The following is a 72,089-nucleotide window of genomic DNA, read 5'->3' on the forward strand; positions in this document are numbered from 1 at the left end:
TACATGGAAACAGCCAGCAACAATAAAAGCACTTCTAGCTGGCTCAGGGAGATTTAAAACATTGGTTGGGTGTTCATTGCTGTCTTTGCCCCTGCTAGTTTCTCAGTTCTTCTACTCATCTTTCTCCATTTTCATGATTCTTCAGCCAAACCATAGGAAAGCCTTAAAATACCCTATATATATATATATACTGAACAAAATTATAAATGCAACACTTGTTTTTACCCCCATTTTTCATGAGCTGAACTCAAAGATCTAAGAAAACCGGGATTTATCCGTGAAGAGAACATTTCTCTAAAGTGCCAGACACCATCGAATGTGAGCATTTGCCCACTCAAGTCGGTTACAGTGACGCACTGCAGTCAGGTCGAGACCCTCATGAGGATGATGACCATGCAGATGAGCTTCCCTGAGACGGTTTCTGACAGTTTGCGCAGAAATTCTTTGGTTATGCAAACCGATTGTTGTCCAGGCGGCTGATCTCAGATGATCTTGGAGGTGAAGATGCTGGATGTGGAGGTCCTGGGCTGGTGTGGTTACACGTGGTCTGCGGTTGTGAGGCCGGTGGATATACTACCAAAATCTCTGAAACGCCTTTGGAGATGGCTTATGGTAGAGAAATGAACATTCAAGTCACGGGCAACAGCTCTGGTGGACATTCCTGCAGTCAGCATGCCAATTACACACTTCCTCAAAACTTGCGACATCTGTGGCATTGTGCTGTGTGATTAAACTGTACATTTTAGAGTGGCCTTTATTGTGGCCAGCCTAAGGCACACCTGTGCAATAATCATGCTGTCTAATCAGTGTCTTGATATGCCACACCTGTGAGGTGGATGGATTATCTCGGCAAAGGAGAAGTGCTCACTAACACAGATTTAGACAGCTTTGTGAACAATATATGCGAGAAATAGGCCTTTTGTTTTGTGTACATAGAAAAAGTTTTAGATCTTTGAGTTCAGCTCATAAAAAATGGGGGCAAAAACAAAGGTGTGTGTGTGTGTGTGTGTATCTTAAGAAATAATTGAAGCGTATTTATAAAGTATTGAATCTGACATTCACCAAACATTTACTACAAGTGAATCTTCCAAGTTTATGTTTTTTACATGACAGTGATTAGTTCACCACTGTTTTTTTTTTTTTTTTTCTTTTTTTTCTTTTTTTACATCACTTTAGTCACAATTCAACATTTCATTCATTCTGTTTATAAAACACATAGGGTTTTTTTTTATTATTCTAAAATATAATTTTGGACATTTAAAAGTGCAACAGTTAACACATCTGTGGAGTACATCACAGTCAAAACAAAAAAAAAAATAAAAAAAAAACAAAGGCAGTGATACAGCTTAACATAATTGTTTTGGCAGTATTTAAGGACTATATAGTAATAAAATATACAAATTGATGTATAACATCATCATAGCTTACGTCCTTCATTGCAAAGTAGGACTTTTAACACAAAATGCATTTCATAGAAGTATCTCCTGATAGCAGTGTTTATAGGAAAATAAAAAAAAAAAAAGATTGCATTTTAAAGTTGAATTAGTTCAACTTTCTTTCTATTGAACTAAAAAGAAACTACCAATACGGTAAATAAAAGGAATGTATCATGGAACTATCACCCCTAACACTGCATATTATATATATTATATATTAAACAATCTTGTAGATTTGGTCCACTTGGTTGGTTCTTTGAACCAGTTTCCAGTTTAAATTGCGTATCATTTGGATTATTATCAGTATTTAGCAGTGGCTAATTAATGCTAATAGCTATTCAACAAAGTTGAATTACTTCATAATTATATAATAAGACAATTTAGATGTTTCATGGCAATCAACCTTTCTTACATGACCAATTAGGTCATGTCAAAAACAACATTGGCATCAACACTGAAGTTTTTAAAAGTCCAATGCCACATGTGAGAATTTGTTAAAAATGTATATTTAAATATCAGGAAAATTATTCTCATATTTTTGTATTTTAGAACCTAAAGAAGCATAGGTATTCACAGTTGTCTATTGCTAGAGGCTTAGCTCAAGCTCATAAAATGTCCTGAAGTCAACTTTTGTGATATCATGCCATACATTCCATACATCTGCCCTCCTCATCAAATTCTAAGCTTCTGATATTCATTACACAATCAATGAAGTGCATAGGCTTACTCTTTTAGTGGAAACCCACTCAGTAACGCCATTTAAGGCTATCATTACTCTGGGCCCCCTTCTAGACTTGTTTCATTAACAATTGTCATGACATCATTGTCACTTATATATTTTTACCCAATTAATGCTTGTTTAGCTCATTTAAAGGACACCACCCGTACCATTGACACATGTAAATCTAGATCTATACAATCTGATTAAGAGTTTAGTGTATCATCATACAGTTAGAAATACTTAGTATTAGTTTTGTTTACTTTGTAACACTGTAGGAAATGCTAAACCAGAGCTAGCTCTATTCTCTATGCTTCATCAATGTAACCTCTAGTGGTCAACACTATTCTGCCAATAAAGTCACTTCTACCACATGTTAGCAGAATCCTGCTTTAAGCACTATTTCATATTCCGTATTAATCCACAGACACAACACCACATGACTTTATGTTAGTTTGTGTAATACCTAAAGTCCCCTGTTAAAAAAAATATTACTTTCGATTTATTAAAACGTGTTACCAAAAATACTTCTAATATTAATGTAAATATTTGCGTTACTTGCAGAGAACAATAGTTACGAGAACGCTGATGGTTACTGAGGCCCCAAGCCCCATAATTGTTTCCCCAACTTTTCTTAAAGTTCATTAAAGAAATGTATACTTTATGAGTCTTCTTTAGTCCATTAAAGTGGTTTAAAAAGGTGTTTTTCAGTTGTTTAACAGCAGCCAACGAAAAAGGAACAGCATGCAGAAGTCTTGAGTGGTCTGTTCGCATTAGTTCATATAATAAGTTTATTTTTTCATTATTTACATAATTACACAGATGAAATTCAGCTGCTGGTTGGTGCCTTCTTCGCATAGGCCCAAATGCCCTTGAAACACATAGCTACTGTTTAAAGGTCTTTCCACAAATGTAAAAAAATATAGGAAGGATATACTGAGATGCTACGATGTACCGCATGATTAAAAAAAAAAATGTAACATGGAAGAGCTCAGGAAGCTGACCTTTGTTATGGCCATTGGTTCCAGTTCCTACTTGTGTTCTAGGTGCATAAAAAATTCCAAGAAAGTACCATGTGCTTGGCAAGGCTAATAGTCCCTTGTCATATTGTCCATTGCAATAAAGTGGTCTTCTGAGTAAAAAAATAGAAATCCCTGGATGTCATGTCTTTTGCTTCTGTTATTTCCATGGAATGATTAGGGGAAAGGATGCTGATATATGTATTCTAGAGGAAACTGTCCTCAACTAGATCTGAAGAATCTATTCCAATGTCGTCCATCATTTCAATGTCTTCAATGGTCTCATCCTCTCTCTTGACAATTGTCGAGCTGCTCGATCCAGTCTCAATTGCACTTTCTTCAGATGTTTGAGAACTGAAATTAAAAATGTTTTTATAGAATAAATGACTTTTATAGTATAGTATAAGATTATTAAAAACATTGACAATGTGCAATATAATTCTGGGTTTTGGGTTTATGTCTAAATTACCTGGAAATACATTTTAAACCCAGCTCATTTTTTTGACTGGGTGTATGGGGAAGGCAATCCTCCAACACAAGTACTCTCAAAATATATTAAATATGCAAAGCACTACATAGACAAGGCAGTTGTGCAGGACTTTCTTTGGAGGGTAGCTTTTATATAGGGGCTAACATGAGCCTTGAATCTGGCACTGGAATTTCCCAACAGCCTGAAAGGGGTGCAGAGGTATAGTGGTAATATATTGTTTTATTGCAGTGGATAGGGAAGGGTTAGGACTAGGGATGATCGAACGGTTTGGGTCGACCATCGGTTCGACCCGAACATTGGCTGTTTGAAATTCGGCCGAATTCCGAACTTTTTGAGGTAAAAGTTCGGAATTCGGCCACCAGAACCGCCCAAAATGCAATGGGACAGGAACTGGGCTTTAAAAGCCTGTGATTGGACCAGAAACGTCAGTAAAAGCCAATTGAGGGGGCAGGAGTCTTCTAGGAATGTGATTGGAGTGACTACGGGGTCCAGAGGCCAATCAGTAGTGAATACGCCCCCCAGTATATAACATAGCCCCGCCAAATCTCTAGCACTGTAATAGAGAGGCTGTGGAATAGAGTGGAAGCATTTCTGTTACTCCTGCTGCTCCAGTGTAATTTTGCAATTATTAGTATCATTCCTAGCAGAATTTTAGGGCTTCAAAATTGTGTTTTTTGATTCCAGAAGTTCGGGTCCCATTAATTTCAATGGGGTTTTGGAATCCGAACCGAACTTTCGGGAAGTTCGGGTGTTCCGGCCGAACCAAACTTTTCAAAAGTTCGATCACCCCTAGTTAGGACCTCTGTCAGGTGACAAGGGGATGGAAAATGAAAGTCATTCCCCAAATAGGAAAACAGTCATGGATAATCACCTGACAGGAGTTCTAACCTTTCCCTGAAAAAAAAAAAGTCGAGAGGTGGCAGGAATAATATTAGTAGAATAGATAAATAAGTATAAATGGTGTTGCTCAAACTCACTTATAGTGCATAACATAAATCCTAAATAACATCAATGTAAACATATATCACACAATTCATCAGCTATATGTACCCTAACATACGGATAAGCATGGCAGAAGGTGCCTTAAAAGGACCATTACCACACATCACCTGGGCATATCTGACAGATCCAACACCAGGCTTAGAGCGATGGATCATTACCCAAATGGATGTCACAGTAATCAAAAGGCGCAAGAGATTACGCAAAGAGGTAAGAGTTCTGTGAGCACATTGGCGTCACAAGGAGGTGGAAGCACACCACTCATATACACACGTTTACACATGCAGTTTTCTTCTTTTAGAGAAGTCACCATTGGAAAATGAATTAATACACATTTATCATCACATATTTATTTTTCTATGGACTGCACTATTATTATGCACTTTATAGATGATGAACTGGCTAATATATGCACTTTATAGTTGATAAATTGTGTGATGTATGTTTACATTGATGTTATTTGAGAAGATTTATGTTATGCACTATAAGTAAGCATGCGCAACACTGTTTATACTTACTGTATATATCTATTCTACTAGTGTGAAACACAGTGGGTGTTTGCAGCAAATTTAGACTATTGCCACACATACTCAAACACACAAGTCACTTTACTATTTAACACAGAGGTAACACAGAGGTTTACCCCTGCTTCATGTTCATAAAGTTACCCATGTGCTCATGGTTTTCACTTGACTGGTTTAGGTTAGGTGTACATGGTCATTGGAGGCCAATATAAGATCAGATAGAGGTCTGTTTTAGTGGATACTGCTTTATAATTTCCGGTTCAAATACTACCTTCCGCATTTATAAAAAATGCTTCATAAGCTGACGTAAGAAGCAAAATGCCTATGTAACCTGTGACCTGAAGCTTCTATGTCCAGCCACTTCTCCAGTCTGCCAGACTCCTTCGATTAGGTGGTAGGCACATAAAAGTCTATTGTTGCTCTATAACAACCAATGGAGATAAGGATGTTGAGTAATGGATACTGGAAGTGGATTGAATCAAGACTTAAAGCAGCCACATGAAATTAGGAGGGCTTTGATAATGAAGGTAATTTACTGGTTACACTTACTAGTTCAAGTCTGATCCCCTTTTTAATGAACTTCTTCTCATTCAAACACTTAAAACTATAGACAAAACTTTTTTTTATTTTGGATAGAGTAAGGGAGGTCTACAAACTGACAGGGATTCTAACCCATCTCTGCTTTTTTCAAAATTAAAAAAAAAGGTCTTGCCTTTAGGTCAACGTCAAGCCCAATCTGGGTTAGGTGTGTCCACTAAATAAATTAAGCACATTTTAAGCCATTTAATTAAAATAAAGTTTCTGTAATTACCTGTGTCTGTTTCTTTTGCCTGATTCATCCTCTGATACAGGATCAATGTCTGGAAGAGGGATGATGTAACCACTATCAGCACTGAGTCTTTGTTCATCGAATACATTATCTCTGTCCTTCATTTTGTTCTCATTCTTGTAAGTCACCCCAATGTAGGAATTATCAATTTCGCAACCCATACGAGTTACAGCTGGATGGTCACTTTTCAGGAAGTCGTGGAGAATCTTCTCATAGCACTGTAAAGAAAGTGATGTTCATAAGTTGGGGAGTACAACATTCAAGATAAAACCACAAATAAACAACAGACCCTACCATTAGGGGGAGTTTGTGTAAGGCATGTTCAGTTAACCACCCATCTTGCTTACAGCACTCTTGAGGGTTATAAACTGATAAGCTGCTTACCATTTCCTATTTTGGCAGTCTATGTTACAAAAATTTGAGAGAGGTTCTTCTGCTGCCCTCAGCAATTCTGGGATCCTTTCAGGTTGTACTTTTAGAAAGGTCTACTTTTACCTCTTTGTAAGCTTTCTTTAAATGTAGTCATTGCTTTAGATGCCCCAATACTTGCACTTTTTTTTTTTATAAATGACTGTATAAACCACTTTTAAAGGAACCTTTTTTACAGCATTTGATTTCCTCTATGTTTGCAAGTGTGTAGCACCCCTAGAGTGCTAGAGTAGGATGTTTTGTGTTAGAGTAGGTAAATTGTCAGGCTTGGCAGGCAGCCAAGAATGTATTTTTTTGAGTGACCCAGGTAGGCTGGATGACTCAGCAGCATCTTCAATAGGGGCTCCCCCTGCAAGCTGGAAACTTGGAGAAGATTCCAGAAGCAGTTGGGAGGGGTCATGGAGGAGCTAGCTGGAGTGTTCTGAGGGCCCTGGCCAATCCCCAACAGATGAGTTGCAGGGGGCAGGCCCCTTCCAATATTTAGAGTAAGCCTATCTGGGGCAGAGTAAGTTTGGGTGGAAGATGGAGATGGAGTTTTAGGCTGTTGGAAGCCTTTATGAGTAGCCCCCTAGTCTAGGGGGGGGGCCTGGGCTCGGGTGCACACGGAGCAGGAGGCACAGGAGCAAGGAGAGGACAGCAGGAGGACACTGCAGGGTAAATCTCCAGAGAGAAAGCAGCCATGTGGGCTGGTGGGTGTTACAGAAAGAGGACTGAGAGGCATGCCTGAAGGGACTGGGTACAAACAGTCTGGGATGGATGCAGAGTCAGTCTTGGAGAAATGTTGAGAAGTAGCCAGGAAGGCTTGTGAAAGGGGCAGCTACAGCCAGGCGGGCTGGCAGTGCCTGAAGAGGTGGTTCTGGGAGCAGTGGCCACAGAAAAGGACAGCTAGGACCAAACTACTAAAGGGGCCACAGTCCTTGCCTGAAAAGGGAATTCACAAGGATCTAACTGAGATTGTGTCAATGCTAGCTGTTCCTGGGAGTTGTAGTTCTACAAGCATATCTGTGCTGGAGTTAGAAGAGGAAAAGTGTGTATATACCGAATGTATATAGTTTCTGCCCCTGAAGAGTTTCTTACTGCTCAAGAGGGCATCCTTTACCCCATCCAAGTTCAATTTCCCTAAATAAAAAAAACAAAAAAAAAAAAAAACAAAGCTGCAAGGACTTTTTCTTGTCTACAGAGTGAGTGGAAAATGCATGTGCCAGGCTGTTCAGGGTAGGAGATACCCATATTCACCAGGGGCTCCTAAAGGGGTAGCGCTACAAGTGTATCAAACTGAGACCCTTATTTTTTAAACTGTTAGATGAAGGTTTTAATTATATCTTCTCAGAGAATATATATGTTTTTGGCTAATACCGCAATCTGCCCATATCTTTAATTTACATTTATACATATTGTGCAACTGGTAATGGTGCCTATGGAAATGGAGAGGTTATCTCAACACCTCTCTAAAGGAATTTCTGAAGACTGAAAGACTGAATGATAAAAGTGAAACTTATTACAAAAATGTAATTAACTTAAATGTATATGAAATGAAGAAATGAGGAAATATTTAATTATTAAATATTTGTTTCTTTTTTTCTATATTACTGTAAAGCCAGTCATACATGGATCAAAAATTTGTCCGGTTCAGGAGGGACCAGCTGAATTTTGATCCATGTATGGATAGGGAGGTTGTACAGAAGTCAATCTAGAGATGGACTTCAGTAGAACCACTGTGTCGGATTTTACCTGCTTGATCAACGCTGCAGACTTTAGCCTGCAACGCTGATCAGTGCATCCTGAATACAATAGCTCAATGGGGAGGATCATGTGTTGGGGGAATCAAGTCAATTTTTTTATTTATTTTTTTCGTTTAACTCATCTATGGACTGCCTAAGCTTTGTCATTGAACTAGATCATTTGAACATTTGTTAACATATTATCTGCAGCAGACACTAATGCTACAAAAAGTTTTTGTACCGTTTTATACTCTGCAGGTAGAAGACTTTCAACTATTTCACTCAGATGGTAGAAGGAAGGTCTCTTCTCTGGCTCGCTGTTCCAGCATTTCACCATAATGTCATATCTGGAATTTAAATTAAAATTAAAATGTCTTCATAATTACCAGCAGCATAACATTGAAAAATGCTTTTAAATTGCATTTTTATTACAGGTATATACTTACACTTCGTGGGTAGCATACTCTGGTTTTGCCATTCTGTAGCCACTTTTGATCTTGTTATAAAATGAAGAATCCACCACCATCCCTGGGTATGGTGTTCCACCTTAACACAAAAGAAAAATAAATAAGGGTGTTTTTTTATACACAATAGGCATCTCTGATTAATATTAACCCAGAATTTCTAGTATGAATCTGTTGGGGGGAAAAAGATAACAAAACAGCAGTACTCAAGACCACATACTGCTTACTCTAACATACATCACTCTAGCATCATCTACTGCCCTCCCAAAATGGATATGCATTGAGTGGCTATCTGATGGTTATGCATTGCAGTGTAGGATGGGAGCAGACAGGTGCAGGTATTTCCAATTTAAGTTATTGGAGACATGGTAGCAGTGTTGGAGGGACTATAGTGGTTTGGGGTCAATTTTATTTTGCTTTAAATTTAAAGATTTTTGGTCTTTTTTACACTTTTTATTAAATATTTAGCTTACAAAAAAAATTTAATACACAAATGTGACAAAGCATTATGGATTTTTTTAAAGATAGCACACAGTAAAAGTGTATTACATTTAGACCTCTAATAAAAAGTCAGGTGGGAGCCCTACTAGAAAAAAAAAAATTCATTTGTTTTGGGTTAAAAGTTGTGGTTACAGTTTGTGCTGATAGACTATGCTCTCAGTTCACTATTCTTATTGTTAGTTTAGTATGTATTGGTCCCCACCAATTTGCTATAATGCTATAAAGTTTATAGACCTCCAAAGCTAAAAAAAATAATGTGATTGGCTGAGGTTGCCACATACCAGAGTACTTACTCTGCCACTAAAAAAGGATGGGTCAAACATGGCTCATGGTTTTTCATGGCACTGCTGATGCCATAAAATGCTACACCTTACACCTTGTAGGTACTTTTCCCTAGGTTTGATCACAATGCAGTATACCATGTCTCAGTGCAATGGGATATACACAATGCTGATAAACATACTTCCTTGCACTAATGTAGTAACATCATAATTATAAACACCTACCAAGAGAAAAAATTTCCCAAAGAAGAATGCCAAATGACCACACGTCACTCAAGGTTGTGTAGAGGTTATCAAAGATGCTTTCTGGTGCCATCCATTTTACGGGGAGAAAGGTCTGCAGAGCAGAGAACAAGAAATGCAACAGTAAATCCCAAGTCATTACATTATACAAATAAACTGACAGGCCAACATGATGTGTCAATAAGGAACATTTAGGGATGTTTTTAGCATGTGGCATCACTTGAAATTTCCTTGTAGCTAGCCCTGAGATGCGGACAGCTTAGTATAGGCCATAACATAGCAAAGGATATAATCTCAACAAATATTTACAGGACTAGCTCTTGTTTGTGTATAGAGTAAAACATTTATCCTAGGCAGACTTTGGGTGTGGCTGGCTAAATGGAGCTAGTGATTTAGGGTTTGCATATGTTAGAGAAATGACATGTAATTTACTCTGACCTACACTTCCACCAAGCATCGGTGCTCTAAAATCAAGCATGGCCATGAAAATTATAATCTTCTATCTGTGTTAAACTGTAAAGCAAGGGTAGAATTGATACGTACGCTGCCCTTTGAAACATAATTAGAATCATGCATGATGTCTCTGGCCAGACCAAAGTCACAGATCTTGACTATTTTTCCTTGTGCCAGCAGAACATTTCGAGCTGCCAAGTCACGGTGCACACACTGTAAGAGGACAAACAACACAGAGAAATTAGGGGCTTTGTAGGGTGTGGATTAGAAAACAACTCTGAAATAAGTATGTGAATTTTACTTACATTTTTCGAAGCTAGGAACTCCATGCCTCTGGCAACCTGGTAGGTAAAACTTAGCAAATCCAGCATCGTTAAACCCTCAAAGCCTTCATCTGAGAAAAGGTTCTTCACCTCTGTTCGAAGTAAAATTAGAAACATTATATGATCAGCAACTAGAATTGCTAAAAAAATAAAAAACAATTCTAGTTATACTTTAAAAACACAACTATGTCTTGGTACGTTGATATATTATATATGGTAAACTTTATATATTATTCAATACATTAGGATTTCCTGTGTTGTCCATTTTAAGATGGGAAGAGGCTGACTTCTTTGTATTTAAACTGGATTACTGAACAGATACAATATTATACAGTGTGTATATATATATATATATATATATAGATACTGTGTGTGTATATATATATATATATATATATATATATATATATATATATATATATATATATATATATATATATATATATATTGTACAGTATGCAACAATAATAACAGCCTATTCTCAAAAATCTTCAGTCATGAGAAGTGTTTAAGGAAATTTCCTTAAATTGTAGGACATTAAAGTGAAGGTGTCTACAGTACAGAATCAGACTATAGCACTGAAACCAATAAGAATAATTTTTTTCCTGTTGTAATATTCATTTGTAGCATTAGAATTATGAAAAGGTGATTCAAGTGCCTAGTTGCTTAAAGCTGGCTTAAGGGCTCATTTACCTGACATAGGCCTCTTTTTGTAAGATGCTGGACGATCATACCAGGACCTCTGAATATCAGAATACTTAGATACCTCGTTCATTTCATGCATTGGAACATACTGGGTATTGTCAGCCTGCTTCATGTCCATATAGTCGCCATTATTTTCAAAAGATAAAATTACATAGCTGCAATAGAAATAGAAAACACATTTGAACCTGTTTATTGCTGCCTTATAATCCAGGTCAGATATATACATGCATCTAGAAATGTGTACTATATAAATTCTGTACAGAAATTTAATCCATGTAACATTCTACTATGTAGATGCAGAAAAAGCACAACACATGCAGTGAATTGTTTCATATATAATGAGTCTGGTTGACTATTTTGCTAACCAAATAACCTAGAAGATGATATAATGGCTACATGTTTTCAACATTAGTAGTCACCCTAGGCCTGTGGAATGTTTAAACTGTAAATATAGAATGTTCTTTTATAGAACTAATAGTATATTGAAAGGGTGAAGCCCATATTATGGTTTAACAACGACTGGACAGTAGTCAAAATAATAGCTGGTTCCAGACACTGACCAGAGGGGGTAACATTATATCTCTAATGGGTGGGCACCCTTATATAGGAAAACACATAATTAATTTTGAAGGGACATTGTCTTCTAATGCCTCCTCATGCCCCCTGCTTTGCACACTATACTAGTGTTAATGTACGTATATACGTATGTTCGTGTATCTGTTCTTTTCATTGGAACCTCAAGATAATAGTCCCTAAGAGGTAACAATACCAATGAAACCAATTGACCTTTATTTTCCCTAGTACAAATGATGCTTTTTTTTTTCAAGACACGAGACCAAAAAAGTCATCTGAACGTGATAGAATAATAGTCACCTATATGACAGTTTTGGTGGTTTTGGTTGCTTCTTCGGTACTTATAACGGTAATTGAAGGATAAGGCTTCACCCTACTGAGGCATCTGTCTTAGTATAACAACCAGTCAGGAATGCAGTGGACTTTATGATAACATGAAATATACATGTATGAATGCTAGATTAAAGATCATCTCAAGATGGCGTGCTTTTGGAGAGGATGATAAATATGTTTCCAACAAATTAGTTAGCATTAAAAGTCACAACAACCATATTAGTATAAAAGTAGAAAGTAAAAAGGTGCCATACTTTTCATACCTTCTGGTGCTCTCATCAACTGGGTTCAGGCCAAAGATGTCAAGATCTTTCTTTAGCTTCTCTGGATGTCGACTCTGAAAGGTGTCCCGATTTTTATGAAGATGATTCACCAGGTCCCCATAAAAGCAGTATTCAGTAATTATGTAAATAGGTCCTGGAAGATAGTAAATAGCAAACTAAGCTACTGCTTTCAACTGTTTTATGTAAATTAGTCTAACTGCACCTCTGTGATGTTTTGGACAGATCTCACAAATCTAACTAAGCATTTCTAAAATCGAATTTCTAAGTTAGAAGATGATTAAAGTCACTTCAAGCCGTTAGAAATTCCAGTTTTAAACATTGGAGTAGCATTCCATATGATATGCTGCCAGAGGTTTTATAAAGACAAAGCAGGTAAGATACAAATTATTATATACCTGACTTGGTACATGCTGCTAACAAGTTGACTATGTTCAGATGAGGTCCAAGATGAGTCATGATTTTCAGTTCAGACATTAGAGCTTGTTTTTCACTGGATCTGGCAGTGGCTGTTGAGGGAGAAATATATTAATATATTTACATTTGTTCAAAAAGTATCACATGTATCATTGAATGTTGTTTTCACGATGGATAGATAAATATATAGACAGATAGATAGACAGACAGACAGACAGACAGACAGACAGACAGACAGACAGACAGACAGACAGACAGACAGATAGACAGATAGACAGATAGACAGATAGACAGATAGATAGATAGATAGATAGATAGATAGATAGATAGATAGATAGATAGATAGATAGATAGATAGATAGATAGATAGATAGATAGATAGATAGATAGATAGATAGATAGATAGATAGATAGATAGATAGATAGATAGATAGATAGATAGATAGACTGTTGGATAAATAGAATATAAATTGAAAGATAGAAGGAACACCTACGTTTAAGCATTTTCACAGCAACTTTCATCACAGGCTGTGATCGGCTAAGTCCATATGCAGCTCCTTCCACTACCTTTCCAAAGGCACCAGATCCAAGGATTCGACCTGAATATTGTAAAAAAGAGACACTGACTGTTTGTTCTTTAAAATTATAATAAATGAGAAGAAAAACAAGTAAGAAATGACTGTTTTCATTTGCAAAGAAGAGCAAGATAACATGCTCCACTATTGCATTGTCACTTTATTAACAAGATGTGTCAATTTTCTGGGCAGGTGCTATTGGTTTGAATAATCTCCCTTTTATTTCTTGCCACTGAATTCCCAAAATGTATCAATTTATTTTGCATTATTAAGAAAGGCTCAGTTTATAGCTATGTCTAACAATTGAGATTTGAGAAGCCAGTGGGCTCAATTCACAAAACTATAATGAATTCAGCATTTCATTTCACTTAACGCATTGCCACAGAGACCTTAAAAATGTATCTATAGCAAAGATTTTGGCACAGGTTATCACTCTTCAAAAACCACCGTAAGCGTCAAGTTGTTGGTAACTATTAGTTTGAGTGAGATGCCTCTTGAGGACATCAGGAAGAATTGGTTGAAGTGGTGCTTCAATTAATATCTATCACTAAGGCTTTCAGAAGTTGAATGGCTATTTCATGCAACAATATCATGATTCCCCACCTAAATAATATTTTTGTTAATGAATTTACCATTTATAGGAAAAAATTATTATGAGATAAAATATTGAACCAGTGTTAAGGGTAAGGCAACTAAAAAGTGATATTTTAGTTGTAGGTCAGCCATTGCCTTTTTAGATGTCTTGGACATTCCAACACTGAGCTTCTCTTGCCTTATTTCCTAAACATATCATAATGGTCAAATCAGATGTACAAATCCAGGAACTCATGTGAGATCCTACTAGCAGAGCTCCTGAGAGATACAACAAACTGTCAGGTTGTTTAGAAAATGCTGAATATAATGGTTTTTGGTGGACTGACACTGAAAAATAACTCCAATAAATTATAAATTGAGCCTTCTCTGTGACTAAAATTGCATTTTTGAATGTACTTTGGTTTTGAGAGCTTTATCAACTCTATAAACGTAACTATGTTTTTCTTACCAAGAACAAGGCCATCTCTTGGAAATTCCCATCGTGAGTCATAGGGCAATTGCATTGGGTCTACGTATATATACTCATGGCCATCTGGGCTGATTGACTCAATCACTCGCCATCTAATCTCATATCTTGGTTTCTGAAAGATTAAAAAACATAGGGTGTAAGAATGTATAAGAACAAATGGGATGTTGACCATTTTCTTATGGTATGTGCCAGTCATTCCCTACCTGCTTCCATATGATGACTAGGACTATGAGTGATATGATAACAATCACAAGGAGAACGAGCACTGCAGCTGCCACTGTCAGTTCTGAGCGTAGGGCTGTGAAAACAAATTCAATTATTACAATACTGTATCTTAAACCCCTGTACTAAAGGGAAATAAGTTAGGCCTAAGTTAGCACCTCCCAACCAATAAAAAAATTACTATAGTTTTTGGGGTTTTTTTTTTTTGCTTTTTAGGAATATTAAAGGTTAACTCTAGAAAAATATGCGCTGACAATCGAAGCTTGCAAAGCAGTATCAAGAAGAAATTGGGGTACAGGAATGGGTGGTTACTGATATATTAGTGCAACCAACCCTTCAAAGAACATTTTAGAAACATGCATATTCTTAGTACTTACTAGGAGCAACCAATTTCAGCTCCCTTGCAACAACCCCGAGATCATTCTTTGCTATACACCGCACTGCTACAGTCTCCTCAACCTTCTTGAAAGTCACTTGACTCTCCACTGTGTTCTCATTGTCTTGATGAGTCTCCATGCTGATTCCTGTACCATTGGTTACTAAAACAGACCAGGAGCTGTCATTATTACACCTGAAAAAAATAGCACATTGTCAGGAATTAGTGTTGCAATGTCATGAAACACATATTGCCACACTGCATAAAACGTTAGCTCTTTACCTTTTTATATCCCTGCAAACCAACCATTCCACATCTGGAATGGGCATTCCTTTAGCTAGACACTCCACTGTTTGCTGACCAGATGAGCCATGGTGATCGTCCACTAGTTGTAATATCAAAGCAGGGACTATGAGGAATTTAGAAAAAACAAAATGTAATACTCTCCAAGGTGTCTATTCATACATTTGTTCACACAAGATTTGCACAAGTTTCACCCACAATTTACACATTCTTCTATATGGATTCAACTTGAAAAATGCATGAGTTGTCGGTGAAAGTTGTGCACCCTGTGTAAAAACAATTATAAAGTAAATTACATATATTCAACTATGTAAGATAGAAAAATATGTACATTGTGTAAATTTTACATCAATTTCATTATAAAATTAATTATAGAATAGCTGAAGCATATGCGTAGTACTTTCAGATCAAACATTCAACATGTAAGTGGGTCTTGCAGTGTTATCATTAACATTAGCAGATTCAAGAATTTCCAGAGATCAGGGTTACCTTTTGTCAACCAATCAGTTCAATGGGTAAAGGAAAGGTATGTATTTAAGAGCCTATGTATTGCAGTAAGTGTCCTAGGATTAATTGGTAACTGTGACTGACACCTGTTAGGAGATGTCCAAGCAACAATGCAGTGCAATTTAACCAGAGATGTATAGTAACTAAGTAGAACTACTTCACTACTGTACTTAAGTACCGAAAGGCGGTATCTGTACTTTCCTAGAGTAGAATTTTTTTTCTCCTACTTCCACTTTTACTTCACTACATTTTTTCAATGATTTCAATACTTCTACTCCGATGTTTTTTTTTTTGTGCTGCATAGTTACTCGTTACAATTATAAAAATTACCACTGCCAGAACAGTAGATGGCAGGTTTCATGAAGCTCAAAACATGTGTATTATCAGCGCATACGAAAATAAATGCTACTGTATGTATAAATAAAAGCTGCATTTGAAATAATAAAAAACAATATGATGTTCAAACTTTTGACTTCTTTCTTTAAAAACTACATAACACAGTACTTGTACTTTTACTTTCAGTACTTGAGTAGCAATTTCTTTTTTTTTCTCAAAATTACTGCTACTTTTACTTTCAGTACTTGAGTAGTAAAATTAAAAAAAAAACTACTTGCAATACTTAAGTACAAAAAATGTTGAATACTTTAGTACTTCTACTCAAGTCACTTTTTGATCGAGCACTTCCACTTCTACTCAAGTCACTTTTTGATCGAGCACTTGTACTTTTACTCAAGTATGGGTTTCGAGTACTTTATACAACTCTGAATTTAACTGAGGAAACTGGCATAATCAAAGAGAGCCACTGGCATTCATATTATTTGGGAAGTGAATTTTGTGCATTCTAAGATTGTATAGATAGTACATTTTCTTTTATGGCAATTGTAAGCTCTGCTGTTAAAAACAACACCAGTAAATTACTGAGGACCTGGAAACTGAGGTGTCATTGAAGTTGAGTGAGCAGAGAGATCCAAAGCCCTGGTAGGTTTAGGTAAGATGTGAGAGAGTCTTCCACTACAGAAAGGGTAGGTATGGATTAAACCATGGGGTCTGACCTTATGATGCATCCTCAGTATGGGTGAACTAGAGTAGAACCCCAGAAGCTAGATTTTGGAGTACAGCTAGTAATAAATAAGGGTACCTGGAACAAATAGACTCCCAAGCTATAGCAGCTTATAAACCTAGAATACGAACCCATACTGTGACAATTTGTATTATTTGCACTACAAGGGTAATCACCTAAATAATTGTGTATATACCTTTAATTTGCAGCTCAAATGCAGACGTTTTAGTTTCTGCGTCATTCTTAACTACAAGTGTGTACATGCCGCCATCCTCCTCTTTGACACGGATGAGGTTCAATCTACTTGAATATCTGGTAAAAAAAAATGTATACACTCATTTAAAAATAAAAATAAGGTATTTTTATGGTCTCTAAAAGGTAAACACATAGCTATACACGGGAGGTTGATTTGCTAAAGGTAAATAGACTGTGCACTTTGCAAAGTGCAGTTGCTCCAGAGCTTAGTAAATGAGGTGAAGCTACACTTTGTAAAAAGTACCCAATCATGTGCAAGGAACATTTTTTAAAAAAGGGTATTTTTGCTTGCACATGATGGATGATGGAAGTCAACAGAGCTTTTGCTTATTTATAAGCTCTGGATCAACTGCTATTGCAGTCTATTTGCCTTTAGTAAATCAGCCTCACTGTGACATCTAGAGTGTTTCATAGCATACTATATATTACTGGAGTAGTCCTCTTTACATATTAGATAAATTGTTGGCAACCACTGGTATGAGGACTATACCAGGAGAATCAAAACACCAAATGGAGTGCAACAAAGTTTATAGCTATTCTTACTTTACATTCTACATGTATCTCCATTCTTAAAAAAAAAAAATGTCATGCAGGGCTCAGATATAGTAAGGCTTAGTATGTGTGTAGTAGACTAAAGCTGCCTACACACTGTCAGTTTTTTTTTTTGGGCTCAGCCAGAGGGCTGAAAAAAAAAAACAAGCGCATTCCTTCATCCACACCAGCGAGGTGGATGCAGAAATCCTCCCCGCTGTGCTATTGTATTCTGACAATCGGCTTCTATCGAACAGAGAGGGCCACACACACAGGTCAAAACTTGGCCAGTGCCTCCTGAAGCAGCCGAATATTGATTTGTGTGTACCTAGCTTAAGCAAGTGATACTCGTAAAATCCCCTCAGATAGGGGCGTAACTACAAGGGTTGCAATTGCAACTGGGCCCCATGCTCCAGGGGGCCTGTGCGGCTCCCCTGTACACCTGGCGATGGGGGCAGTATGTAGAGAAATCACTGTCCTCCTTTTTCCTCCTGTAGCTGCAGGAGGAAAATGGAGGAGATTGGTTCCTCTGTATGCTGCCCCCACCACTCCTCCTATCCAGTTCACTTGTGTTCTGCTGTCTCTGGGCCCCTGTGTGCTCCTCTGCCCCCTCCCCTTTGTACTCCCTTCCCTCTCCTTCTGGCTGCTGCAGGGGATGTGTCACAGTAGAGAACCGGGAAGGGGTCGTTAAATATGTAATTTACCAGCTCCTTCCTTTTCTGAATGGACAGAGTCATAGTCAGTGACATTGTAAAAAAAAATAAGTAAAATGATAAAAAATAATACAATTAAAGTACCAAAAAATAAAAAAACTGACACCAGCGGGTGAACTTCCAGGATCGCAAAGGTCACACTTGCGACCAGGCCCTCCCATTCCTACACCGTGGGGAGGCCCCAAGATGGCAGGAAGGGGGCTCACAGCAGAACTTGTGAAAGGGTCCTATTGCGGGACTGTAATAAAGGGCCCCACAACGCGAGTAAAGGGCTTCAGGCTTGAAGGGAAGGGCCCCGGCCAGGGGTCCGGGGGGCCCTTCATGGTTTCTTGCACCGGGGCCCTGAAGGTTCTAGTTAAGCCTCTGCCCTCATATTTATGCTTTTTAACATGTGTTACTGCAACTGCATGTACCCCGATGCAGTGCAATTATTTTGAATAGTGCTCCAGTACTCTAATACAAAGTACCTTCACCATAATGCATGGTAACACGCTACCCTGCAAGGGGTGCTGCCACTGTAAAAAAAAGTACAATGACTGATTTGATCTCTGTTAGGCTTTGTTAATGCACCCCATCAGACAGATTGAGTCTAAATGAGTCCTAACAAAATATAAATGTAAAACATTTATTTACTCCAAGAGATTAAATTGTTTTACATATTATCAGGATCTTACTTGGCTTCCTCGTTCCTGATGGTGGTCATAGTGATCTCTGTCATGCTTTCGTTCAGGGTGACATTGTCCTTTAGCCATAAGATCTTTGGTGCTGGGTAAGCCTCCACCTCCACAGAAAAAGATTTTACTTCATGGAGATTTGCAAATTCCAGCTGTCTAAACTTAGGGCTCAGTGTTACAAATCCTTTATCTGCAATTCAAAATGTTTTACAGAAATTATAGGAAATGTTACAGAAATTGTGAAATGTAATAACTTCCTCAAAATTACAAATGTAAAAATTTCCTTTAAAATATAATTTTAGAAGATCATAGCTACCGTGCTTTCAGCTTCAACATGTCAAAAATTCAATCATTTTTGAAAAAAAGGAACTACCCCACCAGTGAAATTTTTTTACACTCACCATGAACTGTAATGTTAACTTGCTGTGCTTCTTTGCCTTCTCCTGTAGTAGAAATGATAGCACATTCATATTCCCCAGAATCCTTTTCTGTAACATTTGGGATGGTCAGTGTATATTCCAGTCTTATCTGAGGCTTCTTACTTTCTTCAACTATTAATGTGCCAGATTTTCTCTGCAATTACAACACGCACTCTTTAGGGCATAAAAGAAATAACAACTTAACACGTAACACTTTAGGAGAGTAAGTTCATTTAAAAAAAAAAAACACATTTTTCAAATGTACAGCAATGTTTAGATCCTCCAAACCGTGGCCCGTAGTCCGAATGTGGCCCTTTTCTTGCCTTTATCCAGCCCTCAGGGCACTATGCCTCCTACTCACACCAACAAGGGGGCACCATTCCTTCCGCTGACACCAACAGTGGGGCATTTTCCTTCAACTGACACCAGTGATGGGCCACTATTCCTCCAACTGATATAAACAATTAGGCATTATTCCTTCCACTAATACCAACAATGGGGCACTATTCCTCCCACTAATACTAATGATGGTATACTATTCCTCCCACTAATACCAATGATGGGGCATTATTCCTCCCACTAATACCAGAGATGGGGCACTATTCCTCCCACTAATACCAATGATGGGGCACTATTCCTCCCACTAATACCAATGATGGGGCACTATTCCTCCCACTAATACCAATGATGGGACCCTATTCCTCTCACTAATACCAATGATGGGGTACTATTCCTCCCACTAATACCAATGATGGGGCACTATTCCTCCCACTAATACCAATGATGGGACACTATTCCCCCCACAAATACCAATGATGGGGCACTATTCCTCCCACTAATACCAATGATGGGACACTATTCCTCCCACAAATACCAATGATAGGGCACTATTCCTACCACTAATACTAATAATGGGGTGCAATTCCTCCTTCTTCTACTGACTACAGGAACAGTGCACTGTCATTTTTTACTCCCACTGACGCTGTGGCATTTTCTACTTCCACTGGCTGCTCCAGCCCCTCTAAAGTCTGAAGGACGTTAAACCAGCCCTTTGTTTAGAAAGTTTGGAGACCCCTGCTGTAGAATATTGATATATTTAATAAAACCCTTACATCTTGCTCTTTGTGTTTTAGCTATTACTATAGCAATGGTATCCATTAATGTCATTTTCTTATTATAAATATGTAAAACATCTGCCAAAAACTCTAATGATAAGCTTAACTTTATTCAAAAGTCTGTAGCCTTTAAATAATAAAATTAAAACTTCATCATGTAACAATTTTCTATCACAAACGCTTTGAATAAGTGCGCTGTGTACAAGTGAAAAAGCTCTAAGCATTGGTGTTATTTTGCTGTTATCTGATCTAAATAATAAAAAAAAAAAAAAATGGTCTAAACAGGAGTGAAGGAAGTATCATTATTTTTTACTGGCTTAACCATGGTCCAATCAATGAAAGAAAAGCATAAAAGAATAGAAGTTCTTCTCCGCATTTGATTATGGCAAGGACCTAAAAACAAACATGGCACAGGGTGCCCAGCAATTTCCTAATACACAGTTATTTAATGAGGTAGTGATAGCATTTGGCAAATACATTTGCATAAAATTATTGCACATATGAATTACATTCATAGCAGTCACAAAATCTATGTGACTGCTATGAATGTAATTAGTATTCTGTACCACTGAAGAATTTTTCTTTTAAGAAGGCAATTGGAGAGGGATGGGGATCCTTAACAATTTTGCTATGGAGCCCTATCATAAATACTTACTGTACATCCCTGGATCAATACTGCTGCACCTTCTATATGTGGGACACTAGTGAGTGCAGCTTTAGCTGTGTTTTCCAAACTTTGAAGAGGACTGGCATTTATAGGATATAAATCCAAATAGATGCAGCACAATTCTTTTTTGATGCTATTGGCAAGCAAAATCAATGGTTGAATCAGAGGCGTAACTAGAACCTTTAGGGCCCCGGTGCAAGAAACCATGAAGGGCCCCCCAGACCCCTGGCTGGGGCCCTTCCCTTCTAGCCTGGGGCTCTTCCTACTGATCCTGGGGCCCTTTACTCTGGTTGCAGAGCCCTTTATTACGGTCCCGCAGTGGGACCCTTTCACAAGTTCTGCAGTGGGCCCCCTTCCTTTCATCTTGTGGCCTTCCCACGGGGGTGGAATGCCAGGGCATGGTTGCAAGTGAGACCTTTGCGATCCTGGAAGCTCACCCACAGGTGTCAGTAGTTTTTATTTTTTGGTATTTTAATTGTATTATTTTTTATCATTTTATTTTTATTTTTTTTACAATGTCACTGACTATGACTCTGTCCATTCAGAAAAGGAAGGAGCTGGTAAATTACATATTTACTGACCCCTTCCTGGTTCTCTATTGTGACACATCTCTTGCAGCAGCTGGCAGGAGAGGGGAGGGAGCACAATGGGGGGTCCAGGGGAGCACACAGGGGCCCAGAGACAGCAGAACACAAGTGAACTGGATAGGAGGAGTGGCGGGGGCAGCTTTCAGAGGAACCAATCTCCTGCATTTTCCTCCTGCAGCTACAGGAGGAAAAAGGAGGACAGTGATTTCTCTACATGCTGCCTCTGCCGCCTCTCCTATCCAGGTGTACAGGGGAGCCGCACAGGCCCCCTGGAGCATGGGGCCCGGTTGCAACCCCTGAAACCCCTGGGTTGAATATAGAATGTGCTAGAATTATTTTTTATTGTAATGTATTGTTATCATTTAAATAATATGAAGGAACAACTAACATAATGCAAATAGGCAGAACAATCTGCAGGCTAATGTCCTCATTGGCTGCTCTGTACCCTTTGCCTTGGTAAATACCATCTTACTATTTTTACCTGCTTTCCTGGGTAATTCCACTGCAGGTCAACCACCTCATTCTCTAGGACGATGCAAGAAATGGTGATGGTTTCACCCGTTCTGAAAACAGTTTTTGGGGCTTGCATTTCCACGGCAATGTTATTACTGCCTGTAAGACATAGAAAGGGCAAGTTAAAAAATAATACAAAATGAAAAACTCTCTGCAACTGCACACAATGAGTACTTTTCATTCTGCACCAATCTGTAAAAAAATATTTTAGAATTTCCATTTTAAATTGATTAAAGTTGACAACTAGTATCAACAAATAAGTGAAAGACCTTTAGGTTTGTGGCCTATTTTATCAAATAAATCTTCTGTGGTATAGACATAATCAGTGTTACAACAACTGTTTAGCTAATCTCTAATCCTTTGTTATGAGAAAAGGGCACTGTGTTTAGCTAATAGCTATATGTATTTCTGTTAATTGCTACTTTTATTTTATATTTGTATCCCATTATTTGAGTAAAAAAGTAATCTTTAAGAGCAGCTAAAAAAAAGGACAAAATGTTTCCCATGGGAGTATTTTTTCAGAAGAATATTACAACAATCATGGCATTTATGTCCTGAAAGATTGATTGGGTATAATGAGTTCATTCAAAGCTCTCAGAGATCAAGACCTGCAAAATGTAATCACACACTGAATACATTCTGAAATCTGTGCTGAGAACACAATCCTCATAATTAGTTGCTGACTAGTTTTTTAGTTTGATAAAATAACAGAAAAAACAAGAAGGGTGAGGCAGAGGTGTTGCCCAGTGAAACTAGTCAGATGCCTACTTTAGAGCAAACTTTGTCAGAAAAATAACAAGAAAAAACTGACTGGTCCTTTTAGGTATTGATCCCCCTTACCTTTCCTACCATCATTTTATAAGAGGTTTAGTAGAGCAAAGAAAATCAGAATACACCACAAACTGCATGCAACATTATTAAAGGTGACCTTTAGGGTGCAACAACACTAAATATTGTCAATAAAGTAGAATTTGGGAAACCAACAGACATCAGATGAATGCACAGTGTAGCCAAAAAAGTTGGATCTAGAAGCAATTTATCTGTTGGTATTCTCTACAAATACCCTCTGGATGACATGGGAAAGGATCAATTGTCTGAAATAGATTTTCCCAAGTTTGTTTTTATAAGATACGGCCAACACCAGAGGGTTTCTGGAAAATTCATATATCCCTACCCTCATCTAAATAGATTGTGCATGTTTATGACATAGTAATGCTATGACATAAACATATTTTAATTCTCAGATCTGACAACCACCATTTATGGATAGCCTGAAAGAACACATTGTGGTCCTTTTAGCTGCAAGCCGTCATATTGCAAAGGAATTGATCACGGTTGATGTAATGATAGAAACAAAAACATTTGGTTGATTATTATATATAATCTTGTTTATTGAAACTTGTTTGAAACCAGCCTCCCTAAAACAGGAACAGCCTATTATGATCTTACCAATGGAAGTTACAATGTTTGTATCTTGACTGCTTCTGCAGAACAGAAATTAGTATGTTGTTTTCTGAGCAGAGGAAAAGGGAGTGGGACCTAACCTGACTTTAAGGCCTCTAGTTATCGCTCGCAAAGTGGCATCATTTTTTTTCTCAGTATGGTATATTTTTCTCTGGAAACCTTTGTTTAGGCCTGTCCCATACTCTAGCATGGGCGTCCGCAGATAGGGGCAACTCAATCCCGGAATCTCAACTTTCAAGTGGTTGTTAGGCCGCTTTATACCATCCTGTCTGGTCTGTTTAATAATCCTATGTGCCTGTGTGTCTGTGTTTTAAAAAAATAAGCCTTTCTTTACCAGTTTTCAGAGGGCCGAGGACCGCTCACGTGACCCGTCTGACAGCTCCTTGCAGTGGACGGGGCCAAGGGTTCCTCACTGATGTCCGTCGGCAGGGGAGGAGGGGGAGAGGAGGAGAGAGGCGGCGGGTCACGTGAGCGATGAGTTGCGCTCTGAAAACTTGTAAAGAATGGCTTATTTTTATGAAACACAGACACAGGGGCACATAAGATTATTAAACAGATTGTACACAGGATATTAAACGTTAAATGAAACTACAGCAGCAGGAGGGGAGGGGGGGGCACTGACATAGGAGCAGACAGGCAGGGAGAGAGGAGGGAGAGAGGACAGAGGAGGACAGGAGGGCGGTGGATGACGGAGGCACGTAAACTGACCATGGTTTAAGGGTTCAGCAGCCATTATATACCGTGGTCAGTTTACAGAGGTGAGGACATAACCAAGCAGGATAAGCCAGGTATTTTAGGTGATAAAAGGGGCCAAATTACACAGCAAAGCACTGTGCTGTATAACATGCTTTAAGGGAACAGGATAGTTTTCTTTAGGTTAACAAATGCTTTAAAAATAAATGCTGCTGTTTGCTCTTTAAAAATAAATACTCAAAATAAGTATAATGACTAAGCCCCTCCCCTTCATGACATTGTTGAAAAGGAGCGAGCATGGGTGACCTTAAAATGATGCCCCCCTGAAAAACGTTCTGCGGACGCCTATGTACCCTAGTAATAGTATGAGGTATGTGGCACCAAACAAATGACAAACCCATAGAATTGGTAAATAGGTAGACAAAAATAAGAAGGTCACAAGTCTTTATTCATATTTATGTATAAATAGCATCCAACACTGACATAAGAAGTACCTTTCCATATCTGTAAGATGTACTCCCCGGTTTTGAAGAGCACCCCGTTTACCATGGTTTCACAAATGTAGACACCTGATACGAATTTGCCAACAAAACCTTGCTTGCTTTCATATAAGGCATCAATAGTCTTTTGCTTCTCTTTGTTTCTCAGTGTCACTTGGCTGTTGGGATCAGTTGTCCGACAAGGAATGACAGCAGTATCATCTTCTTCCACTACAACAATGAGGTCAAACAAACCAGGTGGAACAAAGGGAACTGTGGGATCTAAACAAACAGCCTGTGTAAGAGTAATATTGCCTTTAAACTACATTTATATATAGGTAAAAACCTGTACAATGCATGTTGGAAGTTAACCTCTTCACGCCTAAGGGTAAAACAAATCTTTATGCCTAAGCACAATTTTGCAAACTTGACATATGTTTGTAACATAACATCTACTACTTTGTGCATCAAGATTGAGTATACCTTGACAAATTTGGCTGTCATTTGGTATTAAATAGTTATGGCTATCTCCTGATTTTTATTTTTTTTTATTATCAATGGAAAACTGGCCCAAAATAGTAAAAAATATATATATTTTTTAAAGTTAACTGTATATTTCTTGTTTTTACCATAACCTACCACCAAAGAACAAACCCAAAATAAATTCTCCTGCTCCTGATGATTGCAGCAATACCACATATGTGTATGTTATTTGTTGTTTGTGCCTGAAGCACAGCCTAGAAGCAATAATGCGCATTTTGCGTCATTATTTTTTTTTTTGTCCTACCTAAAACACACTGACACTGATGCTAAAAAAATGAAATAAAATACATATACTGACCCTGACCTTTGACCCTTACTTGATCCAAACTCTAATGCTGGCCATACAGTAGCCAAAAAATCGGGCGTGTGCATTTAATAAAATCAAATGATTTATCGGAATGGCAAAAGATACTACCATCATGGAACCATCAAATTTTGAAAGATAAGAGTTCCTTGAACATAAATTAACCATTTTATCGTTAGTTTTCGTGAACGTCGTGGAAATGAAATACACTTTACATAAAACGTTTTTTTCGTGGACCGTACATTTCTATTATTATGTTCATTCTGTAATATGTTTACCTTCCGGGTTAAAGGTTTTGGCACGTGCGCACATGCGCGAGGCAGCCACTAAACACAAGAATGTTGGTAGATCAGCAAAAATATTTCCAATTTCTCAAATGATTTTTAAGGCCAAAAAGTTGAAAGAGATCACCATTCGTCATCCACTAACTATAAGAATATCGGGCGAATGATCGTCATTATAGATTTTCTACCAATTGTTCTGCTAGTGTATGGCCAGCATAACCCTGACAGTGATCTAGATCATACCTTGATCTAGGTTTTTTTTTACAAACACTTTTCTTTCTTTTTGCAAGGAAAGAGAAAGATACATTGTATCTTTCCTCTCCATTCACAGGAAAAAAAAGCACAGGGGTGGGCTTCACAGTGCCTGATCACTGTGGTAGCCAGTCTGAGGCTACCACAGTGATCGGGTGACCCGGAATTGGGATATTCGGGTCCCAATCATTAGTACGGGGCCCGGAGCTCTCAGTGATCAGGTGACCCAGAATTGGGAGATTCGGGTCCCAATCATTAGTACGGGGCCCGGAGCTCTCAGTGAGACCCCGGTCTCTGTGTTTGGAGCGTGCCATGTGGCACACTCCCAGTACAAAGGAAGATACACATAAATGCAGCCCCATGGAAAAAAGCCTGGTCTAGTGAGGCCGCATATATGTGTTATGTCGGCGTGAAGGGTTAATGAAGACTGTGTAAAGAGAAATTATTTTTGCATGCATATTTAAAAGATATACATTATGAGTGTGATTACTTCGATGTAGAGAACATAATTTATGTAAATTAAAAAACACTCTTATATTCTGATAATAATTATATATAGGGTATACAATACATGTCTATGTATATATATATATATACATATACATATATATATATATATATATATATATACATATACATATACATATATATCTATATATATCTATATCTATCTATATATATATATATATATATATATATATATATATATATATATATATATATATATATATAGTAGTTTTGAGTCACTGCTCCTATCTCATGGTAGGTCTTGGAATGACAATAGAGTTAATTGTATGTATGACTCAAAGAAGAAGCTTTGTAGTTTTGGAATAATGCATTAGCACATCCTAAACAGAAATATTGATCACAGTACGTAGTATACATTTACCCCTGTTGACTACAAGTGTATGTAGCAGTGGGGTAGATTTATTAAAACTGATGCACTCAGAATCTGGTGCTGCTGTGCATGGTAGCCAATCAGCTTCTAACTTCATCTCATTCAATTAAACTTTTTAAAAACCTGGAAGCTGATTGGTTTCTATGCAGAGCTTCACCAAATGTTGCACTCTGTAGTTTTAGTAAATAACCCCCAGTATATTTTTCCATGAGTTTTAAATGAATAGTACAAAAACAGTTGCGTACTGTCTGTGATACTTTCTTTTTTGCACTAACATCCAAATTTTTAGGGCAAGATTTTAGGGTGTACCCTCCTCTTTAAGGTCTAATAACTTTCCAAGTTTAATTACCACTGCTGTATATGTTTGTGTGTTTGATTCTTCCCTTATTAACATTCTGCTAAATCTTTGTGTATTAGTAGTGCTTGGATCTTCAAGAAGGGGGCACACCCCAAATGCTTCTCCTAAAAATGTAAATGTTAGTACAATAAAAAAGGTATCACAGACAGTACTCAATGGTTGCAAGTGCATTAATGCGGCTACAACACCCTAAAAAATGAATAACACAACATTTTAAAAACAAGCATCTGTAGTTGGAAGTTGGTGGTAAGTGGACAAACCTGGAACATAGATGTACATGTCCATGCCTTCAATCTCAAACTCATCTGTCTGGGTTTGATTGTAATAGCAGGTGTAAACTCCTGTGTGATTGGCAAATGCTTTCTTCACTTCCAGCACTGACACAAAGAGTCCGCTGTTGTTTTCTTCATGCCGGATGTCTAGATTGTCATCACCGTCCTCCTCACTGGGATAATGCCAGCTCAACTCACTTTCACCACTGCAGCTTATTGAAAAGGAATTGTGTAGCTGTACTACCATATCTTCATTTTCTGGAAAGAGCTTCGGCAAATGGCTTGTACTACCATAAGTATATAACGGAGCTGTAAAGCAAGCACAAGACTTTCCAATCAGCCTACAATACATGCCATTTTATCCAAATATATCCTTCTTGATAATTAGCTATGAGGAAGAAAGGTTGAATTTTATGGACAGATGTCTTTATTTCAAGTCAAACCTAGAGGTCTTATGTTTAGTAAGCACCAAAATGGAAAGATTTCATGTTTCTTATAGCAATCAGTCAGGCTGCCAATTGCCAAGAAGTCAGCTGAATGCTTGGGCCCAAAAGATACCTGAGGTCAATGGCAGGGGAGGACTGGGCCAGGGGGCAGGGTGGCAATTGCCCCCTGGGCCACTCTGATGCCCTATAAAAAGGCTGCACCGCTTCTGCCACAGACATACCTAAATGATTCCTGGTGAAGAGAAGTAAAAAGTCCCTGCCGCTGACCTACTTAGTGGAGGATGAAGACAAGGCCAGAGCGCAGGCCTCCCTCCCCAGCATGGATGGTGTAAACTGTGTCTAAGCAGAGGCCATTTCCATGCCCCACTGGAGACTCTCCTCACCAACCAAGCTGTCTCAGCTCCCCCAACCGACCCCTGCTGGCCAGGTCGGAAACCCGGATTCGGCCAGTGGTTAGAGAGTACCTGGTGTGGAGCTTCAGCCTGGAATGGGGGCCAGGAAGAGGGAAAGTGGGAGGGGGGCCAAGTCGCTGCACCATGGACCTCTGGATTGTACTTGCCCCCTGGGCCGAATGTTGCCAGTCAGCCCCTGGCTAGAATCATATTGGTTCCACCAAACCCAGTACTAAATGTACATAAAATTAATGTTTGAGCCTTATATAGAGGATAGGCCATTGATTTGCATTTTGCTAGTGATGTGCGAAACAGAATGGAGAATCATTGAAAATATAAATTCAGGAATTAGGATTCAGTAACTGTGCAAGTGAATCAGCGGAACGCGTTTGCAATGCCATTACTCCTTAATGACACCCCAATTGCGGTGTGATTTTGCCGTGATTGTCACGCTGCATTCGCGGCAAAATGGCAGCGCTCGAAGCTTGTCGCTCAAAAAGGAGCAGGAGCTTCTTTTGACGACAGATTTATGCTTTGTCATGATTGCCGCCCAATTTATCGTGTCAAAATCGCACCGCGATTGGTGTGATATTAAAGAGCAATGGCATCGCAAACACGGCCTTTTACATGTTTAGGTTCCATTTACCCTTAGGCGATTTGAATCGGTGGTGGAATAGCCACGATTCTGCCTGCGTTTCAATTTGCCTAAGTGTAAATGGAGCCTAGATATGTGAAAGGATCAGTCCGCCCTGCCCTGGGAAAGAATTTGATTAGCCAAATTTACCTTCCTGATATGAACTGAGAATCAAATCATCCATCTATCAATAATCACAATATGTTGTTACTAACAGATATGAAATAACATCACGTCTTGTCTTCTATACATTATTTATTGCTATCAACACATCTCTTTTTGGTTACTGTTAACCTCCCTGGCGGTATGATTCTTTCCGATTTTAGGTGCTGAAAGCAGTACCATTATTATTATGTAATTCTTAAGAATGAGCAGCCCAAACCAACTATTTACATATGATTTTTTTTTACTGTGCGTTCTTCTTTATAACATCTCGGGTATGATAAAGTTTGAAACACAAAATCATAAATTAAAATATAATAAATAACTATAAATAAGTTAAAGTATATATATATATATATATATATATATATATATATATATATATATATATACACATATATAAAGTACAGTAAAACTGCAGGAAAGGGCACTGGGGGGGGGCAAACTAATGTGAATTTATTTTATTTTGTAATATATCAGTGTGTTTGTGTGTTTTATTATTTGAATTTGCCGCCGGATCCACCCCCCTGCAAGAATCACGTCGCAGGAGACGGAAGCCGGGGCTCACAGCATCGGGCCGAAGATCCGGTCGCCGTATGCTGCAGGGACACATCACGGGATCCTGGCAACAAGGTAAGTAACCTATCTTACAGGATCCAGCGATCTCCCTAGCGGTACCCCGAGTGTGGCTCAGGGTTACCGCTAATGGCTCTGAAATTTCACCCCGAGCCACACTCGGGAATACCACTAAGGAGGTTAATGTCCTTTGCAATACTATAAGCACTTCATTAAGTGTACAATTCATCTGAGGATTCAGTAGTTGCAGAGAGTAATAAAATAGATGGGGGCTGATCTCAAGGCTGAATTGCAGGCACACAGCTAAATAATCGTGTACCCACAGCATGATTTATAACCTCATTCAGAGTCCGGTGATGCAGGCATTTCTGCTAAACAGGCCAGGTCGGTGAACTCATTTCTCTTCACTGCAGTTAAAGTGGAACTAAACTTATCTATGTTTAATACTTATGCTGCAGGCCTTTGCAAATAGAGAGGAGTGTATATTATATTTTCTTGCTTTAGAATTATTTTTACATTTCTTCAGTTACTTTCTGGTTTCTGTCCTAGGCTAAAATGATGTCATACATCGCAGGAGTCTTCATGGATATTTTTTTTCTTGCATCTGATGGAGGGGAGAAAGGGTTGTCTCAGCTAAGTATACCCGCCTGCCTGCATGACTCAGCTAAGGGAAGATGGATTCAAGAAAGTAAACGCCACATAATTCATCTGCCCATCCTCAAGATAGCCATGGCTAGAAATGGGGGGGGGGGGGGGGTTTCAAAGAAAAGCATGCAAGAAAATAAAGCATGGTGACATGGATGGATGGGTGAGTTTGCTTTGAATATTGCAAATGAATTAAATTGTATTTTCACTATGTGGTGTTCAGATACCATTTAGTCCCTATATTAAGTAATACACTTTGGTCACTGACCCAACCCCAATGTTTTGATTGGACAATGATAGTGATGCAACACTCTAAAGTGATCATCATTGCGCTCTTTCTACTCTCTGCTCATGCAAGGCTAAGGCTAGGTTCACACCTATGCATTTTGAATGCATTTTCTGAACTGCAGAAACACACAACAAATCCATTTAACATTATATCCTTATGGTCCCATTCATGTCTATGCAGATTCCTGCAGTGAATTTTTTGGAAAGGTGCAGGAACATTTTAACATGCAGGACCGTGCATTTTTGGGTCCATAGGCATTAGTAAAAATGTTTCAACAAAACACGAAAAACAGATGTACATGCATTTTCGGTAGCGTTTTGTGTTTAACAGTTTCCTCTTCCTACAAAAAAAATGCACGAAAACGCATCAAAAATGTGGTTGAAAACGTGCGAAAAAATGTTCCAAAAAATGCATCAACTGCACATGCACAGGTGTCAACAGCACTGTGAGAATCAATAGAGCTCACGGTGCAGCCCCTTCCTCTCCCAGTCTGAGTTTTTTGTGCAAGGGCTTACAGGAAGCTAATATATATATATATTCTAATTTTACTGCCTGCATTGCAATATATATTTCATCTTTATGTAGTAATACATAACGGGATTTCATTGGGATTTATTGCATTCATTTGATTTGTACAGATATTGCAAAATGTTCATACTTACCAATAAGCAGGAAGCATCCCAAAATTAGGGATGTCCTTGGTGCGCACACCATTGTTCCTGAAACTGCAATGATAGAAAACATGATTAGCACATATCACACTGAAAATCAGCAGGAAATAAAATTGTTGACTGTAGTAATGTTTTCTTTTTTGTTTTGCATGGCTTTTATACACATATTGTGGCGTGCAGTAAATGTATTACAATGTCCTATTACATTCAGCTATGAAGCTTACATGGAAAAGCTGGTGAAACACCACAACAAGCCACTACCACAGTCACATAAAAAGCACAATAAGATATAAATGAAATGATAGAATGCACATGGAAGGGTACAGAAATAAATATTAATGTGCCCCCCAGGAAATTTCCATGGAATGTGGAGTAAAAATGAAGACTCTGTGAATCAGGTGTCAGAATAGCACTCCTCTACACTGCCCTCTACTGGTCTCTAGCTCTGCTTTTTATGTGCTGCCATAAGGCTGGAAGTAATCGATTCCCAGTCTACCAGATGCCATGTAAGACACTACAGGAAAATATTATTCATAATCACATAGGTGGATAATACAATTAAATCTCCTTCAGAATTTGTTCATCAGCTCCACTGTATACATTTGCATATCTCATGAAAGTGTAATTGTCATATGATTGGATGTGATATGTTAACAGAGATCAGGACATTAATTCGAGACAAAATAAACAATCAATAGAATCTCATAGAGAAAGAACAAAATGAAATGCAATGATATCATTCAATCAAAATGTATGTTATCTACAGGTCTAAAGTGTTTTTGTCAGTATGCCAGCAGTAAGACACTCAGGCCTGCTGTTATAAATCACGGTGCCCCATACAGCCTACCTGACAGCCCCCCCACCCCAGAAGTGATAACATTTAACATTTTATCAGCAGCCTCAGCTGAACAGATTCATGAATAGGAAGTGCTCTGAAGCTTCTTGCTCATTCACAAACTAAGGCATAGTAAACGGTGTTTACTATGCTTCAGTGATGAATGGACACAGGAGTGATTGGTACCGACCACTCACTGTGTTCATTCAGGAAAGGAAGAGGCCAAGAAATATGTTTACTGGCCCCTTCCCCTTGCTCTTCATCCTGAAACTCCTCCCTGTGTGCCCGCAGCTAAAAGCAGCAGAAGAGAGGAGGGAAGCCGGCAGTGCTGTGGGGGAAAGGAGCATACGGGGGGGGGGTCTGAAAATCAGATGAATGTGCTATAAACAAACCCCCTGGAGTGCACCCGGGGGTAGGGAGAGGAGGAGAAGCTGGCAGCGCTGCAGAGGGAAGTAGAAGAGGATTTGTGTCTGCAATAAGACATACTAGCTGGCCCTCCTGGTCAGCAGGTGTCTGGGCCCCCCTTTTAAACTGATGGTGCCTGGGCCCAGTACAGGAGGGCTGGCTGTTCTGCATTATCAGCAGCCCTGAAGACAGTAATGATGTCACTTTTTAGGAGTCACAATTACATATTCACAAATATATGTGACAAAGATGCACAGGAAGCCAAGATTTCTAAATCTGTTTCTTGCATTCAACATGTCCTAGTGTTCTTATACATATGAAATAAACCAAAATGGATTGGATACAACACATTATTGAAAACAATGAAGTGTTTTCATCATGAAGACCCAAAATCTGTACAAAGGGATTCTAGCAAGAAAGGTGACTAGATATACTGTATATGGCCATTGCATCCAAGAAGCTAGATAGATATCGTATGGGTATGAAAAACTTCAAAGGGTCTCAGAGCTGAGCCTGTCTGTCTTTTATCAGGGTAGCCTTTGAAATTTCTATCTTTTGTCTAAAGCAAACACAATCCTTTATCTAGGACTGTATGCTACAAGCCTGATTAAGAAAGACCAATTTGTCCTAAAAATACAATCAAAAACATCTTCATTTTGAAAAAGTCTTTTTCAAATTGGTTTAGGGACATTTGAATAGAAACACTTAAAATGTTCTTCACGTGCAGTAATTTAAAATTATATATTCCAGTTGTATGGAAATGAATAAATTTAGTCCATTGCAGATATGATTTGGGGACATAAAATGCAGATGATTCTATATGATCAATGTCACCCAAAAGAGATACTTCAGCTTGCATTGCTGTTGTCACACCAAATCACATGTGGGATTCTTATGAGATTCCACCAACCCAAACCCCAGCTTCACCTGGTTGTCAAAGTCATTACAAAGCCAAATAATGGTGTTCCCCTCCTCAATTCACCATTATGTAGACGTATTTCTCAACTGTCCATCAGAGGAACAGTTTCTCTTTTGAAACCAAATCCCTGTCCTTCTTTTCTACTCAGTTGACTCTCTTTTTTGGACAGGTGTGTAGACCTCTGTAATAAATGCAATACTTAACTGCCACACTACAATTAAACTTTCACACAGACCTTTTTATTATCACATTAATATTTTAAAAACCAGTATAAGGGGAACATTGTGATAGAAAAAGGACGTGTGAGTTTAGTCAATTATTTATGCTTATCCATTTTTCATGCTTCGCTTAACTGGGAGCATAGCATCCCACATGGAAGAAAAATATATTTAAAATATATTTAAAAAATATATATATATTTTTCCCAAATATATTGGAAATGTATTTGAAATGCTACAATTTTGGCCATATTCAATATATTTCAATTTTTTTTTCCCTAAATATATTGGAAATATATTTTTCTTCCATATGGGATGGGCTGAAGGGTGGCCCTCATTCCCATCACAGAAAGTTGGGATGTGTGTGAAGAGTACACAAATAAGAGAGAGATTCAGCCAAGAGAGGATGTTGCCTTCATTATGACCTTGTAGGAAGGGCAGAGATATCATCAGTTGGGTGTAAGTACAAAGGCCAAAGAATCATGCCATGCCCCCCACCAACAAGGGGGGGAGGGGGTAGGTGGGACTAAAGCCATCATGTGTGAAACTGTCACTTTTCCTTTTCCAAACACATTCAGTTAACTATGAAAACAAACAAAAATTGTCATCAACCCCATTTTGGCCTCCACTCTATGAATTTTCCATGGAGCAGAATTATTAAAGGATTGGGGAATCCAGCTGCAAATGAATGATGCCTTCATAACAGCCTTATGAATCTCACCACTGGATCCTCCAAGATATAAAGGTCTAGTTTAACCCAAAACTGTTCAAAAAATATTTATTTTTGCATATAATGGATCCTTAAGCTATATGGCAGTGTTGGCGAACCTTGGCACCCCAGATGTTTTGGAACTACATTTTCCATGATGCTCAACTACACTGTAGAGTGCATGAGCATCATGGGAAATGTAGTTCCAAAACATCTGGGGTGCCAAGGTTCACCATCACTGCTATATGGGCTACCTGGGACTATTTATATACCTGAAATCCACAAGTTAGATATGATCCCCCAGGTTATGTAAAGTGCCCCCAGTAAGGCCCCAGCTATCCTTTCACAACACATTTTAGAAAGGAAGAACAATATGATAATTGGGTACATTAATGATATATTTCTTAGTGTGACACATTTAGCACCATCTTGGGGGAAGCATAACAGAACCAATGTACTATAAAATGGTTAAATAAATGCACTTGCCCTTCTTTTCATACACCCAAGACAAAAATATTCATTTCTACACACCTGCTTTGGTGTAAGGTTTAATATCAGTCATATAATAGTGAAAATAATTAACAGATAGCTAGTATATTGCTGCCCATAACCATGGTCATAAAAATAAAACTGGGTAGGAGCATAATACTCTATCTTTGTGACTATGAAACATTAAAGGTTAACTATAATGGTTTTGAGTCAATTTTATAAGTATTTAAATGTTTGTATTTATTCTGCTATATATTCACAGTAAGTACAGCATATACAGTATATACAGTATATATATATATAAACATTGAATACATGACAAAGGATTCCTGTGGCACTACAGATTAGCTTAAGTGGCAAGCACAGCAGATTGTGCTTAGTTTGACACTGAAGTTTCTCTAAATGCAACTTTAGACTGAGCCTAATTCATTTATATGTGTACATTTCAGCCCAAGCAATTACGTTCTGCAAACATTAGGCTTTTCACATGTAAATGGAAAGCCTGGGACATTTTAAAGGGGACCTAAAACTCTACCTATTGGTTTCAATGCAAAGAGAAATATTAATATTCAATATTTCATAGTAAAATAAAATAAAAATTGTTATTTTTTTTTTTTTTTAGATCTGACCAAAATAAATAAATAAACAGTGTGCATAAGCACCATAGTACAGATATACTAATACTGGTTCACACAAAATCTGATGCAGCTGTGTATGGTAACCAATCAGCTTCTAGGTTTTATTGTCAAAGCTTAATTGAACAAGTTGAGTTAGAATCTGATCTCTCCCTATGTCTTCCAAAATCACTACCTATATAAGTGTGTTTTAATAGTGGAACCTCTAGTTGTTTTGGTAAGAAGAAATTTGATTGGTTGCTATTGTTTACTGCATTTTACCTTGTTACTTTACTGCACACTACCTTCCTAAATGACTTGTCATTTTGTGACATGTTTTTCAAAAGACAAGCTGTGAAAACTCTTGTCTAACAGAATCCTGGCAAATTCCGTTTTTTTTACAAAATGTGCTCCATATGCCAGTGCGGAATTACACCAGAATGGTACCAATTTAGAGAAAGTAGAATGTAAATGTATTTTTGCCATTGCTGTTAGTTATTTGTTACATAGAGCAAAAAATAGAAACTAGGAGAACTGTGAAATTTGGGGAAGGTTTTTTGGAAAGTGAACATTATACTAATGCATGTTATTTGTTACCAAATTATTGCAATGTTGCTTAAGAAAGCACAGGAGTTTGTATATCCCGTGGATAAAAATAGAATTCTTCCATTTGGACATATGCAATAAGAAAAATATTGTAATCAGGAAAAACAATGCAAAACAAAAAGTAATTCACTCAGAACTATCTAGAAACTTTACTGACACTGTGCATGACAGCAATTTCTCTGTGTTATGCTGCATGCAGATTCTACTTCCACATAGCATTTCAATGTCTTCATTGTTAAATAGATTACAAACACGACTGCTGAGATCACTCTGTATAATTTATGCTGAAAACCTTTTAGGATCTTGGATAGAAAATCTAATTGGGAAAAAATGTCTTGAGCAGTGAACAAAACACACTGACAAGAGCCATCTACTGCTGAAATAACCCACCTTTCCTTTTACACTGCTAGTGTGCAATATATTACTTTACCACTAGAGGGCAGTGGTACACTATGCATGAACATGAGTGGACAAGCTGGATCCAGATGCTCTTAACCATCTGCAAGACCCCTTGTATCATCTCTTTATTCTGTAGTCATTTCATGCATACAGATAGGCTTAATCGTAACTATAATTTCAATTATAAATTGTTATTACAGCCTGCATTTTTTTTTTAAATCCATGTACTGTTGATTCTTTACTATATAAATGATATAATGACAATACCGAACACTTGCATGGCTTTAAATAAGCACATCACTGGGGTTGAAAAATATTCCTTTTTGGAAGAAGAAAGAAGAAGGAAGAAGGAAGAAGAAAGAAGAAAGAAGAAGGAAGAAGGAAGAAGGAAGAAGAAGAAGAAGAAGAAGAAGAAGAAGAAGAAGAAGAAGAAGAAGAAGAAGAAGAAGAAGAAGAAGAAGAAGAAGAAGAAGAAGAAGAAGAAGAAGAAGAAGAAGAAGAAGAAGAAGAAGAAGAAGAAGAAGAAAGAAGAAAAAGAAAGAAGAAGAAGGAAGAAGAAGATTTTTTAAAATTATTAATATACACAATCTATACCACAAACAGTTTGTACAGGGCTTTAATAATAAATGGGTATATTCATTTAAAACAATCATGTGGGTAGCACATGATTGGGTATTGGAAGCAACAAACCTTCACTCATGTTGCTGACATTCACTTTGCTAAGTGAACATCCTCTACTCCTTTAGTAAAACAAAACCCGATGTGTATAGGTTACCTGTTTTTCTAAATGTAGGAATACAGCAAAAACTGACGTTACTTTACATGTTTTTAAAGGCAGTATAGGTAAATAATGCATATCAGGAGTCATTTACTAAAAAGATAGCCCCTTTAGTCTATGCCCACCCAAAATACTCAGTCAGATTTGGTGGAGCTAATAGAGGATTCTCCTAAATATGTTTGACTATTTGATGTAAGCACCAACTAGGATGTGAATGATCCTTCTGGAAATTAGGCAGATGCCTATATGAACTGTTTATTGGCTTCCTCTGTCAGCAATGTGTCTACCCTTGTATTTCATTGTAACATCTTATGAGTTAAACAGACAACACAGAAGCAAATCATCAATCAAAGGTAAAACATGGGAACATCATGAAAAAAGAAGTTCCATGTACAGTGGCTACATATAGATACCACTGTGTCTGGTTGACCCCACATAAGAACTTTAAACAGTCATCAGGGACCAGCCAGGTTTGAAGATGTAACTAGTAAATGGATTGAACAGAAACGAAAAAGTTAAGATTTGCTTGAAGTCTCTCCAGCTGACAAAACACCGGAATTTCTTTTCCAGAGTCAGAAGCTGGGGTCACCAAGCTTTGTCACTGATCCAGGCAGGGGGCAAAGTGACACAACAGACACCTTCTACACCAATAAGGCACAGTGCCTGGGATCCATCCTAATAAAGCCTTCAGGATATTCATTATATATCATCAATATAATAGGAGACTCCGAATAACAGATAAAAGGCATAGGAAGAAGTGGGCATTGTCTCAATAGATAAAGAAGCAGCCCGAATATATAATAATAATAATAATAATAATAATTATTATTATTATTATTATTATTATTGTTAGTATTACTATTATAATTTATTTTTATTATCATTATTTTTTAAATAAGCTATAGTTCTTTTATGAAAGCTTTCAGAAGACCTTAAAAACAGATATGATAAAATAATAATAATAGATTCTCCGCTGGTTTACTAGCCAAACATATGAAGACCAGCAAGGATAGTATTGTTTGTTAAAGTGAAAACATAACTGTGAATATATGGTGTTAAAAATATCAGATGTTTAACCATTATGATGCAGTTCGCATGTATAATTGTAAGACAAACAGACTTTACAAGCTAGGAAAGTTTCCCTTTATATATATATATAATATATATATATATATATATATATATATATATATATATATATATATATATATATATATATATATATATATATACATACATATATATATATATATATACATACATATATATATATATATATATATATATATATATATATATATTTATATATATTAATAATTGGTATACATCTCCCTTTTGTAAGCAACGAAACAACAACTTCTCCTTGACATAAACAATTGATATCGCTGTTATTCTGATATAAAAGGCTGATTTCCTAAATAATGTTCTTAAATGCTGACTGTCTTTTTTCGTTTTCTCTAAATATATATAGTTCGGTGGCATATATTTATTTTGGATCAAAACTGTAGGAATCAGCTAAATAAATACATAATAATTAAATGTAAAATAATTATTATTATTTTATTAAAATTATACGCGGAATTGTATACTAATTTTTACGACATAGGTATTTGAAAATGAAAAATGAAAAGCCATCCATCGTGTTTGCAAAGGTTTCTACAAGGACATTACAATCCTAAAGAGAAAAAAAAAACAAACAGCGCTTTTATAAATAAATCCGGTTCCAAAATTGTCATATTGCGTTCACTGCAGTTCGGCTATTCAGATGACGGCAATGGCCACTAGAGGGCAGCAGAGACTGTAAGAGCGACCCATGGGGCTTCATAGTCCACCCAAGTCCTCTCCAGGGACTCTCTGGACTGTGGCTCCAGCCTTATCCTGCACATCCGTCAGGCACCACCCAAACCAACTCTGCCTCCTTTTATCATTATGTCAAGCTGCCCACGCCAATGTTGGCTCATTTGTTTTTCTTCTTTTTTTGTGTCTATCGAGTCCTACTGTATATCTCAACTGGTGCCAAAATGTCTATCTTCATTTAACTGCTGCTGAATTATTCTTACAATTCTTTACTCAAAGTTATCTATCTCAGAGCAAAGTATATCAAGTGCAATAATACAGCACAGCTGAAAACTCCATACACTATGGACACATACACTAATGGGCTAAAACAAGGAATGGTTCCGGCTTATTTTAACAAATTATGAGTTGGCATGAATAAGAGGCATTTATTTTGCGATTTTTTTTTTAAAATAAATGTTCAGATTTGCATACAAGAGGAATCTGTAGGAGAACAGCCAGATCTCCCTTAACCAGTCCACATCCCCCATCACCAGCATAGCCAGAGTAGGAATAGTACATAACCCCCCCTCTCCTAGGGCACATCTGGAAGAAGGGGGGAGTAATTGTAGCCTGCCTATAATGTCTTCCATACCAGTCATCTGGCGTCTCCTTCTCTATCAGACTTTGGCAATCTCCAGAGCCAACCTTGATACCATCAATTTGTTTACACAATATTTCCATCTGCATCTACACAGAGCCCAGTAAGTGTCCTCTACACTCTGACCTGCCTCTAGATACCAGAACACACCACTTCAATGGGAGCAAAGGTTACTGCAGGCAATATTCTGAAGATTTAATAAACAATCATCCGCATTCAATAAATATACATCAATACATCTGTATCATCAACACGGTCATTACATCTTGGAAGAAGTAGATCTGGACACATGTATTAAAAGTCTTCAAGGCAACCATCTCCACAGTGGCAGCAGCTAGATGGAGAGGATCAAAAATGTTCCTCTGTATGAAAAGTGTATATCTATGTCCCTGTGTTGTCTGTATACTTTTTTTGCTCCTCCGTTTGCCTATATAAAGCCTATGGTTCCTATTAAAGGGAAATGTCTGCACAATGGTGCTGATTTACCAAAGAGAATGTTCACTGAGTTTATCAAACAAGCATAATCATCTAATAATTGTGCAAGGCAAAAATCCTGTTTTATGAAAATCTCCTGATTGGATATTTAAGGTTAACACAGCTTCCAAACATATAGGGAGCAGCCAACACTGTAATCCTTTGAAGTGTACTTTATTTGGCTACATTGGAGTGACAATAATAAGATGGCGTTGACGCGTTTCGGCAAAGAGCCTTAGTTGTAGCCAGCTTCACTTTAGTAACTAAGCTAAGTGAATAATCATAACCACTTTAATTGATCAAACCCATAGCATTATGTTTTATACTGCTATCAAAATTATAATCTGAGGATGATTTATTAAAGAACGTGATAATCTTCACTCAATAAATTGTCTAATTATGTGAAATACTTTTTATTCACTTTTATAGCCAGTCATGAAATAAGTACACAAAAATTTACTTTTTACATGATTGAATAACTAAAGTGGATATTCTCACAATTTATTGAGTGAAAATTCGAAACTCCTTTAGTAAATCAGCCTTATAATAATATTTTGATTGTGACATAAAAAGCCATTTTGATTAGTAAACCAGCCTGTCTCATGTATAATTAAATATTTAAATATCATAGATTTGTATTTGTTTTTTATTTGTTGAGCCAGATGGACTTGTGTCTTTTTTCAAGCTGACTAACTATGTAACTATATAGATTGTAAGCTCTAACGAGCAGGGCCATCTGATCCCTCCTGTATTGAATTGTATTGTAACTGCAATGTCTGCATTCAGTTTGTAAAGTGCTGTGCAAACTCTTGGCTCTATATAAATCCTGTATTATAATAATAATAATAATAATAATAATATATTCTAATCTCTAGTGATGCAGTTGCCTCCCTAGCAACTTCTGCTTTTCCAACTTCACATCGTTTATTTCTACCATAATACTCCATTGTCATTCCTTTAAAATGTTATGGTCATCCCGGGTCCCCAGGTGCCTTTACACTAATCCCAGTGACATCTATATATTTCAATTACACAATGTCTTATGTATAAGCCTATAACTCCATGGTGTAATGGCTCCACCGATGTCTTACAAACACCTATTTTCCTTCTTTTTTTAATGCAAATACATCCAATTGATTTACTAAAGGGCTAGAGACTGTTGACTTAGCAAAGTGAAAGTTTATGGATCTTGGTAAATAATGTAAACTGTGAGTACTTTCTGCTTTTTTTTTATTTTCTTTGCATTTGATTGGGTAATAAGTTATTTACTAAGCTCACATTGCTAAAGTAAACAGTCACTACTCCTTTAGCAAATCAACTCCAATGTCTGGTGATTTTTGCAGCTATAGGAGATGCTGCTGCAAAGCCACCTTCCAAGACTTGTGCCTAGGACAACCTACCATAGTCCCATTTTATTTGAATATATTTAATTAACACATCAGGGTTTTTTCCTTACTTTCTAATGATCTTGTCCAAATAATGAGTGTTAATCCTATCCTCTCAATATCTCTTGCTGTCACATCTCTGATGGTGACTGCTAATCCAATCTCCCCTAATACCATGCATAGCCTATCACCCCCTGCCCCTACTCCTTCCAAGTTGTACTTATTATTAATGTATGCATCCTTGTGCAATAACCAATGTATAGCACAGTGCCTATCTGATCATCTCAGTTGTATGTACATAACAATGTTGATGAGCTCTAGGCAGGAATAGCAGGCTGGAGTGAGAGGTGTGAATGGATAGCAAGCCCCACGTCTGAGGACTGATTCCACAAACAGATGTTCTGTGTCTTGCCTAAACCTTTATATAGACCTCAATGAGATCAGTCTTATCTTATCTCTTCCCAGCTCAGTTGTTATAAGCAGAATCATTCCAGTTGAGCCTGGGAATGGGTTCAGGTAATGATAGATACCAAAGCATTGACAAATGACAACTGAACATCTAAAGACTTGTTTTCCAGGGAAAGTTTGGGGACAAACCTGACCTCCTTGGTGCATCCACACATCTATGTACTATTTACACACTCAATAAGCCTTACATATAGACAATGTTTATTTACACTGCCTTAGTCCACATTTCTATAGCAATTTTTTTCCAGAGCTCCTCAATCTTTCCAAAGGAAGATAAATTTGTGAACTTAAAAAAAAAAAAAAAAGCTGGCCTTTAAAAATCATTTTGTTTAGCAATGTAACTTGGATGATAACCTATAGAAAGGCTGTCCAAAATGTTCAACGCAGTGCAGGAGAGCCAAATATCCTGGACCATGACTAGGCGGTTCCTGCCAAGCTGAGCACAATAAATCTGAGCTTCATCTGATGCTAGAACCTCACCAGAACACTGGTCCATAGAATGTGACTTGCTGTGAAAAATCACCCTTATCATTTCCGACCGGTGATGGACTCCAGAGCTACAGAGAATGCCAACCAAGGTCTCCCTATCAGTATAAAGGGGGCAGCTAGGGTGAGAGGAGGAATGGGGGCTCTCATGAGATTTAACAGCTCTGGAGCCCAGCAGGGGACTGGAAATGACATGTAAAGCTCTTTTCACTCCTTTGACTCTACTGACTGTTAAAAAACAATTGACATGGCAAGAGGATGTAAACAAGTGGCAGTGAAAGATGCTGAATGGCACAACTACACATAAAGCCAATACTACAAGCAGTAGACAGGCTGAACATTGTGGGAAAAGTTATAGGAGATCAGGGGGGAAAACTCAAATTATCTTACATTAAAAGAAGAGAAAAATCAAGTCAGATTACTGATGGTCAAAGGAAAACCTTACACTTGAATTTATAGTTAACTGTTCAGGAGGTAAAACTACAAGTTAGCTCTTGATAGCAGTTCAGGAGGAAAAGTCACAAGCACAGAATTCATAGTGAAGTAATACTGGTCTATTAGGGAAACTTACAAAGAAAACCTAGTAGCCTAGGAGGGATCTCTACAAACTAAGGCTATAGCAGCCCAGAAGGACAAAGTCACAAGCACAGAATTCATAGTGAAGTAATACTGGTCCATTAGGGAAACTTACAAAGAAAACCTAGTAGCCTAGGAGGGATCTCTACGAACTAAGGCTATAGCAGCCCAGAAGGAAAAGGTTACAAGCACAGAATTCATAGTGAAGTAATACTGGTCTATTAGGGAAACTTACAAAGAAAACCTAGTAGCCTAAGAGGGATCTCTACGAACTAAGGCTATAGCAGCCCAGAAGTCACAAGCACAGAATTCATAGTGAAGTAATACTGGTCCATTAGGGAAACTTACAAAGAAAACCTAGTAGCCTAGGAGGGATCTCTAAGAACTAAGGCTATAGCAGCCCAGAAGGGAAAGTCACAAGCACAGAATTCATAGTGAAGTAATACTGGTCCATTAGGGAAACTTACAAAGAAAACCTAGTAGCCTAGGAGGGAATCTCTTCTAACTAAAGCTTTATAGCAGCCCCAGAAGGGAAAGTCAGAAAAATAATGTTCTAAAAAGGTTGTAAGAGCAAAGTAGAGAAAGTCACAAAGCAAGGTTGCAGTAGCACAGGAGGGAAAGTCCTATAGACACTTTACAGAAAGAAAAGTCACAAAGTAGAGCTATACTAGCCAAGGAGGGAAAGATAAAAAGAGAAGGTATAGTAGTTAAGGAAGGAATGGAGGTTACATATTAAGGCTATAGTAGCCAAAGAGGGAAAGTCACAAAGTAAGGTTATAATAGCCAATGAAGAAAAGTTGCAATGTAAGGTTATAGAAGCTAAGATGGAAAAGTTACAAAGTGAGGCTGTAGTAGCTAAGGATGGAACGTAACAAAGTGGGGTTATACTGGCTAAGGAGGGAAAGTTATAAAGTAACTTTATAGTAGCTAAGGATGTTAAGTTGAAAAGTGAGGCTATACTGGCTAAGGGGGGAAAGTTACAAAGTAACTTTATAGTAGCTAAGGATGGTAAGTTGAAAAGTGAGGTTATACTGGCTAAGGAGGGGAAGTTACAAAGCGAGGGTATAGTAGCCATTGAATGCTACATAGTAAGGTTATAGTAGCCAAAGAAAGAAAGTCACAAAGTAAGGTAATAGTAGCCAAAGAAAGATAGTTGTAATGTGAGGTTACAAAGTGAATTTATATAGCTAAGGATGTAAGTTTTAAAGCGGAAAGGAGGGAAAGTGAGGGTATATAGTAGCCAAGGAGGGGAACCCCCAGATAAGTTATATTAACTTAGGAGGGATGTTGCAAAGTCAGGTTATGGTAACAAATAAAAACCAGGTCACTGTAGCTCAAAAGCCAAAAAGGATATTTACAAAGTATCAATTGCATGACACAAACGTATTTCATCAGTCAAATGTTAACAAGTTTACCTTCCTTCCAAGCTCAGCACATAACCTCTATACACAACAATACAACACCAAAAACTGCTGCTATACTTACCACTCTTCCGTTATATTTTTCAAGGTATACCCCAGAATTCCAAATATTATTAAGTAATCCGTGTTTTCTGAGTGTTTCCCGCAAAATAATTTAAATGGGATCATACAATTTGAACACTGATGTCGGTGCACTTGGATAATAATTCCCAAATCCTGAGTGAGCCCCCGAATCCAGCTCTCAATTCCAGAAATCCACGTTCCAAAAGTGGAGAAGCCTTCCCCCTTCTCAATGTGGTTGTCATTAGCTGTGAATTGCTGGTGCCCCAGAGGAAAAATACAAGCAAGCCTTAAAGAAGAACAATCCAAAGGAGCCCCAGGCAGACAAATGTAGTCCTTCCTCAGACCTTCACCAGCATGAAATCATCTCCAGTAAGGCAATCCTTCTTTGTACATCCAAGGGTGCAGAAGATCATCTTGATGGGAACAGCTTGCATGCTCTACATCCTTAGGAAGTTCTCAGAGTAGACTTGAAGGAGGTATGTCCACCAACATCAATTCACAAACAACCAGGAGCGCTCATACAAGTCCAAGAACAGCTGCCAAACTATTCCTGGACTCTGGAAACCTGACTTCTGAGAACTATCTGCATACCCAATGGCACTTCACAGCATAATAAATATTATGGGTTTTTACACAGTGCCCTACCTGAAGCCTCCATAAACTTTATAACTGCCTAATACAACCCAGATGCCAATTATATCGCCTCATTGGTCTAATAAGATGAAGGATGTCAACACCTCCAAAAAGTTGTCTGTCACTTGCAGTTATGGGTTCTGCCAAATTTAAGGAGCTATTATGATGTCATCAAGCAAAATTATGATTGCAGGGAATATTTATATGCAAGTAAACTCTTACCTTTGCAGTATATAGTAAATAGCAATATGTAACCTATGCTGCATAAAATAAAAAGGTGGATGTGTTAGAGAGTTGGTGATCAGCCTTCTTCTAGATGGAGCTGTAATAGAGTGGAGCCCCGAGACTTGGAATTGATTTAGTGCGATAGCCCATCCTTCCAAAAAAACTAATCACCCTCATAGATGTCAGACCTCCTCCCCTCCTTCACAATAGGAGACAGCATCTGGAATAAAGTCCTCCCCCTAGTCTAGCTGACTTTTTCATACACAAACACTTCCAGCTATACAGCCTGGCTACAAACAAGCCTTTCACTGCTGTAATGTGGATTGGAAAGCTTTACCATAAACACTGCTGGCTGGACAGCATTACACATAAAGAACTAAACTCATTACTTGCCTTTGTTCTATGTGCTCCTTGTTTGCCCATCCAGCCTAGAATAAAATTCATGAAACACAGCTTCGTGAATATCATCAGACTATCCTGGCCAGAGTCAGGCAGAAAAGAAAGATTTTATATAGTATTTCAGAACCAGGATTATAAAATATAGATTATAAGAAAAGCACAGTTAGTAAAATTTTAGCCTAACTCCCAAAGTTTCAAAACGATTTCCTTGTTTTGGTTGGCAGGGGGCGCTGTTGCTTCAAAATTAAACAGCAAGGCACTGGAGATTTGCAGTAATCATAACCATATGTTTAAATAAATACACTTCAACTTGGACAATGGGCTTTTTAATATATATTATTTGACTCTATTCTGTAACAAATGCTCTTAATAAATATGTAAAGTTAATAATGCAGTTGGACTGGGTGTGTTAGTGGTTATTAAATGTTTTTATGTTTATTATAACAATATGTTTTTGTTGTGTGTGTGTGGGTGTTTTGTTTGTTTGTTTGTTTTTTGTTTTATTTCATTGTAATTTTTTTTTTTCAAGTGTTTGTAAAGTAAAACTAAGAGCAGTGAATGTGCTAGCTGCACATACATGGGGTCCTGTTGGTTTGCACAGAGCCAGCAGCAGCTCTTTTCTTACTCTCCACTAATATATCTTCAGCTGGGGTGACTGCAGAGCCATACTATTGCTTCCATATGTTTTTTCAGGAAATCATTGGAGGCTAATGTATGAGCAGATTTTACTGAGGAATGCTAACAGGATACCGATCTGCTTCTAAACAATGTGCAGGACACATGGCAATATGCCACTTTTGTTGCTGCTAGGGTGACCATTACACATGCATATATGTTATACGCTCATGTATGATACTTACCTAATCAATCATCCCTTTTTCATATGTATTTCATTTCAAATTGAGTTGTTTTACCATTTTTAAATATTATATGTGAACATTTTTTTAAAAGTAAATGTTCCAATAATTTACATTTTCAAAGCTGGTTTTGTTGTCAGTGTTGTGTAGTATAGTATCAGGTATACTTTAATTAAAATAATTCAATTAAACCATTTGAACCTTTAGTTTAAATTAGCTAATTTAATTTGAGGCAAATCAAAACAAAATGTGTGTAAAGCCACAGAGCCATTTACCACCAGCCCATTGCTATAATACACAGTAAAAGTGCAAATTACTGCAATATGCGCTGTTTGCTCCTTGGAGCAATGTGGTGCCATTTTTTAAAACATGGCATCCCAATGTACCTCTACAACACAGCTGCACTGCACCAAAATACATGATGCTGTGCACTGGTAGACAAACAAAAAAAAAAGTGCCACTGTAATATTCTTATCAGCCAACATGGCATGCAATGAACTGCTGCAGATCATATAAACAGATTGTCAGGCTACAATATGTTACATAAAATTGGCTCTAATTTGTGTTTTAAAGCCCACATAGCAGGGGGTGTGCTTGCCTTCATCCCAAACCTACTAAAAAAAAAAAAAAAAACGCTCCCTGTTACTGGTACTATGCATGGCAATTTTTGACTGTAACACTCTACTAAATTTTCAAAAATATTACAATTTTATTACAAAATATCCATATTTATTACAGCATTCAATAAAAATTATTATTTGAATAAAATGATACAAATCTTTAAAAAGTCTATCTAGGGGACAAATACAACCATATTAGTGTATTTCAAAATTAGAGCAGGTGGTATATTTCCAGCTGGATCCTAGACATTCTAGTGTGCAAGTAGAATCCCCTAGAGGGAATTGTTAAAGATTTGTATCATTTTATTCAAATAACAATTTTTTTTGAATGTTGTAATAAATATGGGTATTTTTTAACAAAATAGTAATATTTTTGAAAATGTATTAGAGTGTTACAGTCAAGGTTTTTTTTTGTTGACATAAAAATGGCAACCAATCGCAGTCAGGCTGCTGGCTCACTGTGACCAGAACTAAACCAGGTAATGTAAAATGGCTTCAGCTTTGCACTCCCCCAACCCCCCCCCCCCTGACCCCCAAGAGAGGTCCCCCCGATGTGCTTCGTGCCCTAGTTGAGGCCTTAACGATTAAGCCCCCTAGGGGGCAAAAAGTGTCTGAGGGACCTCACCTGCTGGTGGAAAGCAAAGCGTAAACCATCCTACATTACCCGGTTTGTCACAGTGATTCAGCATCTTGTGTGCGATTGGTTGCCATTTTTTTGTTTGCTGTTCACTGTGCTGCAAAAAAAAAAAAATCAGCAAGTCCTTTTTTTTTCCATGTATTTTGACCCCCCGTTAGTTTGAATGGGCTGCCTAATGTAGTGCATTAAAACGTGTATTGCAGCACAATACGGTTATGTGGGAACAGGCCCAGTTCATTTCCTATGGAAAGCTGCCACTGCCTGACTACAAAAGCATATCCATTACCAAAATGCCATGGAGAAAGACACTTTGCTCTTTGTATGGCTTTTTGCAGAGGCCCAACACACCCCAAGCTAAATAAGACCTATAGCCCCCGCAATCAGCAAAGCTAATGCAGGTGTGTCGGACCTGTGCAGAGAGACCATTGCTTCCACATAAAGAGCAAGGGCCCTTCTCTACAGCATGCTGGTCAGACACAGGCTCCTATATTCATGCTGGTTGGTCAGACACAGGCTCCTATATTCATGCTGTGGCTGATTTTGTATCCCCTGAAGTCCAACACCTCTCTGTGCTAATCAGACCTTTAGCCCTGCAATCAGCAGCTCATGGGATATGTTGGATATCTGCAGAGAGACCACTGCTTCCACATAGAGAACAAGGGTCCTTCTCTACAGCATGCTGGTCAGACACAGGCTCCTATATTCATGCTGGTTGGTCAGACACAGGCTCCTATATTCATGCTGGTTGGTCAGACACAGGCTCCTATATTCATGCTGGTTGATCAGACACAGGCTCCTATATTCATGCTGGTTGGTCAGACACAGGCTCCTATATTCATGCTGGTTGATCAGACACAGGCTCCTATATTCATGCTGGTTGATCAGACACAGGCTCCTATATTCATGCTGTGGCTGATTTTGTATCCACTGAGGTCCAACACCTCTCTGTGCTAATCAGACCTTTAGCCCTGCAATCAGCAGCTCATGGGATATGTTGGATATCTGCAGAGAGACCACTGCTTCCACATAGAGAACAAGGGTCCTTCTCTGCAGCATACTGCCATACACAGGCTTTTCTGCCCCAGCAGTTGCTGTTTTCTGCTTTTGTTTTGATGCACATGGGATGTATTTAGCTATCATGTATGCAGCTACCATATTGCTTTGTACAGTGGCTGCACACTGATCTATGGACTGAGTATGTGCATTAATTGCACACAGTGTTCATTTTGTGATCAAATTTTGATTTAGTTTTAGTCATAGTCTTTTGACTAAAATGCCATTTTAGTTTTAGTCGTATTTTAGTCTTCTGAATTGTTTTGGTTTTAGTTGTATATTCATCGAGTAAAATCTCCAGTACATTTTAGTAGACTAAAATCTAATGGGCATAGTTAAATTGTAATGTATTATCTAAACTTTGTCCAAACCCATTATATACTCCTGGAGTAAAAAATCCAATAACATGTAGTGGGGGAGTAAAATGGGAGTGGGGGAGCACACAGGGCAGAGAACTGGTATGGGGAGGCTGTTATTTTGCACAGTGCTAGTTACTTCTACCTTCTTGGGAGGAGAAACACTCACCAAATGGTTTGTAGGACATTGTTCCTGAACTCCCAGGCAGCAGGCAGACAGAGGGAGCCTGCATCTCTCAGCCAACATAGCTGGCCAGGGGGTTGAGGCTTAAACAGACAGGGGGCGCTCCGAGTAAAGCGTAAGTTCAGGTGTACAAGCATCCCTACCTCACATTTTCGTTCCATTTTCATTCGTTGACAAAAATTAGAATTGATTTTCCTCATAGTTTTCATCAACTGACTTAATTCTTTTTTTTAATTCTTTATTTACACAATTGCCCTCTGGAAGATTTACCCCCTTCATGACCAGACGGCACAGGGTAAATTTAATTGACAATTGTCGTGCGGCACTGTACCCAAATAAAATTGATGTCCTTTTTTCCCCACAAATAGAGCTTTCTTTTGGCTGTATTTGATCACCTCTGCAGTTTTTATTTTTTGCGCTATAAACAAGAAAAAAAACAACAATTTAAAAAAAAAAAAAAAAACATTATTTTTACTTTCTGCTATAAAAGGGATCCAATAACAAAAATTGAAAAAAATCAAATTTCTACATCAATTTAGGCCAGTATGTATTCTGCTACATATTTTTAGTTAAAAAAAATCCCAGCAAGTGTATATTGATTGGTTTGTGCAAAAGTTATAGCGTCTACAACTATGGGATACTTTTTTTTTCTTTTTACTCATAATAACAGCAATCAGCAACTTGTAGCGGGACTGCGATATTGTGGCGCACAAATCGGACACTAACTGAACTTTTGTCACTGTACTAATGACACTGACTGAGAACAGGTTAACATCAGGGGCAATTAAAGGGTTAACTGTGTTCCTAGCCAGTGCTTGTGTACTGTGAAGGAGGTGCTTTTACTAAGGGAAGACATAAATCCGTGTGCCAGCTTTGCAGGAACACATGATCAATGCCTTCCCTACTGACAGCATGGGGATCTGCCTTGTTTACATAGGCAGATCGCCATTCTGCCTGTGTACTGAACAATCAGTGGGTGCTGGCGGACATCGAGCCTACGGCACCCGCCTCTAGGCCTCCACTGTGTGTGACCACAGCGGGAGCAGGCCAGCGGTGGCGCACATGCGCGGCCCAGACCTAAAAGTGTCAAATCACGTACTAGGTACAAGATCTGGCACAGAGCAGACGCCCTGATGCAGTATATCTATGGTGGGCGGTGGTAGAGTGGTTAAGGTATGCAACAAGACAATGTAGTATGACATGACAGTCTGTTCTCAATGATAACCATCAACCTTAAAATATTACATATGTCCAAACAAGGGGTTAAAAGACAGCATTAGGGCCCCTTTCACACGATATTTCAGGGGGACCCGATTGGGCCACCCATTCTCCTCTATTAGGAGGCAGATGTCAACAGACATGTGTCCTCTGACAGCAGCCTGGCATGCGATCCGACGGGATCCACTGAAAACAGATGGATAGAGATACATTCGCCATATGTCCATCAGGTCGCATTGGATGGAATTGGATGAAAATGGACAGGCGGTCCATTTATATCCGATCTCCCCATAGAGGAGAGCGGGGCTCTGACGGGTCTGTCTCTGCAAAGTAGGCGGAGACGGACCTGTCATCCGCCTGCTCAAAACAGATCCGCACCATGTGAAAGGGGCCTAATACAACAGATTAACTCACAATAAATTTACCTAATTCTAATTTTGTTTTTGTTTACTTTTTTTAAAACATGAAGCTGATGAAAATTACGATGAAATTATTTTTTCCCCCTCCTAGCACAAATCCTCTACCCCTAAAATTTCTCCTCGTAGTACACCCCCCCCCCCCACACTTCAAATCCCCCCTGCCAGCACAAATTTCCCCCAAATCCTCCTTCCTAGCACAAATCTTCTTCCCCCTCCAAACAAAAATCCCCCTAAATCACCACTATTACCACCCCTCCCAAATTCCCCTCCTAAAACAATACTTACCCCCTGCTGCCCCTCAAATGCCCCCTTCCAACACAAACCCCCCCCCATCTCTTTGTGGTGCTCCCCCCCTTCTTCACATGATACCACAGTGCCCAGGGCAGCCTCACCTCCTGCCCACCCCTTGTCCTGGCCCTGCTGACCATGCATGTGATTTTACCAAATCAGTGACTAACATATAGTAAAGGAAGAATAAGAATGATAGCCCCCGGTGCATGCGTCACCAAAGAACACATTTTGTAACCCCCATATCTCTGTTCTGACAAGTTCCTTTTCAGGGCTTACGCTCTTTATAGATAGAGATGGAGCCTTCTGGCAATAATATAGAAGATCCATACTCTTATAATGACATAACTGAAGTCTTTTCTGATGACACTATAACTGTGTAACTAGGGTAATGTTACTGCTGTTCTTGTATCCAGAGGAGCAAAGGAGAGTTGAGATATTAGCCATATGAAAGATGGAATTGTTTTCAGAGGGTTGCCGAACTGAACTGCATTGTGAAGCATGACCATTTGTAGCGCTACAAAGCACGAAGCAGATCTTGCACATGTAATGAACAAATATGGCTGCCTCCAGATTCATATACAATTGCAAACCATACATAGAAACAAGGGTTATAAATCATTTACGTCCATGGATAAGATTTTCATTAGGATGACTGTACAGTTTCTTTAAGGTGACTACAGTATATAGATGTTGATTATTGACATAGAAATAATGTTAGATCTTACTTTCCATATATCAGCATTCATATAATTCTTTCTGCTTTCCTGCCTTATTATTATCCACTCAGATATGAATCAGAGAAGTTAGAAAATCCAGTCTTTTCATAGCCAGCATTTGAATACGATGCAAATTTTCCTGTCTCCCCTAAACAAACCTAAAGTTTAATGGATGGGTTGATGGCCTGGATTGTACAGATTTGCTTATACACATGCATGGCCAAATCTCCTAAAATAAAGGTTAACTTCTCCCTCATACGTTTCTGTGTGGTTAAAGCTGTGTAATATTGGGGTGTGAGCTGTCGCTGTAGCACATATCTGATACAAATCAAGGCATTATGAAACTGTGACAAGACATAGCTTTATTATCATGTTAGTTGCTTGTGACCCTGGACATGCTTAAAAACCTTCCAATTGGCCAGCCAAGCTAAAGAAACAGAAACTTTTCCATCTTCAGCATTTCGCATTCCTGTGGAATTTTGTTGTCTCAGATCTTTCCTGTTTTATGGGAAGGCTAAATATAAAGACACCCGGTCTCTAGAACAAAATGGAAAATTGCTGCAGGTATACATTTCAGGCACCTAAAGGTTACTACACAGCAGTCCACAGGCAACGGCCAAATAAAAGGCCAATCTGACAGTCAAAAGTTTGAGAGTGCCAAACGATTCCCTTTCCTGCATCCTGCACATTTCCATTGGCCAGAGAGGCAACAAATCAAATGATGGGCCAAAAGCAATATAGGGTCACAAACAGGCAACCATGGTGGTGAACGCAAAAAAGACAATAATGGCAATACATGGACAATTAAATGCAGGGTCAATTTCTATAGCCTAGTCTGCTCCTCTCTCACCTTTCATACCTCTGCTCTAGTTGCTTGAAGTGGTTGCAGGCAGGCAGATATGACAATGCATGGACAATAAATGACAACTATCACAACATGCAGACAACACAATGGCAACCACAGCAACACACAGTAAATAAATAGCCAGTGACAATACATACGCAATAAAATGATTGGACAACAGAGTTGTATAAAGTACTCGAAACCCATACTTGAGTAAAAGTACAAGTGCTCGATCAAAAAGTGACTTGAGTAGAAGTGGAAGTGCTCGATCAAAAAGTGACTTGAGTAGAAGTACTAAAGTATTCAACATTTTTTGTACTTAAGTATTGCAAGTAGTTTTTTTTTTTTTTTAAATTTTGCTACTCAAGTAATGAAAGTAAAAGTACCAGTAGTTTTGAAAAAAAAAATTGCTCCTCAAGTACTGAAAGTAAAAGTACAAGTACTGTGTTATGTAGTTATTAAAGAAAGAAGTCAAAAGTTTGAACATCATATTGTTTTTTATTATTTCAAATGCAGCTTTTATTTATACATACAGTAGCATTTATTTTCGTATGCGCTGATAATACACATGTTTTGAGCTTCATGAAACCTGCCATCTACTGTTCTTGCAGTGGTAATTTTTATAATTGTAACAAGTAACTATGCAGCACAAAAAAAAAATATCGGAGTAGAAGTATTGAAATCATTGAAAAAATTTAGTGAAGTAAAAGTGGAAGTAGGAGAAAAAAATTCTACTCTAGGAAAGTACAGATACCGCCTTTCCGTACTTAAGTACAGTAGTGAAGTAGTTCTACTTAGTTACCATACATCTCTGTTGGACAACCATTAGAGTCCAGTCCTCCTTCTCCAATCAAATCTTATCCTAGTTTCAGCACTGCCAGCAGCTTTTTATCTTGTGCCACACACACACGGGTTGATTTACTAAAACTGGAGAGTGCAAAATCTGGTGCAGCTCTGCATAGAAACCAATCAGCTTCCAGTTTTTTTTTCGTTTGTCAAAACGTAATTGAACAAGCTGCACCAGATTTTGCACTCCACAGTAAAACAACCCATACCCTCAATGTACAGAGAGAGGTACTACAAGTGGAGATTAGACAAGACTGCACCTTCTCCCATTTCTTTCCTTTGCCATAGGGAGAATTCTCTACTTCAGTCACTTTGGAACTGGGAGGAGTGATTGTTCACTATTGAAGTCAGCCAACCAATTTACAGGCCAAAGAGAATACCTGGCTCTCTAGAAACCCAGCATATACACTGATTAGTCTAAAGCTGGCCATAGACGGTTTAAATCTCTGCCTTTCAGCAGGGACCAGCCGAGATTCGAACCATCAATGGGTAGGCTGATTGTACCCAAAATCAATCCATCGATCAACTCGGGTACAACCTGCATGTCGGATTTTAGGATGCAAATATTCCCAGCAGCTAAAGCCATTAGAAATAATCACTGTGTTCTCCTGGCAGGAACGGCTCCCCACGCCCCCTGACTGTGTTGACTGACTGTGTTGATGGGGAAATCGAGTGGTTGCAGGAAGGAAATTAAAATCATCTATGGCATGCCTAAATCTCCAGAACAGTTCTATAGTGTCTGAAGAAATGCACATAGGGATTGGGGACAAGCCCTAGTTTTTATTAAGACCTATCCTTACTGGTACTAAGCCAAAACTAATTTGCATTTACCTGTTTATAAAGATTAATTTTTGTTCCTGTATTGGATAGATTGGAGAAAGGTTAGAACATCGGTTGGGTATACATTTCTGTTTATGTTTCTTTTATGGAGATCCACCCTCTCTATTTGTCCTCATCACATCAGGATAGACAGTGAGAGAAAACCTAAAATGTGCATTTTTGTGCTAGATCTAGGGGAAATCTTTCAATGGTAACAAGAGATACAAAGAGATGGTAACAAGAGATACAAAAAGAAGAGGAAGAGAAAAGAAGAGATGCAATGTGCTCATCCAGCAAAAGCCCCAGAAAACAATACGACCTACTCTTCTTTAGCTAACAACCCCATTCATTACCAAAAAACTAAGCTAAATGCCCAAAATGTTTACCTAAAACTATGACATGTGATAGGCTTCCTCACCACAGAGTAGGAGAATCCTTCCTGGTTGCCTATGTTCATGATGGGTGTTGACACCTACATTTTGGTCCATCACCAAGGTCCTGAAGCAGGGCAGCCATCAGAGTGGGACAGCCCATACACATGTAGGGGGCCCATGTGTCCTGAGGGCCTTGCTGCCTGGAACCCAACCACATGTCCAAGTTGTTTCTGCTGTATTAACCAGCAATTGTTAAAGCAGGGTGGCCGCTGAACGAGCCAATGTAGCTCTCTTAGTTCTGGCTGCAAGGGGAAGGTGGAGTGATATCATTTGCACTCCGCCTCTCCCTGCAGACCGGATGCTGGTTTGGGCGTCATGCCAGTTGCCATGCCAGTCCCAGCTCAGCTGTGTGTAGCCTGCAGGACTGCTTAGTGCTCACTATGGTCTGGTCTGGGGACAATTTGTTAAACATCACAATAGTAAATTTAATTATAATGTTGCTGGATGTGGGCCTGTGCTGTCACTGTCTCTTTCCTGAATATATGGGAACGTCTCTTTGCTGGATTGGATTTATTTTCAAATATTAAGAGTGTTAAAGCAGAGTTCCACCCAAAAGTGAACTTTCGCTTTAAGTACTCCTGACCCCCTGACATGCCACATTTGGCATGTCATTTTTTTTTTGGGGGGGGGAGCGAGTACCTAGTTTTGACAGGTACCCACTCCCACTCCTGCTCAGGCCGCCTTGGTGGCTCAAGCGGAAGTTCTCCTCTCCCCCTCCCTCCCTGCAATCTTCTGGGACATGTCAGAGGTCCCAGAAATTTGCCCGGCCATTCAGGACACGCAGCGCGACTCGCGAATATGCCAGTGTGCGCATGGCTGTGAAGCCAAAACCTGTCACAGCCAGATGCCCACACTAAAAGAGGATAGGGAGAGGAGCGAGGCTTCAGGTGGCCACATTGCTGGATCGTGGGACAGGTGAGTGGATGTTTATTAACCACTTGTCGACCGCTGCCCGACTATATACGGCGGCGGTCAGCCCCTCCCAGCCAAAGTGACGTACCGGGTTAAGAGGGCCCTACTCATAAGAACTTACAATCAAATAGGGGTGGGGAAAGTGGTACAAAAGGTAATGATGGAAGAGATAAAAGTTTAGTTGTTAGGTGGAGGCAGGCACTGGCATAACATCAGGGATCACAGGACTTCCTTTTCCCATTAAGCTTTATGTCAGGCATCATGGATGGCCGTGGTCCCGCCTCTTAGGAGCCGCTGCCATTCTCTTGAGCCGTCTGCGGGAGGCTGGATGGTTCTGGATGGAGGGCGGGGGCTGTCCGTATTAACAAGCAGTGGATTGAATGCAGGGCAGTCCTAGCAACCAATCAACAGAGTTTCAGATGACGCCCAGTGGGAGGGGCAAAACGCGTAAAGCTGGGAACTAACATCTGACGTCAGTACCGGTTGTTGGAACGCACGCCGAATCGGCGCTATCCACACGTTCTTTTTATTTGTAAGTGGATCTGTTTTTTACTTTTTAATAAAGCCTACAATACTATACTATGGAGATTTCCTTTTTTTCAATGAATACTCGATATTGGGAGCCATAAAGATAAGGATTTGGCCCTACATTCGTCCTATGAAAGGATATAGATATCCAATATCACCAGGAAGACAGGAATACCCACTATCTTCTTATATGCTTGGATAACATTAGAAGCCTATCTCTCTATTGGTTCCGGTGAGTAGGGCACAGAGGGGAGCACAGAGTGATTCACTGTTACTTGGAGTCAAGCACCAGCACTTTTCAATGAATTAATTTACCTATATGGGTTTCCATTCTTAAACATAAGGACTTTTTTTCCACATTGCACTTTATTTTATTTATTTGATGTGATAAATTGTTTATGTTTTTATCTATAAGTGATTGGAGAAATATTGTAGTACCAACAGTCAGAGGATATATTCATCACTATATTTATAACAGTGTATTTACACATATCACTTTATTGATTCACAAATTCTTTGCACAGTGGAGCAGCGCTGATATCCACATCACTACACAATTTAAAGGCACTCACCTTCATTATCAGCAGCAGCCCAACACCTGGCACTTTACTATTAGACATTGGTTATAATTATTTAATCCCGATTTTTCAATTTTTTTTTTATTCTAATCATTGACCTTTGATTTACTATATATTTTTCTAGTCCTAAGCGTGGGGATACTCACATTTTTAAATCAACAGCTTGTAGCTTGTACCGCCCAGTGCTCTGTTCAAACCTGCTGCACCTCCTGCCTTCCACACCGCATAAGGTAATACAGGAGGAGTGGGCAATGAGGGGGCGATGTGGGGTGGGGGAGTTGAGGTCTTTATTGGAGGGGGGCTTAGGACATTCATTGGAGGGAGGACTGGGGATATTAATGGGGGGATAATACAAGCTCAGTTTTTGAAAGATTTAGTTTGAGGAAGTGTGGTGACATCCATGCTGATGTGGCCTTAAGTTATTAATGGAAGAGGACACTGAAGGAGTGAGGTGAGGAGTGCAGTGTATGTGGGCAGGTGCGGTCTATTTTCTCTACTGCAAGTGGCATTGCAAATGGAAGAGGAAGTCAAGGGGAATCTAGTTACTTCATGGTTTCCCTCGGTCCTAAGGTGGAAGCTACACTATTGGATGCTGGCACTCGATGGGATTTTGAGGGCCATCTTGGGTCAGACAGTGTCTAATTTGGCGCACATTTTGCAAGTGGCTAGATTAGGGACAGGTAATTTGTCTGTCAGGGACAGTGATTAGCATCGGGAAAACGTTAGAAGATTAGGAAAAGTGCAGGGACACACCACCCTTCCTGGAAGCAGTGCTGTGTCTTGGCCTAGGCCAACAAGGCCCAGGCCTAGGGCAGCACTTTGCAGGGGGGGCAGCAAAAAGCTGCACCCTGCATGAAAAAAAAAACAGCCTCCTCCTGGCACGAAAAGGGTCCCGCCGGCTTGCGCTACACGTTTTGTATAGAACAAAAATGGAAGTTCCCCTTGGGGTGGGACTTTTAAGGCACGAAAATGGATACAAAGAATATAATAATGATAAATTTTATTGAAAAATAATGATAACATATACAAATACAAATTTAAAAGGTTAAAAACAATTGGCAAGCTTGGTATAATCCATACAGTCAAATGGACAGAAGGGTACCGCTCTATTGAGGTATGTGCCCAACGCGTTTCAAAGATATAAGTCACAACTCCTTCTTCAGGGGCAACCTTAAAGCAGCGGTCTGTAAATGATCAACCATATGGGTAATTAATATATTTGAAGATATTTGCAAATATGTAGTTTATACAGAAAGTCATGTAATACTGTATTGGACATTCAATACAGATTAAAGTCATCTAGATGAAATGTCCATATATCAAAGATACAAGGGCAAAAAGAACACTTACAGAGTCTGCCGTGTAACTGTTTAGGATATATGCCTGCCAATGAAGTTAAAAACAGATGGCTGGGTGGGTCTCATCGCTGCATTTGAGTGCTTCTTTTGGGAAAGTTGATAATTTGAAAAATAGAAGTATTTACAAAAGCATCCTCCAGTTGAGTGCGCCCATCAGCTGTATGGCTGACTGGGGGCAGCTGAAATCCACAAAGCAAGGGAAATCTGCCAGGTGAGGAGAAAGAGAATAAAATTTGTGGGATTCTATAGATAGAGTTGTTTTTATAGAACATCAGCTGATTGCCCTGCTGAAAATCAAATCTGCCGCAATATGCCGCACATGCCATTTCAACTGTGAAAGAGATCATATAAAGGATAGCTAGTCCTTGGTCATGATTGTCTCTGGTGTTAATGGTGTTAGATATCAATGAAAAGAGAAAAAAAAAAAAAAAGGGAAGAAAATATAATTTTGCATAAGAAATCCCAATTGTAAAAAAGATTAGAGCAGTATTCACAATGGGGACACAGTGGTTCTGGCATGTGCAGCAATATTTGAAAGCAGATAAGAAACCAGGCAGTTAAAGGAATAAATTTGGGCTTTGTTACCTTGTTTGTTTGAGGATTTTAGCAGAGGGTTGTGCAGCAAGCGTCCACCTTCGGCGAGTGAATGGTATGTTTCACTCTTGGAAGGGGAGCTATATAAGAAGGCTGTTGATTAAGTTTAGATGCAGATCAGCTGGTGATACTTACTTTGTGTCCTCCGTTTGGTCAGTTCCCTATTGGATTTCCTGGTGCGCAGTCGCCGCATAGATATCCCGCCGCACATGCGCACTTGTGGAGTGCAGCGGAAGTTCACGCGGCCAATGCGCACCACCGGCACGGTCACTTCCGCCGGCGTGGAACGCAAACGGAAGTGAATGGGCGAGTCCGCAGGGTCTCATCGAGAACCAATGGTCTACAGCCCAAAGGCGGACTACCGATTAAGGTGTCCGCCCCCGTGCCGGGCTGTCTCCTGGGCACAATACAACTCAGAAGAAGATGCCATTAACAACAATGTAAACATATTTATGTGATCATTTCGTTAGAGGAATGTTTCCACAAAGAGATTCAACCCAATGCAGGGATGGTAGCACATCAGCCATTTGTAGCCAGTACAGAACAACGATTCCTCCCATGATTTGTATTTTAGGTTTAACAGAGCCTAAAAAAATGACAGAAAGTAAACAATGAAAAATTATTTTTAAACAGATTCCAATGTTTAAGAGATACAGAATAAGAACAATCATTGCATTAAATATCATACAGTGATAAATATTGGTTATTGACAATTCTGTATATAAGCGGGGTATAAGGCCAGTTTGGGGATTTGTAGATTGGGTAAAAAATAGGAAATAAGGAAAGTACTAATGAAGACAAGGGAAGGAAGGAATTATAGGTGAATCATAGGCAATATAGAGATGTCATAGAGAAAAGGAGGGCCTATTGTTCCTGCTTTTTTTCTCTTTTCATTGATATCTAACACCATTAACACCAGAGACAATCATGACCAAGGACTAGCTATCCTTTATATGATCTCTTTCACAGTTGAAATGGCATGTGCGGCATATTGCGGCAGATTTGATTTTCAGCAGGGCAATCAGCTGATGTTCTATAAAAACAACTCTATCTATAGAATCCCACAAATTTTATTCTCTTTCTCCTCACCTGGCAGATTTCCCTTGCTTTGTGGATTTCAGCTGCCCCCAGTCAGCCATACAGCTGATGGGCGCACTCAACTGGAGGATGCTTTTGTAAATACTTCTATTTTTCAAATTATCAACTTTCCCAAAAGAAGCACTCAAATGCAGCGATGAGACCCACCCAGCCATCTGTTTTTAACTTCATTGGCAGGCATATATCCTAAACAGTTACACGGCAGACTCTGTAAGTGTTCTTTTTGCCCTTGTATCTTTGATATATGGACATTTCATCTAGATGACTTTAATCTGTATTGAATGTCCAATACAGTATTACATGACTTTCTGTATAAACTACATATTTGCAAATATCTTTCAAATATATTAATTACCCATATGGTTGATCATTTACAGACCGCTGCTTTAAGGTTGCCCCTGAAGAAGGAGTTGTGACTTATATCTTTGAAACGCGTTGGGCACATACCTCAATAGAGCGGTACCCTTCTGTCCATTTGACTGTATGGATTATACCAAGCTTGCCAATTGTTTTTAACCGTTTAAATTTGTATTTGTATATGTTATCATTATTTTTCAATAAAATTTATCATTATTATATTCTTTGTATCCATTTTCGTGCCTTAAAAGTCCCACCCCAAGGGGAACTTCCATTTTTGTTGTATACATTTGGGATGTGGCACTATTTGGAGTGATCTCCCATGAGCACACCAATTGCACGTTTTGTATAGTGCCAGTCTTATGTGGTAAATTGGGCCCGAGGGTGGGGTCCAGGAGGCAAATCAGTCTGGTACCCCCATAAAGCAGTCACACCGCTACCTACCAGTATGATAATACCGGTCGGTGAGGACATTCAGACAGACCACAGGCCGCCGACCACACTTAATACAACTGACCCGACGGCCACCAATGCTAATAAGTGTGGCACTGCAGCCAAATGCTCCGCCTACACTCCTCTACCCCCAGGCACTAATGGGCACTCATATGCTGCACTGATGGGCACTAATATGCTGCTCTGATGGCCACTGATGAGGTGGCAATGGTGGGTACTGATAAACTGCACTGATGGGCACTAATGAGGCTGCACTGATAAGGCAGCACTGATATGCTGCACTGATGAGGCTGCACTGATGGGCACTGATGAGGCTGAACTTATGGGAACTGATGAGGCTGCGCTGATAGACTGTGGTTTTGGTCTGTGGTTTACAGAGGACAGGGTGGGTCATAAAAAGGAAGGGGTGTGGCCTTTACAGGAAGGGGTGGGTCATATTTAAGTTAGGGGGTGCACAAATTTAGTCAGGCCTAGGGCAGCACAAAACCTAAATACATCACTGCCTGGAAGCCTCCCCATTTGGGTACAGGCTGGCCAGGCAGCATTTCACTTCTTGAGACAGACTGCCCACAACTCAGAGTCTTCAATCTACTGTCTCATCACTGTTACAACTTGAGTGTGTTCCCGGTTAGGTTCACTTCCCGCTGGTTCTGTTGTGTGTTGCTGGACATCTGTTATTATATATATTTTTGCTACTTCAGTTGGACTCCATGTGTTTTCTGCTTGATGCATCATGCTGCACTTAACCCCAAGTAGACAGATAGATTTGAATGTGATCAACATAGAGATAGCATTGGAAGTTGTGGGAGGTTATCAAGTAACCAAGGAGGTGTAGATAGAAAAGAGGAGGGGTCCAAGAATAAAGCTTTGGGGGACCCCCACAGAAAGAAGTGGAGAAGAGGAGACAGAGTTGTTGGTAACGCTGGAGGAGTGCTATGATAGGTAGGAGGAGAACCAGGAAAGAGCAGAATCTTGGAGGCCAATGAAATGGCGTTAGTTGAGGAGGAGCAGACTGTCAAGAGTTTCAAAGGTGGCAAAAAGGTCTAGTAGTAAGAGTAGGGAATAGTGGCCGATGGTTTTAGAAGTTGGTAAATCGTTAGTGAGATTTAGTAAGGCAAATTCTGTGGAGTGCTGCAAGCCAAAGCTAGACTGAAAGGGTTCAAGGAGGTTGTTTTCATTGAGGTAGGGGCTCAGACAGTTGTTAAGACAAACTTAACATTGACAGGGGTGCTTGCTTACAATGGTTTAGCTTTTATTCATTTATGTCAGGGGTCTCCAAACTTTTAAACAAAGGGCCAGTCTACTGTCCTTTAGGCTTTAGGGGGGCTGGATTGTGGTCTGTGGGCATAGAAAATGTCCTGAGACCAGCATTGGTGAGAGTAAACATGGGCTCGGTGTTGGTGGTCAATTGGAGTAGGAATAGCACCCCATCACTGGTATTAATTGAAGTAATAGTACCCCATCATTGGTATCAGTGGAAGAAATGGTGCCCCATTGTTGGTGTTAGTGGGAGAAATAGTGCCTCATATCATTGGGAGGAATAGTGCCCCAAGGGCCAGATAAAAGCTAGCAAAGGGCCACATCTGGCCCTCTAGCCACAGTTTGGAGACCTCTGATTTATGTAAAGCCTTTTTAAAATCTCAAAAGAAGAAAAATAACTGTTGCTGGTACTGCTTAAAAAGGGTTAGCCAGATTGACAAGGCTGCTGTCCAAAGGTGTCTTCATTGCTCCTATATCCAGAGTGGAACCACCCTTAGACAGAAAGGAGTTGATTTACTAAAGGCAAATAGACTGTGCATTTCACTAAGTGCAGTTGCATGCTGCAAGTGCAGTTGCTCCAGAGCTTAGTAAATGAGGTAAAGCTTCACTTTGCAAAGAGTACCCAATCACGTGCAAAGAAAATAAAAAAAAAAACAGCATTTTTGCTTGCACGTGATTGGATGGTGGAAGTCAGCAGAGCTTCTGCTCATTTACTAATGTGGCAAGGCTTCTAGGCCTGTTGCCTGATGTGGGTCTGCCATTAGAACAGGTACTCTCCCATGTGAGCTGTGGCCCTGGGTGTGACAACTGAAGCAGCGACAACTCCAGCATCTTTGTTTGTGGTTTTTATTTGATTTAAAGGGGATGAGAGAAGGGAATGAGTGGGATACTCCTTGCGGCTCAAACTAATTACACATGGGACTTTGTTATTGAAAAATGCGCGTTGGCGATTCCTTGACGCCAACGGGCATTCCTTGATTCCTTGACGCCAGTTAGTGCCAGCCAACGCTCACTGACTCTGAGGACTCTCTGTGTAGCTGAAGAAGTGTTGAATCCCTGACTTATAGCCCTGTAGATCCAAGACTGAGCTGTAGAACTCCTGACACTGCTGTGCTGCAGAAGTCATTAAATACTGTCCCCCGCTTGGTACAGCTTGAGGTAGTATCTTGTAGAACTTTGTGTAACTGTCGCTTCACTGACACTCTCTGTAGAATTCAGGGCCCAGACTAAAGGTACTCCCTTTACAACTTCAGGGTCCTCTACGTAGGCAACCCCTTTACAGCTAGCTGACACTGGATCCCCAAACCTCTTCCGGAGTGGTCCCCTCTAACACTTCAGGCAAACCCCAGGGGCAATCCTCAGTACTCACGACCTGTGTAGGCTTTCCTGGGACTGGACCCCTCTCACTCTCCGCAGGTTCTTGGCACACCGGATCCCCTCAGCTTAACTCAGCACTCTCTGGATACTCAGGCGACACCCCGAGATATCCCCCTTCCTCAGACAGGAGGAGAGACAGCCGCACTCTCCTTCATGGGACTCTGCTCCCGCCAAAGACAACCTGTCATGCAATTCCCCCCAAACTTATACCCACTCCCAGAATCTTTTGCAGCCTAATCTGCATTCTGGGGTAGTTACTGGGATGTGTTCCCTGATTGGGCTTCCCACACTGCCCTATGAGAAGCCTCTCACAGGAGCCAGTGGGGATACTTCTACCCTCAGCAGGCACATCTGGAAGTCCTGACACCCTACCTAACAAATCACAGCCCTGCTGTTAGGCAGACAAGGCCCACTATATATTTTACCTAGCACCTATCTGTAGGGTGCTACACTAAGCTCTGGAGCAACTGCACTTGTAGTGTTCAATCAAAAAGGACAGATCCTGCACATGCTGATATACAACAAGTACAAAGAGGAGTACTTCACCAGCCCATGGCGCTGTCCATGTGTTCACCTCCTTTGTTTGTATGTTTTTTAGCTGAAATGTCCTGGTTGCTGCTGCTCCTCTCTCACTCCACTGGGGGGGGGGGGGGGGGGCGGATCAAAACAATTCAAATCTGTAAAGAAAAGTGCACGCAACCTCGGGCAATAACGCTTTAATAAAGGACAATAAAACAGTACATTGGAATTGCACTCACACTTTTCCTTTAAGACAATCGCTTTACAGCATTCCAACAGGAGCTACTTGCTCCTCCCGTCCCTCCAGATGGTGACTCTGCGGTCTCCTCATCCGCGGCTGCCACCGCTGTATCCCCGCTCTCCTTCACTTCCTGTGTTGCCTTTATTAAAGCGTTATTGCCCGAGGTTGCGTGCGCTTTTCTTTACAGATTTGCACTTGTAGTGTGCAACTGTACTTTGTAAATTTCACAGTCTATTTGCCTTTAGTAAATCAACCCTACAGTGTGTTACTTGCCAGATTATTATTATTATATCAGAGGGCCTTGCTTGTTAGAGCTTACAATCTAAAATGAAAATAAAGGGGGAAAAACAGCCTGAATAAAGAAAACAAATGCAGCCACCACATTTAAGAATTGGTAAACAGTGATATACCATTTTTTTTGTTTTTGGATTTAAAACTGCATTAAATGAGATTTTAATTATTGGGTTTCCATCTTCAGAAATACTTTTTCTCCTTTGCCAAAGTTTGGAACAAAGAACATTCCAAAATATCTTTAGTTCTAAGCAGCTCCCCATGAACCTAGCAATGCCAAATCACTCCCAGTACCTGTAATCTGATTTAAAAAATAATATGCAATAATCCCTTTCATTATCTGCAAGGACTATGCGCTAATACCAACACCCGCAAACATTTACAGCCAAAGTTGATTTGATTTATTACAGGTTTGGTGAAAAAAGATAGTGAAATAAGATTAGAATAACTGTGATCATTAAAGAACTCATTTAGCAGATAGATGATCTGTTACAAACAACATCAGCCAAGTGCGAGACACCATTATTCCAGGAACTCCAACAAAAGGTCCTAGCAGGAAATGACTGAATGGTCTAATGGAATGTCCTGTCACTGCTGGCTAATTGTGTATAATAGATGGGACCTAGAAGGATTAATACCTTGGCCAGATTAAATTAGCATATCTGGACCTGAAATCAGGCCTTAATGTGATATTGGCACCCCTGCTTGCATCTCCCACCAGGAGGGAAGAGGCCTATGGCAAAAGATTTAGATGTACAGTTTCAGTAAACTCATTTTTTGGAGGGGAACATACTAAAACCCTGTCCTGTTAGCAATTACCTACTTGCTATAGAGACATTTTTCACATATCCTAGCAAGTATTTACTGGGGAATAAAGCACAGATCTCTGTGTCTTGTCTGCTTGTTTCTTTTCCTCAATAATATCTTACAGATTGGAAGGAGATGATGAGCTGCAAATAAGCTTTGCCTGTAAAAAGTCCCATTTTAGGTCCATGTGCTGTGTATGGAGTAGTGCAAGCCGTGCGTGACCCAATATACTTAAGCAAACAAGCTGGACGCTGACGGCAAGGGGCACACAGCTATACAACCAGCTTTGTTTGTTAGCACAAGGCAGAGAGGGCTAAGGTGACAGAATGCCTATTATATATAACATTTAATGTGACCAGATGGAAGGGGCTGTGGAGGAAACTTGTGAAAACATAAAGCAGCAGATATTTTTTTTAAATCATACAATCCGTGATGTGCACACATGCAATTGTCTATGGTTTTTAAATAACACCTCCACAATATACTTTTATATACTCCCATCTTTAATTTGTCAACAGCTGACATATAAAGGGCCTCAGCAGAGGTTTAGCCCTTAGGTAACACATATGCTTATAATCATCAAGCGATGCAGAAAAAGGCAAAAGGCAGAGGGGTGCTACTGTAGTACTGCAGTACTGCCATCAGGGGCAGTACTGAGTAAATGAAAATTTTGTTTATTTATTTATTTCAGGTACTTATATAGTGCTGTCAATTTACGCAGCGCTTTACATATACATTGCACATTCACATCAATCCCTGCCCTCCAGAAACTTACAATCTAAGGTCCCTAACTCACATACATACACTGTATACAGGATCCAATTAATCTACCAGCATGTCTTTGGAGTGTGGGAGGAAACTGGAGTACCCGGAGGAAACCCACGCAGGCACAGGGAGAACACGCAAACGCCAGGCAGGTAGTGTCGTGGCTGGGATTTAAACCAGTGACCCTCTTGCTGCTAAGTGAAAGTGCTAACCACTACACCACTGTGCCACCCGTTTGAATTATTTTCTTCTCTTTAGGCCCTGTTCACACCTGAGCCTATTTCAGCTTGCAAAACGCTCATCTCTGAAGTCTCAAAATGCCTAACAAGCAAAAATCTCATTCAGTACAATGACCCCTGTTCACATATTAACGTTTTATCGCCTGAAGCGAAACGCCTGAAGCTCAAAAAAGTACATGAGCTTCTTTTTTGGCAGATTGCAAGCGTTTTTTTTTTTTGTGAGATGTCAATGCCTGCCTCTAAACACCTGCAAAAAATGCCTGAAAAAACACTTAAAAAATTCCTGGAAAAAAAACCGCCTGAAAACAATACGCTCAGGTGTGAATGGGGCCTTAGCTTTAAAGCGGTGTTCAATCCAAAACCAAAAATGTAATACGTTGCAGCTTACTGATTCTAAGATCTAGTGGCTTCATTGTTTTTTTGTTTTTTTTAAGCTGTTTTCCTTTATTTTCTTTTGGTGATCCAGCCAATAAGTCTGTTTTTTTTTGCAACTTACTTTAACCACTTGACCTCTGGAAGATTTACCCCCGTTCATGACAAGCCATTTTTTGCGATACGGCACTGCGTTATTTTAACTGACAATTGGGTGATCATGCGACGTTGTACCCAAATTAAATTGATGTCTTTTTTTTTCTCACAAATAGAGCTTTCTTTTGGTGGTATTTGATCACCTGTGCCAGTTTTATTTTTTGTGCTATAAACAAAAAACTTGTTTTTGGTTAAAAAAAAAAAAAAATCCCAATAGGTGTATACTGATTGGTTTGCTGAAAAGGTATAAAGCGTCTACAAACTATGGGTATTTTTATTTATTTATTTATTTTTTACTAGTAATGGCGGCGATCAGAGACTTATAGGGGGACTGCGATATTGTGCCAGACAGTCAGGACACTAACTGACACTTTTGACACTTTTTGTGAACCAGTGACACTAATACTGTGATCAGTGCTAAAAATATGCACTGTCACTGTACTAATGACACATGCTGGGAAGGGGTTAACATCAGGGGCGATCAAAGGGTTAACTGTGTGCCTGTGTTTTCTCACTGTGGGGGAGGCGCTTGTCCTAGGGGGCAGTGATCATCCAGCGCCCAGGGCAAGGATGCCAAACTTCATCTACAACTTTCTTTAGGGTTTAGGGTCAGGGCGCCCCCCATCCCTGCAATAAACCAATACGCCCAGGGCAGCCGTCCCTCCTGCCCACCCCTTGCCCTGGACCTGCCATGGGGAAGGCAAAGATCCGTGTCCCTGCTTTGCAGGGATACAGAATCAATGCCTTCCCTACTGACAGAATGGCAATCTGCCTTGTTTACATGAGCAGACTGCTGCTCTGTCTGTGTAACGAACAATCGGCGGGTGCCAGCGGACATCGAGAACTACCCCTTTAAAACAGTACACGGGTGGCACAGTGGTGTAGTGGTTAGCACTTTCACCTAGCAGCAAGAGGGTTGCTGGTTCCAATCCCAACCACGACACTACCTGCCTGGAGTTTGCATGTTCTCCCTGTGCCTGCGTGGGTTTCCTCCGGGTACTCTGGTTTCCTTCCACACTCCAAAGACATGCTGGTAGGTTAATTGGATCCTGTATAAAAAAATTGGCCCTACTGTGTATGTATGTGTGTTAGGGACCTTCGATTGTAAGCTCCTTGAGGGCAGGGACTGATGTGAATGTACAATGTATATGTAAAGCGCTGCATAAATGGACAGCGCTATATAAGTACCTGAAATAAATAAATAAATAGTACATGTAACAGTGTAAAACAATTCTTTTTTTAATAAATGAACCAGTTTCCAATTATTTTCAACTATGTTGTTGTAGTCTGTTTAAAAAGAATAAGCTAAGAATTGCTGAGCCATATCTTTTACAATAACAGAGGTTTTGTTTCTAATGGAATTTGTCTTTAACAAAGTTTAAAGGGGTTAAAAAAACAGTTTCTGCAAAGAAAAAAAATGATTAAAAAAAATGATTAAATAAGGAACCAAATCCGGATAAGAATTTAGTTAGCTGCATAATAAGGTGCAAGCGATATAATTATAAGATTAGGTAATGAATAAAATTCTAAATACCAGAAATCCTCTTTTTGCCATGGAGATGTCAACAAAAAAATGTATTTGTTCCAGTGTGGAGTACAGAAGGTCATTCCCTAACCAGACATTTAACATGAAATGTTGGCCTTCAAGAAGTATCAATAAACCACACAAAAAGGTGCTTGTCAGTCTGTAGGCCTAAAGTGGTATTAAAGGTTCGGCTTTAAAAAAAAAAAAAAAAAAAAAAACAACAAGCATGTAATACTTACCTGTTCTGTTCAGTGATTTTGCCCAGAACAGCCCCAATCCTCTTCTTTGTGGGTCCCCTGCCGGAGTTCCCCTTGACCAGTGTCCCCAATAGCTGGCTGTGCTTGCTCTCAAGCCCTGCTCTATGCGTCCATAAGACACATAAAGCCACAGCTTGGCCTCACCCTCCTGCTCTCTCCCTATTGGCTTACTTGCTGTCTCAGCCAATGAGGAGGGGGAGGCCCCTGGACAGCCGAGGCTTTTGTGCACATCACTGGATCGATGCAAAGGGAGCTCAGGTGAGTATTGGGGGGCTGTGGAGGGGAGGGGAGCAGCACGCAGGTTTTTTTAACCTTCACGCAGAGAATGCATGAAGGTAAAAAAACCTTTAGCCTTTACAACCACTTTAAAGCGGTATTACACCCAAAACCAAAAATAGCTTTGTATCGTGCTAGCTGTCCTCCGGTAACTGCCTCCACGCTACAGGCAGTTACCGGAGGACAGCTAGCACGATACAAAGCTATTTTATCCATGTTTGATTACTTTATACAATAAACAATACTTTTTAACGGTATTGCACCATCCGGAGCCTTCTTTCTTCCCTCTCCCTATCCATATTGGAGGACCTCGGGAACTCGATCCACACTCGGGGGAATCCCGGTCTAGAGGGACCTGAGCCCAGCAGTCACCCTACCCTTGACCTGGATGGTCATAAAGCAATACTGGTCTCTTTGTCATATGACATTTGAGACCCATCGCATCTGGTGAGTTTACATCCTATTTCTCCTCTGAGAGTCACCTGTGTGATTGGATCTCCTGGATCACTGGAGGACTCAGCCTCAAGCACTCGCACTTTTTCCTGGCACTTTTTTGGACTTTTTATTATACAGTCACTATTGCACTATTTTGGACTTCACTTGGCACAATTGTTATTTATTTATTTATACATTCATTATATTGTCTTACTGTGCGTTTTAAGGGCATATATTTTACCCTATGTTTTTAGATTGATATATTTATTTGCATTCACCAGCAAGCGCTATGTTATCCCTTTTAGCCGGGGGTTTTCTTACTCAATTAACCTCATCTATAGCAGCTGCTCTGTTATTTATACCATTACACATTATATTAGGCACTCCTAGGGGCGAGGCATATTCTCTGAATATATACATCTAGAATAAAAGTTGGCCTAAAATGATGAAAAAAATTTGATTTTTAAATTTTTTTTTTGGAAATGTTATATAGCAGAAAGTGAAAAACATTGTTGGTTTTTTTTTTTTTTTTTTTTAGGAATTGTCGCTCTTTTTTGTTAATAACGAAAAAAAAAAAAATTGCACAGGTGATCAAATACCAACAAAAGAAAGCTCCATTTGTGGGAAAAAAATAAAGATCATCAGTTTTATTTGGGTACAGTGTCGCACGACTCATGGCCGAATCGCAAACAATGGCCTTGTCATTAAGGGGGTAAAACCTTCCGGTCCAGAAGTGGTTAATATGCCCTTACAGTAGTAGGTTTTGTTAGGCGGACTGCTAGCAATGTGGAACAAGGAGGCATATGCTGTAGCATACCTCTAGTAGTTAAAGCAGAACTCTAACCAAATATAAAACACACACACATTAATACAGGTCTGTAATCATTAATACATCAGTAAATAGAGAAGAAATGAACTACCCCACAAGTGCCGTCATCCAGGTAATTGTATCAAAGAAAAAAGGAATGTTTAGTTGGAAAACCAACCGATCATGCCAGAAGAGTGTTGGACTTTCAAAGGCACACAATGAGATGAATCTACGCGACCCAGAATTTATGTAAAAATGATTGAACTTTATTGCATACAAACAAATAGTGAGAGGTAAAAGGCAACCCTCACTGTACATAACACAAAATAAGACAAAGACAATTGACTAAAAACAAAGTCAAGAGCTAGCAACAGTAATGGGTCACATTATATAGTGAACAACTGGTTCTAAATGTTAGATCAATACTTGACTGTTTAGAAGAATATGCTTGATTAACAGCTCTACGCGTTTCGTGATGAGCTTCGTCAGGACCATTTTAATCAAAACAGTTCTGCTCTGGTATAGTGCGGCGATAAAGCCTGCCGGGCGGGCACACAGGAGACAGGAGGGAGGGTGCCCCAGGTTGACTAGAGTCTCGTAAGGAGTAGCCTATATTTCAAGCCTATCTTGATTTTAGAGCTGGAGAGGGAGAGTGCATCAAAAGGCAAAAGCCAGCAAATTGGTAGTCCTCCTAGATGATGGAACAATTCCCTTCAGCAGCACATGCAGCAAACTCAAAATGTACAGACTCAAAGGTACAGATAGTATCAGATGGTTTTTAGAATAAAGATCAACCAAGTATAGCAAGCCTCAGTCGTCCTATGAGTCCCACAATTATCCTCATTCGCATTTTTTTCCTTCAACCTAACCAGGTAAACACTTCTCAGGCGTCCTGTAAGACCCCGAGTTTACCTTATCCAAGGTTTTTATTTAATATCCTGGTAGGCAGTGGTAACACAAAGAGTACCCCCCTCTCCTCCTCTCCTTTCCTGTCCTCTCTTTCCCTAGAGAGATGCCTTTCTCGTAATATGCAGCCACAAATGTAGCATGCTGATAGGAGGAGAAAGCAGAGTACCAGAAAAATGGTCTCATCATTGGGATGATTCACTGTTCAGTCACAGGCTGGGCTTGTGGTGGGACCCAAGCTCAGAGAAATTGGTTTGAATGATGTTTGTGTTTTCAAGCTGGAACACTGGGGACATATAGTGATGGAATAGAAGTACTGTGGGGGACAGCTTGACACTGAAGATAAGTATTGCAAGCAAAAGCTATTTTTGATTTTATATAATTTTTTTCTGCTTTGAGTTCTGTTCTGCTTAAGGCTGGGTTCACACTTACCCAAATTAGGTTTCCCCGCATCCAATTTGCA

At 39.3% G+C, this 72,089-nt stretch overlaps 1 protein-coding gene across 2 annotated transcripts; it reads right to left on the minus strand.

Moving 5' to 3' along the window:
* Nucleotides 1-3,179: 3,179 nt before the first annotated feature.
* PDGFRA (platelet derived growth factor receptor alpha) lies at nt 3,180-28,148 on the minus strand. 2 transcript variants are annotated; one of them, XM_082256685.1, is made up of 21 exons: nt 27,855-28,148; nt 24,971-25,237; nt 22,288-22,418; nt 19,420-19,591; nt 19,019-19,208; nt 17,042-17,157; nt 15,258-15,384; nt 14,977-15,170; nt 14,581-14,675; nt 14,357-14,489; nt 13,234-13,338; nt 12,721-12,831; nt 12,305-12,458; nt 11,124-11,290; nt 10,413-10,522; nt 10,198-10,320; nt 9,637-9,748; nt 8,612-8,711; nt 8,407-8,512; nt 5,998-6,233; nt 3,180-3,527 (listed from the first exon to the last, which is right to left on the minus strand). In XM_082256685.1, exons 1-21 carry the CDS (start codon nt 28,111-28,113, stop codon nt 3,380-3,382), a joined length of 3,156 nt encoding a protein of 1,051 aa, XP_082112811.1. In that variant the 5' UTR covers nt 28,114-28,148; the 3' UTR covers nt 3,180-3,379. The 2 variants fall into 2 exon arrangements, with proteins under 2 accessions (XP_082112811.1, XP_082112810.1); XM_082256684.1 differs by having other exon boundaries at nt 12,296-12,458.
* Nucleotides 28,149-72,089: the final 43,941 nt, after the last annotated feature.

This window comes from Pelophylax lessonae, assembly GCF_965119305.1.
Source record: "Pelophylax lessonae genome assembly, chromosome: 1".
Lineage (NCBI taxonomy): Eukaryota > Metazoa > Chordata > Amphibia > Anura > Ranidae > Pelophylax > Pelophylax lessonae.

Bases quoted from the DNA above. Each gene is read 5' to 3' on its own strand.
- PDGFRA (XM_082256684.1), bottom strand. From the start codon at position 28,113: ATGGTAGTACAGCTACACAATTCCTTTTCAATAAGCTGCAGTGGTGAA. The intron at 22,419-24,970 runs GTACTTCTTATG...TATGTCTTACAG, and splicing joins CATCTTACAGATATGGAAAG to GCAGTAATAACATTGCCGTG. The intron at 8,513-8,611 runs GTAAGTATATAC...TTTAAATTCCAG, and splicing joins GAGTATGCTACCCACGAAGT to ATATGACATTATGGTGAAAT.